Source organism: Hevea brasiliensis, chromosome 6 (assembly GCF_030052815.1).
Source record: "Hevea brasiliensis isolate MT/VB/25A 57/8 chromosome 6, ASM3005281v1, whole genome shotgun sequence".
NCBI classification, from domain to species: Eukaryota; Viridiplantae; Streptophyta; class Magnoliopsida; order Malpighiales; family Euphorbiaceae; genus Hevea; species Hevea brasiliensis.
Genome location: NC_079498.1, coordinates 6,905,712 through 6,977,800, shown reverse-complemented (window position 1 = coordinate 6,977,800; position 72,089 = coordinate 6,905,712). Strand labels below are relative to the sequence as shown.

Below are 72,089 nucleotides of genomic sequence, written 5' to 3'. Positions count from 1 at the left end.
CCTACTTACTGGCCATTGTGCCTATTTTATTTCTGGCTTTACAAGCTGTGATATGGTCTCGTGCGACGGTGGCCTCGTGCGACAGACGATATCTTTGGATAGACATATGGCTATCTAACTAGTATACACCCGTGCATCCAGCTTTTATAATTTGTTATAGGTTTCTTGGGCACTGATAAAAATTAATTAAGATTTAATATACAATAAGCAATCATAAAAGATCCCGATAATGTTAATTGTTTCCAAAGAGCAATAAAAATGTAAAAGACCAAGAAATTATGAGTTGCATATATTATTTCAAATTATTAAATTATTGTTATTATAAATTATGCACCACTAAGCGTTATGCTTAGCGCGTTGGTTTTCCATCGCGTAGGTATTGGAGATCAGTCCCAGCAGCAGCAAAGAATAAGAGTGCAATCGACAGAGCTCGATCGGATCGCCATTGTCCAGAGTCACCTCAACAGTCTTTTGTATTTTGGTAGGGCCCATTTATAGACTAGTATTTTGGTTCATTATGTTTAGTCATAATGTAATTACTAGTTTATGATGTATTTCATTTTGGACTTGAAATGAAAACTTATAATTTATTATCTATGAATTTCCATATGAATGCAATAGATGACACTTCATTTTGAGATCTCATAAATAGTTGTGAATGATATGATAAAAGAGAATATGATATGGAAATATGTGAGATGCTATGAATATGTTAACAGGTGATAGTGGAACCCGCCAGATGCTAATAAAACACAGGAGGATCTGCTCGGGTCTCCACAAAAATAAGATATAAAAAAAAAATTCTACACTTAAATTACCTGATTTAAATGACATTAAAATTTACAATAGACATGACAAGACAAGATAGGGTGCTCCGGCACCGAATGTGGCACTTCTTGCTCGGCTATACAATAGACGGGTAAGGGGTGTCACATTTAGTGGTATCAGAGTAGAGGTTTAGGCGGTCCTAGACCTAAATAGATAGAAAGAAATAGTTGTATCACCTGCATGGGCCTTTAGATAGAGTCGAGGTGACACTAATGCATATCTGTTCTTTGTCTGTTTTATAGGATCGATGGCATCTGATCCTTCAGAGCACGGACCTCCAGGACCGATAGAGGAGGAAGTAGAGAGTCACGCACCTGCTCCTAGTCGAGGGAGAAGTGGTAGTAGAGCAGAGTCATCTCGAGGTACTGTGAGTAGGGCACAGCAGGCCTTCTATGAACAGATGACACAGCTGTTCCGTCAGGTCGCCGGAGCCATTCCTCAGCCACAGCCACCTCCACAGCCACAACCACAGCCACCACCACCACCACCACCTGTACAGCCACCTCCACCCCCACAGCCACAACCTATACACGGATCTCTACTAGAGAGACTGCGAATGTATGGGGCAGTTGACTTTAGAGGTAAGAGGGATGATGATCCAACCGCAGTAGAGTATTGGCTGGAGAGGACAGAGAGGGTATTGCGGTTACTTGCACCCTGCAGGCAGCGGTTGGAGTGTGCTCACATCACCGCTCTGAGGAGGATGCATACAGATGGTGGGTGATGATATCTAGAGTAGTCTGCCTGCACAGATCACCTGGGAGTTCTTTCTGGCTGAATTTAGAAAGAAATACATCAGTCATGTGTACTTGGAGGCCAGAAGGAGAGAATTCCTGATACTGAGACAGAGGCAGCTGACAGTCTCTGAATATGAGCGGGAATTCGTGAGACTTAGTGGATATGCATTAGAGCTAATGCCTACAGAGGGTAATAAGTGCAGAAGGTTTGAGGATGGACTGAATGACAACATCAGGTTGATAGTGACATCTCACCTCTTCATAAATTTCTCTCTATTGGTAGCATCAGCCCTTGATGTGGAGAGAGTCAGAAATGAAGAGCAGTCCATAAAGGATAGGCAACGCAAGAGAGGTCCTAGACAGGGCCAGTTTAGTGCACCAGCTACTAGTAGTAAAAAGCATAAGGGTTCACAGAGCCAGACACAAGGCCAGAGGGGCCAGTCTGGAGTATATATAGCTAGTTCCCCGGGTACAGTAATAAGAGAATCAATTTCAGTGCCAAAATGTACCCACTGTGGCAGGATACACAGAGGGGAGTGTCGACTGTTGACTGGTGGATGTTTCAGATGTGGGTCTATGAATCATTTTATACAAAGTTGTCCACAGGGGAGTGCTCCCACTGCACTACCACCGACTGAGAGGTCTGCCCCGACAGTGCAAAGGGGTAGAAGACCTGTGATGCTTGAGATAGCTAGTACATCACAGAGGGCTTCTGAGGCTATAGAACGGCCCGAGGCTGGAGTAGCACCCCGTGTGTACGCTGTGGCTCGAGATGAGCTAAATCTGGTAGACGTTATCAGAGGTACATTTCCTAATTATAATACCTTTAAGTATGTATTGATAGACCCTAATTATATTCACCCCTATATATACATTGTATCTCCTGTTAAAAAGAGGATACCAAGAGATGGGTTAGAAGATGACATGCTTGTCACCAACCCTTTGAACCATAAGGTTATGGTAGATTATCAACCAAAAAGGATCGTATCAAAGATAATAGATGGAAATGAGAAGGAGGCTGTATATGAGATGAAAGAAGATGAGTACAGAACTGGTTGAGGAAAAAAAAAAAAAAAGAGTTAGCCTATTGGGATTATACCGTGGTGACTATGCAATGCTCTTGATGTTTGTGCTGTAAGCTGCAGATTACAGTACCGACTTGGGACTATTGTGTAGAGCTACGTATTTCCAATAGTAAATCGAGATAAGGATAAGATTGTAGAACTAGGATTAATAAGACAGACTAAAGAAAAAGTAAAGTATTATAACACAAAAAGGCGAAAAGACAAAGAGATAGCAGTCCCTCGATTATTTATACTGTGTAAATTTCAAGGACCAAATTTTATTTAGAGGGGAAGAATTGTAACGTCCTCACCAAAGGTAGTCCGTACATTTTACTGTTCTGACGACTAATGTCTGTTCGGATAGTCAAAATGTCTGGAACTACACCTAAACTATAGTAAGGAGGCATAAATTGAAGAAATAAATGTTAAGAAAATATAGAAAAAAATTTAGAGAAAAATAAATTAAAGTTTAGAGAATTTATTTATTTGGTACAAAAATAATAAAAATAACCCGATATGCACCATGAAGGGCATTTTGGTCATTTCACCTCCCAGAGGTGAATTTTGACCTAAATGTCAAATTTAAAATTTAGAGAATGGAATAATTAACATAAATTAAAATTACAAGTTTATGAATTTGAATTTGGAAAAAGAAGAAGAGAAAAAGAAAAGAAAAAAAAAAAGAAGCTAAGCTTATGACATAAAAAAAATATGACATAAAAAAAAATAAAGTACAATAAAAATACATATATGTATGACACAAGAGACAAAATCTACCTACCACAAGTCATCTTCCTCACCTCTCTTCTCTCTCTCCCTCTCTTTGAACCGTCCACCATGGGAGCTCTCTCCCTCCATTTTTGTTTTCCTTAAAGCTTGATTTTCCAAGCTTTCTCCTCACCAAAACCCATAGTCCCCTTCATTAAAAAGTTAGCCCACTCTATAAGGAAACCATTGATAGTCAAAAAAAGAAGAAAAGTTGAAGTTTAACAAGTTACCCAAGAGGTTAGTGCCTAATCTTCCTTTCTTCCTTTATTAATCTTTGAGTTAAGGTTAAAATAAAGTGAAATTTGTAAGAAACTAAAAGAAATAGGTGAGTTATGAGGGGAGTGAATTTTTGGTACCCATGGTGAGTGATGGTTTTTTATGACTATGATGTATATAAAGTGATTTAATGATGTTGGTTGACGCATTTATAAGTATTATAAGTTGATTTACATTTAGATTTTATGAGGTTGAAATTGTGAGTTAGGGTTTGGCCTAACTTTGGTATTTTTGTATTATACCATGCAATTGGGATTGTTGAGATGTGTTGATGATATTTAGAAGTGCCTTGAATGTCAAATTGAAGCAAGGAAGTTGGAGGAGAAATGAATTATGGGAAGTGCTATTTTCTGCAGGTTGTGTTTGTTAACGGCAGTATACATTTTAGGCCATAAATGAAATTGTGTAACCCCAATTGGTATGAGGCCAATTGGAGGTGAAACTAGACCCAAAATAGCCCATATTTCGTGAAGAAACCATACCCAAATTCTGTCCAAAACTTGACCTAAATACTGCCTAAATCCGGATTACCCTGCAACCCAGAAAATGACCAAATGAACAGTACGTGTTCATTTGGTCATAACTCTCTCTATACTGGTCCAAATGACCTAAAATTTCACCCATGGAAAGTTTAGACATAGGGCTACACTTTTTATGAAGACCACTTAACCCAGTTTTGCCTTTAACCAATTCAAATTGTTAGCACAAGTTGGGTCACTGAAACTGCCAACCCAGAAAATGACCAAATGAACAGTACATGTTCATTTGGTCATAACTCTCTCTATAATAGTCCAAATGACCTAAAATTTCATCCATGGAAAGTTTAGACATAGGGATACACTTTTTATGAAGACCACTTAACCCAGTTTTGCCTTTAACCAATTCAAATTGTTAGCACAAATTGGGTCACTGAAACTGCCAACCCAGAAAATGACCAAATGAACAGTACATGTTCATTTGGTCATAACTCTCTTTATACTAGTCTAAATGACCTAAAATTTCACCCATGGAAATTTTAGACATAGGGCTACACTTTTCATGAAGACCACTTAACCCAGTTTTGCCTTTAACCAATTCAAATTGTTAGCACAAGTTGGGTCACTGAAACTGCCAACCCAGAAAATGACTAAATGAACAGTATGTGTTTATATGGTCATAACTCTCTCTACACTAGTCCAAATGACCTAAAAGTTCACCCATGGAAAGTTTAGACATAAGGCTACACTTTTCATGAAGACCACTTAACCCAGTTTTGCCTTTAACTAATTCAAATTGTTAGCACAAGTTGGGTCACTGAAACTGCCAACCCAGAAAATGTCCCAAAATACTATTCCTTTGGTATTTTGATCAAAAACTTGAGTTCTATAACTCCAAACTCAGTGATTCAAAAACTGAAATTCAAGTTTAAACATAGAGGAGAAATTGTTATGAAGGAATTATGACTAAATAGACATCCCAACCTAGTCAAATTCCTAGATAAAAATAACACATCAACATGAACCTAAAGAAAGGTTCATGGGAAAAATGCTATATATGATAATTAAAATACTCATAAGGAGAATTAAATATTAAAAATGATATGAATATATAAATTGGGACTAATGTCCTATTAATATGAAATTAATGGTACCAATGAACAGTACTAGAAAATAGTAATAGTGAATAGTGCTAAATTAATTAAAAATGTTTAATTGCCCATAGTATACCTAGACTTATTTATTTAGTTTGGATAAATTGGTATACCAATTAGGGACTTCAGATAGGCGATCGCCTACCGAGAAAATCATGAACTGACAATATATGTCTGGTATGATTGTTCTACAGGCTATATGCCTACTTACTGGCCATTGTGCCTACTTTATTTCTGGCTTTACAAGCCTGACAGCGAGTCTCGTGCCCGACAGCTGGCCTCGTGCCTGACAGACGTATACTGGATAGACATATGGCTGTCTAACCAGTATACACCCGTGCATCCAGCTTTTATAATTTGTTATAGATTTCTTGGGCATTGATAAAAATTAATTAAGATTTAATATACAATAAGCAATCATAAAAGATCCCGATAATGTTAATTGTTTCCAAAGAGCAATAAAAATATAAAAGACCAAGAAATTATGAGTTGCATATATTATTTCAAATTATTAAATTATTGTTATTATAAATTAAGCACCACTAAGTGTTATGCTTAGCGTGTTGATTTTCCATCACTAGGTACTGGAGATCAGTCCAAGCAGCCACAGCAGAACACCAAAGAGTGCACCGACAGCTCTCACGGATCCGCCATTGTCGAGTCACCTCACGGTCTTTTGTATTTTGGTAGGGCCTATGTATAGACTAGTATTTTGGTTCATTATATTTAGTCATGATGTATTTCATTTTATGATGTATTTCATTTGAGGTTGAAATGAAAACTTGTAATTTATTATCTATGAATTTCTATATGAATGCAATAGATGATACTTCATTTTTAGATCTCATAAATAATTGTAAATGATATGATACATGCGAATATGATATAGAAATGTGTAAAATGAATATGGACATATTAACAGGTGATTAGTGAAACCCGCCATATGCTAATAAAACAGGGGAGGCTCTGTCCGGGTCTCCACAGAAATAAGATATAAAAAATAAAATAAAATAAAATTTTTACACATAGAATAAATGTTTTAAATGACATCAAAAGTTTACAATAGATATAATAAAACAAGATAGAGTGCTCTGGCACCGAATGTGGTATTTCTTGCTCGGCTATATAGTAGACGGGTAAGGGGCGTCACAGAGTATAAATTAACCGAGCCTAGTTTTAAAGAATTTTGGTTTAGTTAATTAAATTTTTTTTAAATTAGATGAATTTGAATTTAATTTACATCGAATTCGAGCTGAATATCTATAAATTTAAGTTTAGTGTATTTGGAAAATGAGTTCTAAATGAGTTGAGTTAAACTGAGCTTTTTATCAAACTGAGTCTCGAGTAACTCAACTCATTTATAGAGTAAATTTTAAATTTAACAACATAAAATTCAAATTAGTAAGTTTGATTAGCTCTTATAAAAAAAAATAACTTAATTTTCATAAAAAATTAAATTTAAATTACAAATATTGATTATATCATAATTTTAAATAAAATGTTAATTTTTAGAATATTTCTAAATAAAATATAAATATTTACAATTTGATGAAATACAGTGATTGATATAAATATTTTTATAAATAAATTTATTCACGACCTTATTTAATTAATGAACTGCTCAAAAACTAACTTACGAACATGTAAATGAGCCAACTTACGGGTCTTAACATGCCGAATACTTATTAAACTCAAGCTCTTCATTTACATCCTCTATCTTTGAACATAAAATTATCCTAATCAGATTCCACGACACAAGCTCGTCAATTTTCTCTCAGCTCATTTTCAATTTCATAATACAAAGCACATATTTAGCCAATCAATGGCCCATGCAACAGACAAGATGCATAGAAAACAACAAAAGGTTAATCTTACCATTTTATTCTTTTAAAAAAAAAATGTGATGTCAAAAGAAAAACAGCTCTCAAAATTCTATTAATTTCTCAAATGTCAAAAATAATAACTCTCTAGAAAATACCTAAATTATAGACTAATGCTACCAACACTAACTAGGAAACATACTGTAACTTTTTAAATAATAATAATAATAATAATAATAATAATAATAATAATAATAATTTCTAAATAATAAAAACTTAAACTTCCGAATAAAAATTGAACTAGAAAATCCGAATCAAAGATCTTAATTTCAAAATTAAAAACCAAATCATAGTCCTGTACTACATCACCATGTCCACATAATTAATCATATATTGAATGACACCTCCTGAGTTACAAAGATTATTGAACTATTTAGATGAACAAAAAAAAATTCAGGTATATATGAAATTCGATTTGAAACTTCAAGGAAAAAAAGAAGAATATTACTTTCATAAAAGTGATATGAACTATTAATTTCTACAAATAATACTATATTATATAAGAACTTTGAAATTAGTAGTACTGATTTCGTTTAATTTAATAAGTTCATGGGGCACAGATGCTTGCCAGTGCTTGAAATTCTAGACAAATGGAACAAAAATAATAACAATAATAATAAGTGAGCCAAAAATTTATGCTTAGTTTGGCAGAACTGAATTTATGAAATACTTGAACTCATTCCATGAGCCAAAGCCAAGAACCTCAAGCAAAGAACTGTGAAGTTTGGCAGAACTGAATTTATGGAAGCTGTTGGTGTTTGATAATTCTAGCAAAGAACCTCTTTAAATTTGTCGTTTGGCTATGGTGTTGCAAGAGCAAATGAATGGTCATGTCGATGAAAGGCCTGTTCAACAAACTTCACATGTACAGAGTGCCATATTGGCAGCCCCCTTCAACGTCTGTTATTAAAATGATCACAGATGCATCTGTGTCAAAAAGGACAGGTTGGACTAGCCTTGGGGGATAATTTGTGTAAGCTCTTGTTGGCGAGAAATCAAACACAAACAACAAAATCAAAAGAACCGCAGAATCCCTGGATGTCAAGAAACCACATTAGCTCAACACAACATGGAGAATACACTAACAGCTCAGCACAACCCACGAGCAACAGACCAAAATTATAAAACAACAATGAAATCATCTAGGCGATGTACACCAGACTTTGCCAAATAATCTACTATAGTATTCGCTTCACAAAGACTATGAACAAAAGAAATCTTAGGAAGGACAGTTGATAAATTAAGGACTGATTTTAACTCATAAAATAGCTTCCACGGCCCTTGACTTGCATAAGAATGTGATATTGATTATTTTACGGTTGATGGAAAATTAATATCATTCAGCGCTCAATGTGTAAAGTAAGTTCTTCTCTAAACTGTCGACTCTACATATCAAAAATGTAGTGTACGTTCACCATTACACCAGACTTGTTTACATATTTATTATTTTTTTTAAGCAATTAAGCATAAAAACAACAAAAACATGCAATCCCACTTTATTATTTTATTCTTTGCAAATAATACATCAACTCCGACGCGTAGTCGGATTAATTACTGCAATAGTACATCATTTATTATTTAAAATATAATCAAGTCCGATAAGGTAACCTACCTAACAACTAAGATTATCTCCAGGTGAAACACCAAACTGGTTACAATAATCTGTGTAATACCCAATACGAGCCTGAACAGCAACGGAATTTCCACCATTACATTCAATTGCACCGTTAATGGCTCTAATAGTCGCACCAAAGCCCTGCGTTACAACAGGGCGAACATTGTTCATCCAAAACCAGAGAGCAGTCTTAAATGACACAACTGGGTCATTGGCTACAGTTTCAGGAGCGTTTAACCCATCAAAGTTATTGCTCTGCCCAGCTGGTCCATAGTTATAGTTCCATGTCAGTTGAAGAGGTCCTCGGCCAAAGTAGTTCTTGCCTGCAACACATGGGTACTGCGTGTTTGTTTCGTCGCAGTAGTCCTTGGAGGCTCCATCTATCTCCTCGATGTAGCAGAAGTCTGCAAAAACAGAATGTTTAATTTCTTTTAAGTTCATTATTGAAATGAGTGTTAATACGTAAAATATAATTAATGTTGCTGAAAAATAGTTCTTACGTCCTGTTTCATGCGTAACATGAGCAAAAAAAGCAGCAATCTCGCGCTTGGAATCATCGTCGGAGCCGATCTTGCCAAAATCAGAATATGAATTGAGAGCATTGAGAAATGTATCGCGGCTATAGAAGTTCTTGCCGGCACAGTTCCCGGCGGCTTGATTGATTATCCCGTTAAAGAAATCGGGAGTAACAACATCAGCCACCGAAACACTGCTGGATGGCGTGGTGGGCGTAGGCGTAGAATAGCAAGGACCCTCTTTGCATCCTTGGCCGCAGTAAGGGTCACCGGTGCCACAGTAGCCGTATTGACTGCAGCACAGATTGGCTGCACAGCCACAATTCTGAGCAACTACAGTTTTGGGCATGGCTCCTGCAGCCAGACAAATGGCTACAATGATGGTTAGAAGATTTCTTCTCATCTTGAGAGGCGCCATTAATTTTTTTAGAGCAGGTTATCGAGAGAAAATTGGGATGGGCAAAGGAGATTGAGAGTGAGATATTTATAATGCTATTATCATAGAAAATGTTAAAAAGTATAGAAGTAGGAAAAATTCAGTTTGAATACACAGATTCATGGCTGAAGGCTACAGAAAATGTACGCGTAGACTAGGTTGTCTACGGGGGGCACCGACATCATAGCTGAGAGCCCTGGTCCCCATTTAAAAAATAAATAAATAAATAAAATAAAAATAAAAATAAAAAATAAAAATTGGCCCCTTTTTATTAAAAAAAAATAGATATAAAGCTTTAATAATTTTATATTTATTTAAATTAATAAAAATTTTAATTGTAGTTATTATTTTTTTTATTAATTTGCCAATTAAAATTTCTTCAAATTTAAGAATAATAATTTTATCAAATTTAATATTTAAAGTTAATTTACCATTAATTATGAATTATAAATAACCTATTTTTTTGGCATAAACATTTATCTCTATTTATTTTATATTTATAGATTCAAATTTTTTAGTTATTATTTATAATAATTATTACAAATATTATTTTAAAACATTAATTAATTGAAAAATATCTCTACATACTTAAAACTTAAATTTACTTTAGGATACTTTTAATTTTTTAACTCTCAAACCCTAAATAAATTCTCTAAAAATTAATTTCTTATATGATGGCTAAACAAATACTGTTTAAAATTAATAAATATATAATTTATAAAAAAAATAATATATATTGATTATTATTTAATAAAAATATAATTTCAAATTTTTATTAATTCTAATAATTGTACCATTCTTCCCATATTTAATTCTGTGTCTGCCTTTAACTATTTACTTGAAGTCCTTCGTCAACTCTGCCAAAGGTGGACCCTTTTTTTTTTTTCCCCCTTCTCTAAATTTGTGTTACAATGAGTCAATATTCTGCTTCACACATAAAATATTCATCTCTTAATTTAGTAATAACAAACTAATGAAATCAACTCATAAAAAATAATATAAATAATGAAATCAATTCATAGGAATGAGTGTGAGGATTTGAAATTTATAAAAATTGGTTAGTGAGGACAACATAAACACTTATAATATATGTATTAAAAAAACTTAATTATTTGATGAGGTAATTAAGAATGTGATTAATTTTTATGGGTGTGTCTAAACAATTTCGTATGAACAATGATTTAAAAAAAATGTATGTAAAATAATTTTTATTTTATAAAAATAAAATATGAATATTTAGAGGAAAAGTAGAAATAGTTGCTCTCACTCTAAGATTTCATTTGTTTTGTAAAAAAATAATTTACATATAAAAAATATTTTTTATAAAATATTTTTCATTATTCAGTTGCAATATTAAATATTTATATCATATATATATATAAAAATATTATTATCAAAATTTATAAAATAAAAAATAATTTAAAAAAATGATTTAATTTTCTTTTTATTAAAAAATATTTTTTATTGACTCATTTTCTTAATTAGATATTTTAAACGTTAAAAAATACAAAAAGTATTTTTCATGAAACAAATAAGAGCCTAAATTCGCTAATATGTAACTCTCAATGGAATTTAAATTAAGAGATTTATATAAGAAAGGCAAATTCTTTTACATTGAGATTAAGGGATTTATAAAAAAAAATAAAAAATAAAAAACAATGTAAAATTTATGGTCCAACTTTATAATTAAAGCATAAATTAGGAATAATAATGGACTGAATATTTTGAATATCTGGTCATATCCAATCTTAAGAGGACCAATTTAATTAATAGCATGGATTTGGGTTGGTAATGGCTAGGTTTGATTTTGTGTTAATATCATGACAGGTTCTAATTTTGATTCAAGTTTTATTCATTGGACCTAAATAAATAATTTTATATATATATCAATTTTGGAATATCATATTTTAAAATAAAAATTAAAATTTTTATATAAATTATGTAACTAAATAAATTTAAATAATCTTCAAATAATAACAATTAAATTGAAGAAATGTATAAATAATTTATAATAAATTTTAATTAAATTAGAGATAAATATAATTTGAATATTAAAATTATTAAGTCAACTAAAGCTTAAATGGGGTGATTCACATGTACCATTGTCTTGCGGTCCAAGCGTTTACCAATTCAATTCACTTATCCACAGAAGATTCCGCATTCATCAAATGCAGTATTCATAATTTTAATTATGTCAACTTTGACTAATTTATTCTGTTTGATATTTGAGTTTTTTATTTTTTTTTTAAATTAGAGTATTCATTATATCTATAAAATATTAATTTTTTTAAAATTTATGATTATTTCTTTTAATAGTACATTCTCTAAAAATCAAAATTGAGTTATTCTCCTAAAAGTAAAAGCGTAATGAGTTTTACCACTGCACCCGACTGTTGACGATATATTTTAAAGTTTTCTTTTAATTTATAATTAATTATTTTTTTAAAAAAATGATAGTTTTATCATAATATAAATATATAGAGCACAATCTTTGATAAGAAAAAAAATATAATTAATTTTTTTAAAAAAATTAATAATTCATTCATAAATATTATAATGTAAGTACAATATAATTTTTGAAAAAAAATATAATTAATCAACTGACCGTTAATAAAGCTTATTATCAGATTAATTAATATTTAAATATTATTAAATAAAATAATTATTGAAATTTGAGCTAAATTAGAAAATATAATAAATTATAAATTTGAAATACATAAAAAAAATTAGGTCAATTTTTATATTTTAATAAAAAATAATTTAATTTTGGAAAATTTATTCCATTAATAAAATGATTATTATGCTCAAACTCCAAATTGACTGTTAATTAGAAAATAAATGATGAAAATATTATAAAAAATTGAGGAAAATAATTAATTTAAATTAGTAATGTAGTAAGGGTATTTTGGTCATAAGTCAATTTAGATGGAATGATCATTTTATTAAAATATATTAAAGATTTTTTTTATAAAGAACAGAGAGGGATGCAAATCTCACATGCACTAAGCAAGTGAAATGCCTTTAGCTATTGGATCAATTAACTTATAATTTATTCTAAAAATATAAAATATAATTCTTCACTATTTTCTAACTCATTTTTTTTTAAAAAACAAAATATATTTATATTAGAGAATAATTTCATGATAAAATGGTGAAGAATTATATTTTATATAATTTTAATTGATAAATATAAAATAATTTATTCAATATCATTCTGATTATTTATTTATTTATTCTAATATCCATATTTATTAATAAGATGGTTTTTGACTCAAACTATATACTTTTAATTTTTAATTTAAAATATATTTTTATTAATTTATAAATTATTTAAAAATAATTAATTATTTATTTTATAAAATTATTTAAAATTAACTTCTAAATAGTTTAAACATTTTGTTAAAAAGTTCTTAAAAAGAATTTAATTTATTCAAAATATATATATTATTGGATATTATAGTTATTAAAATGAGAATAATAGTAATATTTTTAAAAATTAATCCTTGATATTTTGATGAATTAATTATATGGATTAACTGGAAATAAGAAAAACATTTGCTAAAAACAATTGTGATAATTGTTTTCTTCTCAAAATTGTAATTGTGGATACTCACAGTTCTTATGTAAAAACAAAAACGACATATTCAAGTGCCGTGTAGTTTAAACCCTTACCCTCATCAAGGAATGTCCAAATATTAACAATCAAACGTTTTCATCATGTGTAAAAAAAATATTTAATTAAATTCTCACACAGTTATATTTTTTATTTTTTATTTTTTTAAAATTAAAAAAATTAAATTTTTTATTATAAATATAAAAAATAATAAAAAAATAAGTTAATATAAAATTTTAATTTTTAAATAGTGAAAAAAAAATCTAATGGAATATGATATATATGCTTTGAAATATTCTTGTTAGAGTGAAGCACATGTTGAGAATTTCTTCCATATAATCTGCCACTAATTATGGGGGGAGCTCAACAAGTTATATAAATTGCAACAGCCAGCCAAGACTGGCTGCTAATTGACGTTGAATAATCTATCAATCAACTTTCCTCAAGTGTTTATCATAGCCAGTCGGATAATTCTTTACCAATAATTTAATTTTTATTAAATAAGTAACTATCTTATATATATATATATATATATATATATATATATATATATATATATATCATAGCATTCACATGGTACAATACTCTTTCAAAAGAAAAATCTTCATATGATGCCGAACAAACCCTTCAGTTTCGAAACGCGTTTTTATGATACAGATTCTTTTATCAGTGTAAGGATATTTAAATATATCTATATATTCACAACTTTATTAAGACTTATTTATTATAAATCTAAGATACAAAATAAAATATATAGTAAAATTTATTATTTAAATATATAAATTTTATATAATTATATTTTTTTGAATTCATTATGAATGGGACAAATTTCCCAACTTGTAATGAGTTACTTGAGTCAATTTAACCACCAGCATTGATATTTATTTTTCACCTAGCTTTTCATTTACTTAACCATCAGAGCGGAGTCCTAGCACACAGGACAGGCTAGGCGTTCATTGATTAGCGTGTCGAACATGAACTCAGTTTCTACAATCCTCACCATGGATAATCATAATACTCAAATTCATAGCACAGTAATATTTTCACATACTTTGAATAATCCTCACGAGGAGGACAACTTGCTTGTTGAAGAAATGGAGACAATAGTTTCACATTTTTCTAAATTCACCTTTTTCTTATAAATAGTTTCAAATTCACCCTAAATTTACAGGGTTTTTTTTTTTTTTAACGCACCATTTCTGTGAAAAGCTCCAACAATGGGGCATCAAACCAAGCACAAAATCAAAACAATAACAATATGCAGACTCCTCATGATGGAAACACTGAAGCAAACGAAACAAGCACGGTAGGATGCTCAAGTTGACGACTTTCTATCTTGCCCTAATGCATCAATAGCTATCGCAAAAGCCCTTATTGAAATAAGTACATTTATAAAGGAATGACACCGACAATAGCCACAACCTCAACCACAAGATACTACAGTCCATGAATATAAGACGAGATCATAGGTTAATCAAAATCCTGTAATGGATCTCCAGAACATCACACAGATTGATGTTCCAAAGACAACAATAGACTCCTCTTACAAACCTAATACTAGTATTCAAACTACAAATACTAGCAAGTCCAACAGTTATATTCAACAGTTGAACCAATCACCCTTAAACCTCAAAGGTTTCGCTGCAACAAGAGGAGAGGAGAGACATTACTGCAAATTATTTTCTCATGAAACTTGCACATAATTCCTATATTAGAACATGAGTTAAAATTCTATACCACACAAAGTTTAAATTATACAAAACAGGGCCTAGTAATTTTGAAGCATATGATTCCTCAAAAAATTATGAACAAGCAATAGGATGGCAAATTAAATGATCACAACTTCTGTTCATGTGTATATTTAATCTCAACAAACAAAATGCACTGCTACAAAATATAAAATTAGGCATTCCTCATAGAGAAGCAAACCTTTGATTCTTGTAGCAAAAAATGCCTCTCTCCTGCTGAGCTCCGACCAATTTGATATCCCACAAGCTATCTCAGGTCAACTGTCTTCATCTTCCTATGTTTCTCAAAATTTATCACAGATTATCAGTCTTGCTTTTCTCATGTTCATAACCTGATGCTTTACCAGTCCTACCAATCAAATATGGTTCTGGCAAGGAATTGTCATTGTGCATGTCAAGACCTTGATAAGATCGATTAGCAAAGTACTCAGCTCCTGATTTTATTGTTCTCTTGACAAGTGAAGCAGAATTTGTGTCATGTAATTGCAGGGCTTTCTCTGTTGCATTCACTAAAGCAAGAGCTCCATCATCTTCTTCAATGCTCTCTGCTTGAGCAACATTTTCATGACTTGTCTCAGTATAAGCACTATAGTAAGTGACAGTTTATATGAGTGATCAATGGCCGTAAAAGAATTAAGTCAAGGGTACAAGAAGCTAGAACATTTCAAAATAGACCCTTGCAGCCTCGCACTTCCATAATTATTGGACAGGATGTGGAATGACAATAGAAAAGCCACATTTTATGAGAGAAAAATATGTTATTGATCAGTTCATCAATCACACACACACACACACAGATATATATGCATGTGAATATGTCCTTTTTCAAAGTGCCCATAAATCAAAAATAAATTTTAAATGCATGAATGGCAGTTTTGAATTGAGTAAATCTCCAAACAATATCTAAAATATAGACTATTGACCTCTATCAAACTATATATTGATTGATAATCCCTCATTGATTAGCTAGTTCAGTCTTTTGAACTCTTGATAAAAAATATTAAAAAAATAATGCATCCCCAAAATTTTCACAGCCAAAACTTCAAAAGCATCTTCATTTTTCACCCAGCTAATTCCAGTGAATCCAGCAGCAACAAATAAATGTAAAGGAGTGAAACCTACCTTGCAAATCAAAATCTTCTACATATCTGCCTTGCATGAAAGAAAACCTTGCTTCTTCAGATTTGTCTTTTGCTTCCACTGGAGATGAATTAATCAAATCCCGAAATTCCATCACATATTCTCCTGACCATTGTTTTCCTCTGCAGAATGAAATTCCAATTGTAAGCATTCAGCATTGATGAAAGAATACCAAAACCCTAAAGTTAGTCAATGTCAATTACATCTTTACACATAAAATTATCCTAATCAGATTCCATGACAAGTCAATTACATCTTTAAACATAAAATTATCCTAATCAGATTCCATGAAACAAGCCCCTCAATTTACTTTTAGCTGAATTTCACTTTCATAATACAAAGCACACATATTTAGCCAATCAATGGCACATGCAACAGACAAGATGCAGGGAAACAACCAAAGACTAGGCTTACCATTTTATTCTTTGACAAAAACCAACAGTGACTAGGAAAAGTCTAAACCTACTATAACTTTTTAAATATTCCTAATAATAACAGAATTCCCAAATAATAGAAACTAAAACTTCCTAATAGAAATTGAACTTGAAAATTTGAATCAAAGATCTTAATTTCATAATTAAAAATTAAATCAAAATAATTCCTCAATATCATCTTCCTTGACTGCATCACCATGTCCACATAATCATAAATTGAATGAGACCTCTTTTGTTACAAAGATTATTTTAGTGGTTAAATGAACCAAAAAAAAAAAAAAAAAAAAGAGTTCAGGTATGAATTTGCCTTGAAACTTCAAGGGAAAAATAAAAAAAAAAAAAAAAAAAAAGAAAAGGGGAAGAGAGAATTGGGGGGGGGGGGGGGGGGCAGATGTTATCATGTATATGATATTACACAACATTGATAGATTTAGTACAAAAGAATATTAATAATATAAAAGTGATATGAATTATTAACTTCTACAAATAATACAATTATATTATATAAGAACTCCATTTGTAATTAGTAGTACTCATTCCGTCTACTTTAATAAGTTCATGGCACACAGATGCTTGCCAGTGCTAGAAATTCTAGATAACTGGACCAAAATAATAATAGTAATAATAAATAATGAGCCAAAAATATATACTTAGTTTGGCAGATACTGAATTTATGAAACACTTGAACTCGTCCCATGAGCCAAAGCCAATAAGGTTAAATCCTACTAAGATTATCTCTTTCTCTCTCTCACACACACCCACCCACCCACCCACATTCATGATTCGTGCATGACAATCAGTGTCATTCTTTTAGATGACAATTTCATTTTGAATCTTTTAGATGAAAATTTCATTTTGAAACACAAATGTAACTAGAAGTAACAAATAACAAGGCAGAAGTGATCATGGGCAAGAAATAAGAATTAATAGAGTTTCAGAAATAGAAAGTTGAGTAAATATATGCAAACCTGCCAAAAGCTACCATGGCTTCAAATGGAGTGATAACTGGAGCTAAGAACTCTTTACTATCCAAGAGAGCAGTTTGAGCACAGGAAACATAGATGAAAACATCACACTGTCACAAATGGCGATTGTTACAATACAACTCCAGAATGCTAAGCTTTCCAATTGGAAGGAGAAAATTATTGCCACACATGAATTGAGGCTTACCTCAGGAAAGTTGGCAAGTTTTGCAGGGTTTGGTCTTCCCATTACAAGAGTGTAAGCCTTTTTCCCTGCTGAAGTGATTAGTTCTTTCATCTGATGAATCATGTCAAGGTAACCAGCTGCATTAAAATGAACAGAGTTAGAAAAATAATTACCAACATTTTAATGAATAAATTACCAGTAGTAAATTGATGCATATATACATAGGTACAGCAATATATAAATCCCAAACAATTAAAATCTTAACCACTATAACAAAAACCTTTAGAAATAATCAATGTAAAGTAATTCTGCAATACATTAGATGTGTTTGTATAAAAAAAATTGTCATCTAGAAAGGTAGCCATACTACCTAATCAGAGATTAAACGGAACGAGTTATTTCACATTTCATTCTCTCAAGATTGATTAGAAAAATTAATACCAATCAAAGGTCTAGAATACAGTCAAAGAAAATGGCCACATTTATAGAGAGGAAAATCATAACATTTAATATGATATCAAACCTACAAATTATAACCTATAAGATGTCCTCATCAATGAATGCTTTTCATTATCAACCAATCACAAGGATAAACATCACGTTAAATTGATGTCAAAAGAAGAAAAAGGGCAATAAACAAGAATGACAAGAATATTCACAGAAGTGCAGTTCACCCAAGTTGTAATCCATATACTAATCGAAGAAGAATTCACATAAGCAAAACAAAGATAAAAATAAGCATCCGATTTTTGATAGAAGAGAAAAATAATCATGAGAATTAAGTGAAGAGCAACATGCTCAGGAATTGATTGGACTACAGTTGGAAGCATGCGCAGTGCATACATGTAGATGGTGACAGTTAAGAAATATGAAATCAACAAACAAAGATAAAAAGTAAACAAGCAGATAAAAAGGAGTTTAGGAATAAACAAACATATAAAGATAAAAAGCAAACAAGTAGTTGCACTAATAGTAGTAAAATTATTAGTACTGAAATATAAATAAAATATAAACACCAAACAGAAAGAAGCATACCTACACCAAGAGTTCCCACCAAAATTCCAACAATGTTAGCATCTTTTGCCTTCTCCACCAGGTAATATCTGAATGAAAAACATTTGGAAAAATCATGCAAAACATAAAGAACATTAATGGAGAACCTCCTTAGAAAAGGAGGACAAATGTAAGAAATTCAGGATAAATAAGCAACAAATAGATATAGGTTCTGAGTGAGAGGTGAAGTTAAAAGTTAGTATTTTTATCTTGTAAAGTAATACCTACGCTTCAGAATCCTTCTCTGTTGAGATAGATCTGTCACCAAGCGATTTTCTAGTGCATCATATCTGACTAAAACAAGCAATCAAATCAAAATGAGGATTGTCTAAGGAAAGAAATACTAAGTAATAAAGTTTTCATTGTAGTTATGTCTATTCGACATTAATTATGTGTGTGCCTAACCAAGGTCAATTCGTTTCCAACAATTGAATTCCAATTACAAAATTTCCATTACGAACAGGAATACAGTAATCAAAACAATATATTTCAAGTTTCTCAACCATTCTCCAGTAAAGCATTATAGATAAAAATTGGACAAGCTCAATGATGAAAGCAAGTGCAGATCACAGCTTTAAAAAAAAAAAAAAGGCACAAAAACTAGACCAATACAAAAAGAAGATAACAAGGAGTCCAGCAACTCTGGCAATCCCTAAACATATTGAATTTAAACAAATTGGGGAGTCAATTGCCTAGACTGAGGAAAAGCATAGAGCAAACAACACACATTCGCCAGAAACTAGACAGCAAAGCAACAGTATAAAAGACCAAGACAAATGTGTCACGTACAGAAGAAGGAAGTATAAGAATAAGTGAATTGATTAATTAGTTGTGATGGTAGTTAAAGTTTTTGTAGCTTTCTTTTAGAGATTGTTGGAGAAATTGTAGCAAGTGGTTAGGCAGTTGTTTTGAAGGGAAAGTGGCAATAAATAGGGCTGTGAGATATTGTAAAGATTCATTCTGATTCTCAATGAAATATTATCTTCTTCCTTACGATTCTCGACACTCTCTCTCTCTCTCTTTCTTTTTCTTCTAATTTTCTGTTCTCTTAATTTCAACTCTGAAATAACTGTTGTTAGGGTTTCTACCTAACATTTGGTATCAGAGCTTGAAAACTAGGTGGGTTTCATCTGCAATTTGGTTCTTTGGAGTCGCAAACCATGACTAAATCAGCAGTGGTGGGTCAAGATGCTGTTAAAAATGGCACAAATGGAAGAAATGTTGGATCTGTTGCAAGGGGAATCTCGGGAGACGAGGAAGGGAATGGAAATTCTGAAGCATGACTTCAAGAAGTTATAAGAGGGAATCAAGAAAGATGCTGCTGAGAATAAAATTGCAATTGAGACTGCTGTGGGAAGATTGGAAACCCTAATGTTAGGGTTTTTTGGGGAAAAAGGGAAAGAAATCATCAACTCTGATGAAAGGAATTCTAATGGAGTGACAGGTAAGAATTCTTTAACAGCTCCAAAGGAAACTTTGAATCTTCATTCTAGAGATCAGGGTAGTTCTAATTTTGTTATGTAATCAATGGGGTCAAAAAAGATTTTGCCTAAGATTGAATTAGCAACTTTTGATGGGAGTGAGCCAAGGGCTTCGGTTAGGAAGTGTTTCAAGTACTTTGAAGTTTTTGGGGTTCCTAAAGATAAGATGGTGGGAATAGCAAGCTTGTATATGGTAGGAAGAGCTGACTCTTGGTTTCAAAATTGGAATAAGTCTAAAATTAGTGGATCTTGGGAAGAATTTGAGATAGCAGTATGTAATAGATTTGGAGAACAGGGCTTTGAGGATGTAGTTGAGGAGTTTATGAGACTAAGGCAAGAGGCTAATGTTGGGGAATATCAAAATAGGTTTGAGGATCTTACGGTGAGAATGGAGAGATTTATGCCTGATTTAGGGGAAGCTTATTTTTTATCTGAATTCATTGGAGGATTGAGGGATGAAATTAGGCCAATGGTGAGAATGGTTAGGCCTACAACCCTAGCTCATGCTTTTGAAGCAGTTAGACTACAAGAGCAGTGGATGCTATGTAATAGTAAAGCCTTTTCTATACCAAGATCTGGGTACAATAGTGCTTATAAGCCTAATTTTGCATCTTCTTCTTCAAACCAATCCTACAAAATTTCTCAATCACTTTCTTATCCACCAAAACCCCCAAATGATAACAACCACAACCAGAAACCTTCTACAACCACTGCTAAGTCCTCTTCTACTACCAGTAGTAATTCACTACCTCAACCTTCATCTAAACCAGGTCTGCTTCCAACTCCAGCAGCAAGTAGACAGTCCAAACCCTGTTACAGATGTAGGGAAAAGTTCTTCCCTGGTCATCAGTGTAAATCTAAAACTGCTATGGCCATTCAATTGGAGGAACAAGGAGTGGAAAAATTGGAGGAAGAGTATCAGGAAGTGGTAGAAGGTGAGGAAATTGGGGAAGGACAGCCAGAAATGACTCTATCAGTCCATGCTATGGAAGGCAGTCAAGGTGTAGACACAATTAAGGTGATAGGGAGACATAAGGATAGACAATTAGTTATATTGGTGGATAGTGGGAGCACTAACAGTTTCTTGGATGTAAAAGTGGCCAAAGATTTAAAACTTCCAGTGGTGCAAGCACCTGTGTCAGTGGTTATTGTAGCTGATGGAAGGAAATTACTAAGTTCTACAATGTGTCCTTCATTTCAGTGGCACACTCAGAACCAATGTTTCTCTTTTCCTATGAGACTTTTGGAGTTGGGTGGATTTGATGTTATATTGGGAGTAGATTGGATGAGAACTGTGAGTCCAATTTTATTTTATTTCAAGGGATTGCAAATCTCACTTCAAAAGGGAGATATTTTAGTTACTTTGCAAGGGATTAAAGAGGGGATGGAACCTGGTAGCCTTCAAGAATGTAATTCCTAGCAACAGTTATTGCATGGGAAGGGAAATGATTTCCAATCTCCATTATTATGTGTTAATTTGATAGAGCAGGCTGTTGGAATTCATTTTGCTGGTGCTACTACTTTGTTTGCAGCTAACAGAGGTAATATTCACCCTGATATTCAGAAAGTTATTAATAAATACCCTCAAATTTTTGCTGAACCTACTTCCTTACCCCCTTTTAGAAGTCATAATCACAATATTCCATTACAACCTGATACTAAACCTATAAATGTGAGACCTTACAGGTATCCCCATTATCAGAAAAATGAGATTCCAAAGTTATTCAGCCTAGCACTAGTCCATTTTCATCCCCTGTTTTGTTGGTTAAGAAGAAGGATGGCACTTGGAGACTTTGCGTTGATTACAGAAAATTGCATGACCACACCATTAAGAATAAATTTCCTATTCCTATCATAGATGATTTATTGGATGAATTACATGGAGCAAAAATGTTTTCTAAGATTGATTTAAGGGCTGAATATCACCAAATTCAAATGGATCCTCTTGATATTCCCAAGACTGCATTTAAAACCCATCATGGACATTTTGAATTCACAGTCATGCCTTTTGGGTTGACTAATGCCCCTGCCACCTTTCAAGCTCTCATGAACCAAATTTTCCAACCATTTTTAAGGAAGTTTGATCTTTTTTTTTTTTATGACATACTCATTTACAGCCCTGATTTAGGATCTCATTTGCAGCATTTGGAATCTGTTTTTAAGGTGTTGGAGGAGCAGCAGCTTTTTGCTAAAATGTCTAAGTGCTCTTTTGGTCAGAATTCTGTTGATTATTTAGGACATATTATTTCAGAAAAAGGAGTATCTACAGATCCAGACAAAATTGAGGCTATGGTAGCTTGGCCTTATCCAACTTCTGTCAAGGAATTGAGGAGTTTCTTGGGATTAACAGGGTATTACAGGAAGTTTGTTAGAAATTATGAGGTGATTAGTAAGCCTCTTATAGATTTATTAAAGAGGGACAAATTCCAATGGACTGAAGTTACTACACAAGCATTTGACTCATTAAAAGTAGCTATATCTTCTACTCTTGTTCTAGCATTACCAAATTTTACTCAGCCATTTATCATTGAAACGGATGCTAGCAGCTATGGTATGGGAGCTGTATTACAGCAAAATGCACACCCTATTGCCTTAGGAATCAAAGCCTTTTTGTATACGATAAAGAGTTACTGGCAATCACTTTTGCCGTCACTAAATGGAGGCATTACCTTGAGCAAGGTCCCTTCTTCATCAAAACTGATCATGAAAGTATCAAGCACCTTTTAGAGCAAAGACTTCACACTAACCTACAGCAGAAAGGTATTTCTAAACTCTTAGGTTTAGATTATAAAATTTTGTATAAAAGAGGGGTGAAGAATAGAGTGGTTGATGCTTTGTCTAGAAGGCCACATTCTGCTGTGAATCAATTATCTGTTGCTCATTCTAAAATCATTCCTACTTGGATGGCTAATGTCCTTAATAGCTATGTTAATGATTCTAAGGCTGCGGATTTAATTACTCAACTTTCTTTGGATGGTAAAGCTCATTCCAAGTTTCAGTTGAAGCAAGGGCTGTTGTATTACAATAATAGATTATATGTGGGTTGTCATGGTAATTTGAGGAAGCAATTAATAGCATTGTATCATGACAGTGTTATGGGAGGGTACTCTGGCATTCACAATTCTTATAGTAGGCTGCAGAGGCATTTTTATTAGCCTGGCATGTATACTTAAGTCTTGCAATGGGTACAAAATGTGCAGAATGAGCTAAATGTAAGGGAATGACTTCCGCTACCCCTGGGTTATTGCAGCCTTTACCAATACCTTCTCAAGCATGGCAACACATCACTATGGATTTTATTGAACAGCTTCCTAAGTCTGGAGGTAAGGATACTATCCTAGTGGTGGTTGATAGGTATACAAAATATGGCCATTTCATTGGATTGGCTCATCCCTTTACTGCATCTTCTGTAGCAAGGGTCTTTATAGAACACATTTATAAGCTTCATGGTGCCCCTGTCACAATTGTTTCAGATAGAGATAAAGTATTTACAAGTGTGTTTTGGAAAGAATTTTTAAAGCAGCTAGGCACTACTCTTTCTTATAGTAGTGCTTACCACCCTCAAAGTGACGGCCAAATAGAATGTTTGAATCAGTGTTTGGAAACCTACTTGAGATGCATGACTCATCAGCATCCCAAAGCCTGGTTTCAGTGGTTGCCACTTGCAGAGTTGTGGTACAATTCCTCATACCATTCTGCTATAAAAATGACTCCATTTGAAGCCTTATATGGCTATTACCCTCCATCATTACCTCCTATTCCCTCTTTTGCATCACCAGTTCAGGCTATTGACCAATTTTTTCAGAAGAGGCAGCAGTTGAATGATGTTCTCAAGAGTAATTTGGAGCAAGCTAGGAACAGGATGAAACAGCAAGCTGATAAGGGTAGAGTTGAGAAAGAATTTGAGGTAGGGGATATGGTATATCTGAAGCTTCAACCTTATAGGCAAACATCTGTTGCCTTAAGAAGGAATTTAAAGCTAACTGCTAGGTATTATGAACCATTTCAAATTCTGCAGAAGATTGGCAAAGTGGCATACAAGTTAAAGCTTCCTCCTAATGCTGCTATTCACCCTGTCTTCCATGTCTCTCTTCTTAAAAGAAAACTTGGAGACAATGTTGTGCCACAATTACAGTTACCCGAAATGTTGGAGAATGGAATAATAGTGGCCCCTGAGAAGATTTTGCAAACCAGAACCATTACAAGGAATGGTGCTTCAAGGACTGGTCAAATGGTTTAATCTTCCATTAGAGGATGCTACTTGAGAGGATCAATCATTCATCCAAGCCTAATTTCCCACTTTCATACATTCTTGGAGACGAGAATGTTCTCGCGATGGGGTTATTGTCACGTACAGAAGAAGGAAGTATATGAATAAGTGAATTGATTAATTAGTTGTGATGGTAGTTGAAGTTGTAGCTTTCTGTTAGAGGTTGTTGGAGAAATTGTAGCAAGTGGTTAGGCAGTTGTTTTTGGAGGGAAAGTGGCAATAAATAGGGCTGTGAGATATTGTAAAGATTCATTCTGATTCTCAATGAAATATTATCTTCTTCCTTACAATTCTTGACACTCTCTCTCTCTCTCTCTCTTTTTCTTCTAATTTTCTGTTCTCTTAATTTCAACTCTGAAATAATTGTTGTAAGGGTTTCTACCTAACATTTCAATTGCCATAAACATATTGAATTTAATCAAATTTGGGAGTCAATTGCCTAGAGTGAGGAAAAGCATAGAGCAAACAACACACATTTGCCAGAAACTAGACAGCAAAGCAACAGTATAAAAGATCAAGACAAATGTCTTCACCAACAAATTGTCAGCCAAACTTGAGTATAGCCACATGCATAAAAATTTATTAAGCAGAAATGTGTCGATATCTAGACAAAATTTCACAACAAATTTCAAGGAAAACAGTGCAACACTTCTACCTATTTCACAGCCATTAAATGTAAGGACGACGTTTGCAAATGCTGAATTGCTAGAACCAACCCATACAAGTAAATAGTCCTCCATCCTGTGTCCATTAGGTAACTCCCAGATCAAACCTCCAATTCTATAGCTAGAACCAGCTGCTGCCTCAACTTCTACACTAGCACTGTAGTCACCAACTGGTCTTGGAAGCCCAACAGGATTTTTTTGATCATCAGAAGGATTTATTACAGAACAAACGACATCAGCAAAATGGATGTCCTGATGCTTGGGCCCAGATTGCATTGATGATAATGCCACCAGCTCTTCTCTAACATGTGGGATTGCATGCACATATTCCAGTCCATAAACGACCTATATTGAAAGAGAAAATAAGGAAAAGTTACCATGCACAGATATATAGTTGATAGGCAATAAGCAATGTTAAAAAGGTTTAATTCATTAATAAACATTGGGTAGTTACAGCATATAAAGGAAAAGGAAAACAAAGGACTATGGATCAAAAATTTCATCCATACGTCACAACATGAACATTTAAAAATAATTACTCTGCATAATGATGTAGGCTTGGAGAATATAAAATCCGATTAAGCTGGGGTTTTGTTTAACATTTTAACACAAAGTTGGTAAGATATCATGTCAATTAAATGTCCAAGAAAAAAAATGAGGTTACTTAAAATCTATTCAGAATCAGACATGGAGAAAATAAATTAATTTAACTAAATAAAAATAAATTCTTTCAACCATAGAATAACATCAGAGCATCACATAACAAAAGTATCAGTACAGCTATATCAACTGTAATTAACAGCTATATTAAAATCTTACTAAGCTAAGGCATGCTCATCAAATGGAGGTGTACACTAGCTTTACCGGATGGTAATGCATTCCACCAACTACGTGCAACTAATCTCTTTCAAGGGGTGCCACTGCCACCACCAACTACGTGCAACTAATCATGTCTGCTTGTCCTTCAGAGTTCAGACGCTCCAGCCTCCAGTACAATTGCATTATTCAATGCACAAAATAGACACTTATAATGGCATATGCTAAACTAACATGTCCACATTTTTTATTCATATGCATTATTACCACACCATTAAATCAGTCAAGAAGAGAAGATAAAGAATTTATTTATTATACCACAATAGGCTTGCTGTTGGTCGAGGCATAATCTGATAAACTTTTAGCACAATTAGATATGCTAATGGAAGCCTTTCCAAAAACAAAGAATGCCGGAAGGGTTGATGTCCTGCCAACAAAGAATGGTCTCAAAATAAGTATATATTATTATAAGCTCCAGATATTTCCAAGGATTGGATTTGAAAAGAATGTGTAAATTACACTCAACTTTATACTTGTAATCATCTTTTCAACTGACCATAAAGTGATGCCAGAAATTATAAATATGGGAAAAGTGAAAGAAAAAGAGCACCAGCAAATTCATTTACAGTCTAATAAGAATCACTAAACGTGGGAAGAAAATATCCAAGTTTCTGATCAGTATGAAGACTGCATACCAGAATGCAAGTAAAATGGAGAATGAGCTAGGTACAGAGAGCAATTAAAATATAATAAATAGAATGATAAGCAATTCAGAATCCCAGGACCTATTATCTTCCACAGCTTGTGACTCATAATTGATATAGACATACCAACAATATTAGACTTGGCAATGAGAATATCAAAATCACACCAGATGATCAGAAGATTTTTTTTTTTTTCCCTTTCTACAAATCATATTAGACAAATGTGATCATGATAAAACTTAAAAAGATTTGAGAATCTTGAGAGCAGCAAGGCTTATAAATTTCAATACTCTAATCTGGTAATGCTTAGCATGTCACATATCTTGCAACTAATGATTTCAAACCACATATATGTATTATGCAGGCTTCACATTAAAAGAACAAAATTCCCGTGTTAAAAAAAAAATATTGAATTTCAGAATTCCATGTTGCTACCAGCAAAGTTCATGAAAAAAAAAAAAAAAAAAAGTAACAGCTTTAAAATCTTTCTTGGGGAAAAAAATTCCAGGACAGTGTCTATATTTGCTAATATTCATCTTAGGCAAAACCTAACATGTTGCTAGTGAAAATCAAACCCTCTATCACAAAGCAGCAAGCAAAAATAGTATACTTCAAGTACAACACAAAGAAGGTCAAATCCAATATTAAAGACATTGTACATCATTAATTATTCAACCATCAGATGCCTGCATCCATGTAAAAGTAACCGACAAATGTTGAGATCTAGGAAAAGTTTCATAAAATGTGCTGATAAATACTCACGGACTGAGACAAGTGTGTCCATAATGTATAACACAATCAGCATTGGCGTGTGAAGCTCCAACTTCATCAACACAACAACTGCCATAAGTTGTGTCTGCCATTACAAACAATCGAACCTGTTTGCTATCCCCATTTTGTTCAGTGACAGATTCTCTGAGCAACTGAAGTTTGTCTCTCAAAGCACTCACCACTCTGACTGAATCCTTTAATAACTCGTCTGGGAACTAAAATTAAAATACCGTGCAATTAGGCGTAAGCCTTCAAATCTCTATATTTAAAAGAAGAGAAAGAGTAATTCGGAACTTATTGAAGTCGTCTACAATTTAATAAATAAAAAACGAAAAGGAAGTTTAAGCTAAGTACAAGATGAAGAAGAACACAGCTGCTGGTCTGAGTGAATTCTATGAAAATAACAAAATGATCAAGTTCATTCAGATTTTCTACCATCAGCTAGACCGAGTTCACTAGCTCTTTAGCTTAATTATTAGAGTTATGTTTCAACCTTTTTGTTTTCCCACGAACAGAAACCAGAAACAACCCAAGAAAGTCAACATTCTTTACATTTTCCTCCATTTTCTCAACAACCAAACGGGAAGTCCAATCTCATGAGGGGTTTTACTAGGGTTTTACATCTACATGTAAATAAAAAATAAAACAACACACGCATACGAATTCTTTACCTGTAGAGCAACTTTGGTGAAGTTCTTACAGTGAATAAAATCGGCAGTGCGGTCAATTTCGTAAACTTCTTTGGAATCCATGGCCAAAGACTAGTTGAATCTCCTTCTACGTTGAGGAAAAGAAAGAACAGAAAAATCCGACTTTAAACGGGTGAACCGAAACAGGCCCATTTCCTTTAAAACCGCCTCTTTTGCCTTCAACTGAGCTTAAATGAAAGACCCGCTTGGCCCGGCCCAGGCTCATCTCACATTCTCGTCTGTTGTCATGGCAGTAGCATATAGCATGTCTACCCCTCCTCTCTTTCCATCCTCGTCCGTCCCTATCTTCTCCGCATAAGAAACATAAGAGAGTCGACCGGCGGGGAAACCGGCGGCTTAGAATATACCGGTGAGCTGACTCGTCCCTCCTCTTTTCATCGTTGGTTTCTCTGCACTTTTCTCTTTTTCATTGTTGGCTTAGAATCTTGATATTTAGGAAAACTTTCGGAAAATTATGTTTGTAGTATTTGAACTTTTTTCTTCTTTTATCAGCAATGAGATCATTTTATTTTAGCTAATGATTAGCTTGTAATTATCTTTGTATTTGTGGATTCTTATAAATGTAATGCAACCAATTCAAAGTATTGAACAATTTCTTCTTCCTTTTTAGTTTTTTAATTGCCAATGTATGTATATTTCCTGCCAATGAAGCTAGAAGCCCAGGAATTTTTGGACTTAATTCTGGTGGGAAATAATAGAACTGTTCTTTTCATGTTTAAATTGGATCATATCTTCAAATCAAACATGGATGCTGCTTGTTTAGCAATTTTGTTGTTTCAATGGGATATTCAGAAAAAAAATGATGAAGTTTCAACATTTTTTTTTTTACCATTTTGACTTTTTCATTGATCTTTGTAGGGTTTTGAAGATTAATGTGTGGGTGACCAGACACCTTGATAGATGGCGACTTGTGTTCATGCAAGTCCCTGCAGACCTTTTTTCCATGTCTCAAATACATCCCAATCACACCAACAACCTCGAATGCCCCGTGTCTTACCAGTTGGTGTTAAGTGTTTCCCTACAATGTGTGTGAAACTTGCTTCAATGTGCCCCCAATATGGACTTGTATTGAAACACCGACAACATGAAACTGCAACAAAATACCAGCAAGGGACGCCTGTTTGCTTGCTTGGTGGCAAAGACAAGTCTGAAAGAGACAATGAGGTAAGAATTCTCTCCTCGGACCTTTTATATTTTTCAGTATGCCTACTACTGAATAATGATTGGTGTTAAAAGGATAGGTGACATTTTGTCTTTGTTATTCATCAGATCAATGGTAAATTTGCAACTATAATGATATAAGGTTAAGACCTCTAACTGAATTTGTGACAATAATTGATATAAGGTTATGACCTTTAACTGTCTTCTTGAAACCTTTTATTGACTCTCTGGATAATGGAGCATATTTTGGTCTCAACTTAGCAAGCCTTATGTACTGAACATTATTGAATACATCTTTTCTAGCTATTTCTTTCCATCAGTAGCCCTGTGATTGGGAATAAAATAGATAGAGGTGAAAGGGGAGGTTTTCATTCTCATTTTGAATTAACATAAGGGTTTGTTCACCAACTTTTCTGTCTAAAAGATCTAATGAAGTTTCTCTCATTGGATCAATTTTTGTTTTAATATATATTCAGTTCAATTTAGTGTAAAAATTTATAAAACCATTCAAATTCAAAGTTTTTCAGCTCCATATGACAGTTTTCAAATCTTATCTTAGCCTTATCTGAGATTAACCTATAATGAATTTATAATTATGAAAAATGTGTGTTTGTGTGCAAAGCTAATATTGGAAAGTTATCCAAAATTCAAAAGGTTGACTAGACCCAACTGCATATTTTCTGTTTAATTCAGGCTTTTTTTTTTTTAATTTTTAAATTCAGTCCAGTGTATTTTGGGGAAAATCTTGGTTTTTTTATTTGAATTTCTTCTGAAATCAATCAGAATTAACTCATGAATGACCCTAATTATGAGGAATTTTTGAATTGGCTGTCTTTTGTAATTCAAGATGTCTTTCTTCTAGTTTGGGACTTGCTACCTGAAAGGTTCATAAATATGTTGGGCCTAAAGATTACTGATGTGGTTCACTAAACAACCAAGCTAAAGGACTGTTGCAATGAACCACTGATCTTAACTTTTGCTGCCAGTAAAGTTTTAATCTCATTCCATATGGCAGGATTAAGTATTGGAGGTATTTGGTGCTGTAGACAATGTCATGAACATTGTGAAGGGATTAGATCCATTGCAATGCTTTAGCCCAAAAAAAAAAAAGTTTCAAATTTACCTACTTTTAAATTACATTTTATTTCTTGAAATGGAGTATCAGGGTTCTTCGTGGAATCCTTTTGAGAAGTTCATGGGAAGTTTCAAGGGAAAGTCAGTAGAAGATGTGTTACGGCAGCAGATTGAAAAACAAGAATTTTATGATGGAGGAAGTGGGAAAAATCCACCTCGTGGTGGTGGTGGTGGTGGGGATGGCTTTGAAGGATCTGATGATGAAGGCTTTGCAGGAATCATGGATGAAACTCTGCAAGTAGTCTTAGCTACCGTTGGCTTTATTTTTCTGGTAATAATATCTTCCTTCTAGCTCTTCTGACGTGTTGGATAGTTATTGACCTCTATACTATGTTTCACTTCCTAATATTTTGCATGTTCTTAAGTGTATCCTTGATTGTTTGAAGAGAAAATTTGTAAAAGGTTTATCAAACCACTTGATACATTTTTTAAATTATGCCTATGTTATACTGATAACCAGAATGAAATTTGAATTTCTTCCTGTTTCAGAATGGAACTTGATTACTAAATCTCCAGTCAGTTGATTCATGTATCATGTGGCTATGGAGTTTGTCTTATGTTTGCAATGATCATCTCGCATATTAAATTTCACATCTGTGTATATTGCTTACTAGTAAATTGAGCTTCACCTGAAAAATTTTGAAGGAATTATGTTGGCTTTAGTTATCCAGCAATAGTATCAATTGCCATGTGTATTAACATTTTTTTTTTTTTTTTGTTATATGTTAATTACTGCAGTATGTTTACATTATTAGTGGGGAGGAATTGACTCGTCTAGTGAAAGACTACATCAAGTTTCTTTTGCGAGGAAGCAAGAGTGTTCGTTTAAAAAGAGTAATGTACAAGTGGAAAAGGTTCTACCAGAGACTGACTGAAAAGAAGGAGGTTGACAAGTTATGGCTGGAAAGGGCGATTATCAATACCCCGACTATGTATGACAGCCCCACAAAATACAGGCAAATTTTAAGGTCCATGTTGGCATCAAATGAAGATGAGTGATTTCACTCCTGCTATTTCAGAGAGACGGCGTGTGCAATGGTAGAAGCAAAAAATTTAAGCCACAAAGGCTTTTGACATCAGATTTTTTTTATTTTTGCACAGCAGTTTTGTATAGTATTTGAAATATATACTTTCAGATTGTTGGAGCAGGTGATCAAATTTCTTAGGATTTTAAGAGTACAACTTATAATGAAATAAACCATTACGTAGTCCTTGGTAAGCACTTATTCTTTGATGGTTTCACTAATTCAAGGTCTCCTCTTGTTGATGAGTAAGCAATTGGGTGCTATTTGGATTAATTATCTATTATCTGTATCTTGTATGGAGCAATTCCAAGCAGAAACCCATACTAAAACAGGAAGGTTACACCTGGTTGTGCTTGAGCACATTCAAATATGCAAATGTATGCAAAAATGCATCTTCCGGTATATTAAGGTTACATGAGCAAGCTCCAAGGTCAAGACAAGTATAATTAGAACGCAAAAATGCATTTGTGCTTGTGTCTGGAATCAAAATCATGTACGAACTTCGATGGTTCAACACCAAACAGTTTTTTGATCGAAAAACACCAAACAATTTATATAAATAACAATCAACGAACTGTTTACATGAATAACAATCTACACTAGGCCAAAGTGTGTAGGTTACTAACTTTTATAGCCTATTTCAGAATTTTGCTTGTGTTTCATTTTCATCCATTAACTTCAATTTATTATTAAAAAGTCATTAAACTTTAATTTTTATTTCATAAAAATCCTTTTAACCTACTATAGCAGATTTTTACCCCATTTCCTCTCACTCACCCCATTTCCTCTCACTCAAAACAAACCGACTATTTCAACCATTATCTAGATTTATCACATAAATACTAATGTCAAAACAATGATTTATCTCCTGCAAAGGAGGATTTCTACATCACTAAGAAATACTGAAATTATATTTATAGACTTCATACTATAACTTAGATGAATTTTTTAATCTAAAATTTGTTATTGCAAATTAAATAAATTTTTTCAAAATAAAATTAAAATTTAAATATTTTTAAATAACAAATTTAATTAACAAATAGAAGTAAAATACAGGATGAAATTCAAGAACAGGCTATAAAAATTCTCCCTAATATTTCAGAAAGATTGTCTTCATAACAAATGCCTACTCAAAGTGGCTATAAAAATTCTCCCTAATATTTCAGAAAGATTGTCTTCATAACGAATGCCTACTCAAAGTGAACCCATTTTGCACAATCATCATATTTGACAGGCCAATCTTACGAAAACTTATTTTGATTTTAAATTCAGAAATATTCATGGCGAAAAGTAAACCAACCACAAGATATCTGCAATTCATTTTTCCAAAATTTTCTCCCATATAAATATTAACCCAAGTAACAACGCCCACAAAAGGGCAGTCAAACAAAATCCCATCCTTCAATCTCAGTAAATGCTCAAAGTCAAAACAAATATTTCTTTACTCTCAAGGTATGACAAAACCTACTTTCGTTATGCTGAAGAGTACATAAAAGGAAATGAAAGGTATTCCATTTTATACAGGGGTTCAGAAAACAGGAATTTGGGCTCCCTAGGGCTTCTTTGAGCCTTCTTTCTTATCTGCCCCTGCAGCCTTTTTCTTGTCCTTTCTCTCCCTCTTCTTTAAAGCAGTCATGTGGGCCTTGAGAATAGTAGTATATGAAGCTTGAAAGCGCTGGTGATCCTTTGCCCCAACCTTCTCAACAAAACAAGGAAAAACTGCTAACCAAGCTAAAGAAACACATTCATAAAGAACCAGAAAGTATAAGAAAATAAACAAGTGCTACCACTAATCAAGCCTATTAAATTCACAAAGATGGAAATTCCAAATTATATCTATAAGATCCTCAAATTCTTAAGCTGTTTCCATTTTGTGGCAATAAAATAGAAAATAGAGTAACTTATTAAAAAATTTTTGGCTAATGATGGCCTCAAATATTTCACAAATTTGATATCTATCAAGCGTGATGTTTGAATACATGTTTCATATAAATGCATAAGTCATCCTTTTGTATCTCAAAATAATCCAATGAATTAACCACCTCAATCATTGGATCATCTATCACATTATGACTTACGCATTACAACTCAATTTTTTCTTAATATATCATTGAAAGGTCCAACTTCAAAAGAGAGTTCAAAGGCACTCCGAGGCACCAGGCGAGGCGAGACAACCCTCTAGTGCCTCGCTTGGACTGCATGAGGCAAGTACCCCAATGAGAAAGGCGCCGAGCGAGAGGCGATGCCTTTTTCATTTATTCTTTACTTATTTTTTTTAATTTGTTTTTTACACAGCAAAAGATTAAAAAGTAATTTTTTCCTGTAATGCTCTTCATCATTAGGGATTACAATAAATTAGGAACTAAATTTGCAACGAAAACTTAATCCTCCCCTAAGCCTTAGACAAACACACTAATTTAGGCTAGCTGTACATGAACAAAACTACACCGTTTTCTTCTTTTTTTTTTTTTTTTTTAAGTTACTGGTACAATAAGAATTTATACACCAAGAACTAACAAAACAGAAAAAAAAAAAAAAACTAATCAGGGTTACAACAAATTAGGAACTAAATCATGGATTATACAGCTAATAAGGGATTACAACAAATTAGGATCTAAATCAAGGATTATACAGCCAATTGATTATATAGCTAGTGAATTCCTAAGTCGACTCTTCCTCAAGTAAGGAATAAAAATAAATAGGAAAGATTTTAGAGATTCTAACAGTACATATTTGAAATTCTCCATTTTTTGCTATAATATAGGATCTAATTAAGCTAGAATATTACTTTCCACATATGTAAGTTTTCTTGTCCTATATAAATCCTATCTATTAAAGAGTTTTCAGTGCCTTTTTTGTAAAACACTTGTTCTAAACCCTAAAGTGGAGTTAATTAATCTTTCTTTGGAATCATTTCCTTTCTACAACCTTATTATTTTTTGCCTTTTATATCTCTTATATTACATAAAGTGCACTGCAAATAATGTTTTTTTTTTCCTCTTCAATATGGTATTTTACATATTAAACTAGTTAAAAGTACGATATATATATATATATATATATATATATATATATATATATATATATCGTACTTTTAACTAGTTTAATATGTAAAATACCATATTGAAGAGGAAAAAAAAACCATTATTTGCCGTGATATCTCTTGTATTACATAAAGTGCACGGCAAATAATGTTTTTTTTTTCCTCTTCAATATGGTATTTTACATATTAAACTAGTTAAAAGTATGATATATATATATATATATATATATATATATATATATATATATATATATATATATATATCACACTTTTAACTAGTTTAATATGTGCCTCACATCAAAAAGGCTCTCGCTTCTTACCTAAGGTCATAGGATACTCTATCACCTTAATGTAGCCTTTTGCTTTAATAACACTGATAGGTCATAGCTCGGCCTAAGGTTACAAATGCACCTTTCTACAACATAGAATTCAAAAGTTTAAATTATTAAGAACTTTCCTCACCCAAACAACAAAAATTGATTCTTTACCCATCTGCAGAGAAAGTGATCTGAATCAATGATTCTTGTTACCCCATTTCTCATGTTAACTAAAATCCACAAGATCATAAAAAGGACATGGATAGCACAAGGCACCCAAATTTTAAAAAGAAATACATACATGACCAGAAAGAGAAAGGGACAGAAAGAGGACAAGTGAAGAAAATAATCAGGTAAACCCAAATCTTTGTACTAGCATGACACAACTCTACATATATTTCCAAACTAAAATATGAGAAGTTTGAAACTCAATTCCATTAATTCAAGAAGGATATTCAATTTGCTTAAGGCAGGCACTCCACAAAGATTATCTCTGAAGTACTTCTACAATGTCATCAACTAATGTCAATTCCCAGAAAATACATCATCAATTCAAGTGACAAATGCATACATCGAGATTTTTAAGAAGAAATGGGCAAATGTTGAGTTCCAATTAGGAATAAAAGAGGGGAACCCACAAAACAAAACTCTCTAGGAGTAAAATTACTTAGCAATAACAAAATGAACAAGTAAGCATCGCCAAAATCTAATTTACTCGTGAAACAATGTGTTAGCTGCATTCATGTAAATTTTTTTTTTCCTGAAAATATAAGGTTTCAAACCTTCCTTGTTGGCCTCACTAACTGTTAAATAAATTTCTAACTCAAACTTAGCCATCATAAGTTACACATAACCAGATTCAAGTTCAGATGACACTAGACCACTTCTAAAATAGTAGCACAACCTTTAAATCAATGTATCTGAGCACAAAAACAAGCTTATAAAGAAAATATAAATGCTTTGAAGGCAAAAGGTGCATACCGAAGTAGAAATTGTCTTCTTGCCATTGGTTGCACGGATGAGACACCTATATTCAACGGGTTCACCAGCAGTTGCCATTTTATTCCTCTGCACCTTAGACTTCAAGGATGCTAAGATACAAAGAAGTGCAACTAATCAACATCCCACACATAGCTCCTCACAATTTCATCATCCAAATACAAACCCAAAAGAGAAAGACTCATTGGGAAAACAAAGAACGGTATACTTACATCGTTTGAGAGTGACCCAAACAGTTCCCTTCTCAGTGCTTTGTTCAAACATGCTTGTGAGTTCATTAAGAAACGGGTCTAGCTGTAGAAGAACCTATCAAAAAGGAAAAACATAATTAGCACAAATTTACATTGTTGAAAATCCAAATTAATTAACACTCCAACAAAATCTACAATGTCAAATAGATAGCATCAAACACGATTACAAATTCAAATAGCAACGTTTCGAAACCCTGATCAAAATCAAAACATGGATCGGACTAGAAACTTAACAAATATACAGAGAATTGTACATAAATATAGTGGTCGACAAAGAGGCATCGAGGGTTACCATGATTGAGCGTTGGATTGAGATCCGTCGAGAAAGTAGAATCCCAAGCGGCAAGCTTCCCTCTCCAACTCTCAAGTGAGTACGTCAATGAGTTGCGAGAGAGAGACAGACCAGCGTTGCTCTATTGCTTGTAGCGGCAGAAAAAAAATCTTGTCCAGAAAGAAAAAGGAAAATTACAGGTTAGTCCCAAAAGTAAGTGAAAAATCACATATGAGTTCTTCTGTTCTCATTTTAAAATAAATCACTCCTTTAAATTTTATTCTATTAGTTTCTTAATCCAAATTTAGCCTAATTTACTATTATTTATATGTTAAAGAATTAAAATATCATTAATTTTATTTTCAATTTAAAACTATTAGTAATTCAAATTTTATTTTTATACTTAAAATAAAATATATATTAGAAAAATTACGTGAAACTCCCACCTTTGGTGGCGTGTATTTTTTAAGTGGAGTCATTAACATTAACTTTTTGATAAAAATGTTGCGCAAATTACTTAAATGCTATTAAGATAAATTATAATTCAGTTTTTAAATTTTAGTAAAATTAATATATTAATTTTTATATTTTTAAAATTTATTTATTGTTGATATTTTAATGAATCTACATATTTATTTTTACCTAAATGTGTATAACGTAAAAGTATTCAGATTTTTTTTATTAATTATAAAATAATATAATACAGAAATAAAATTTTCAATTAAATTCTTTTAATTTAAATGTATAATATATCTAGAATATTGATAAAATAAAATAAAATGATAATATTATAATTAAAATAATAAAGATTATAAAATGTAAAGATTATTTTATAATAAAATTTATATTACAAATTTATAATAATATTTTGATATTTTTTATATAATTAATGATAAATTGAATATAAAATTGGATGTGACTAATCTGTAGGTTTATTTAAAAATGTTAAAGAGCTAAATAAATAGTTTTTAAAAATATATAGATTAATTTATGAGTTTTACTAAATCTTAAGAATTAAATTTATCTTAATTTTTTTATGACATATAGGTAATATTCTTTTTTTATTTTTAACGGAACTAAAACTTATACCTTTTTGTTATAAACTTAATTTTAAATTTAAAGCTCAATTCAATAAAATTTAATTTAGCTCATTTTAATTTTTTTTCTTCAATTTAGCTCAGAAATTTTGATTTAAGTTTAATTTGCTCAAAAATCAATAAAATCAAGAAATTAAGGCTCTGTTCGGTATCAATGTTGGATTTCTTTTTTTTTTGTTTTCTAAAAACTAAACACTATTTTTTTATTTTTTATTATCTATTTTCTAAAAACTGTTTTTATAACAATCTCTTGATAAAATACTATATATTAAAATAATAAATAAATAATTTTAAAACATATGACATTTAACAATAAAATACATATGCAATCTAAAAATAATAAATAAATTTATATTTAAAGAAAAGTTTACGAATTTTATGATAAAAATTCATAGTAATAACTAATGCACAAGTCTTGTTTATCATAAAAGTGCAAAATAAAATTACTGACTATTATAAATTTGTCATAAATGATGTGTTATTCGGTCACGAATATTGCTCATTTGACAAAGTTGCTGAAATTAATACTAGTAGTTTCACGAGCCCCTGAAGTACTAACTTCATTTATTTGTTGATCATTATCTCCCAAAGTGATATTTTCATCTACATATATAGCAAATAAAGTATCCATACTCCTTTGCAATCTAATAAAATTGTGAACAACACAACAAGTTAGAGTTATATACTTTTGCTGCTTAACACTATATGAAGGCATTTCTCTAAAGATAGGAATTCGTGCTTTCAAGACCCCAAAACAACACTCTATGACATTGCGTAATGAGGAATGGATATAATTAAATAACTCTTCTAGACCCTTTGGATTTGGTCCTTCTTTGTAATCACGCAAATGATAACGTTCTTCACGATAATGAACTAAGAAAACTAGGCATATTGGTATACCCAGAATCAACTAAATAATATTTAACTCGTGGGGCATAGGAAACTCATTTTTTAGTTTGGTAAAAGTTTCTTAAAAAATTCTTGAATCATTTGCAGTTTCTTCCCAACTAGTCATAAGAGCACACGAACATTATGTTTTGAGTCAGCTCAGTCTTTTTTACACGATATGGAATCTGTTGGTCAATTGGAATAAATGCAGAAATATATGTACCATCTATAGCTCCTACCCAATTTTGTAATAAAAAAATAAATGTTTTAATAATAATAATAATAACAACAACAACAACAACAATAACAATAGTCAACTAATAACAACATAACACATAAAGTAAATTCTAATATCCTAATTTGAGTAAAACGAAAAAGTTAAAGAGGTAATACCTTGAAAAATGGGAAGTATTTTAGATTGTTTTTTATATCTGTAGGTGTTTCTTCAAATGACAAAGGAACAATCACATGCTTCGCAAGAGAACAAATAGCATGTAAAACTTTCCTAAAATGCTTAAAATTAAATTGTGTCTGTTGAGTGCTAAAATCGATCTCCAACAAATCATTGTCTTTCATTTTGACCAAAAATTAGCAGAATTATAGTTAGTTGTTCTTGCACTGAAACAAACTTAGAATCTCTTAATTTTGCTCTTCCTTTTAATTCCTCACAAAGGTTTATAAAAACCTATTTCTCTAGATGAAATAATTCATAACATGTCCTTGGATGACCATTCAATATTTCAACTACCCATTCATGACCTATTAGTTTTGAAATTCTTTGTGGGTGAGATTCATTTTTACATATAGGATTATACTCATTATTTAAATAAGCAATCATCAATTGTTCAACCTCCTCTTTAGAGTTTGAAAAAAAATTCTCCAAATCCATGTGTGAATTCTTTATATAAACCTAGAAAAATTATATTACAATTAAAAAAGCATATAATGGATTAAATGAAATTATAATAAATAAAGAAAACACAATAAAATAAATTCAAACTAGCTAACTAATAATAAACCATAACTCATATATTAAAAAATAATTAAGAGAAATTTCATAATCCAAATTTATTGTAACATAACAAATATCCGCACACCTATAAAATTAAAATAGCAAGAATCATAGAAAAGTTAATGCAACACAAAATGTGCATTACTAATGACTATGAATAAAAGTTCAAATATTAAGCACCCAATATTTTTTTTCTTTCTTCTAGCATGGCCAAAAACATACATCTCCATAATAGATCATCATGTATAGATCTAGCTGCTTTTGCATAAGATGATCCATCAATTCCTTTAAAAGCATTTAATGCATTAAGACAATTTAAAACGAATTCTTGATCTTGTTTGGAATGTGTTTCACAACTCTCTCCACTATCCCCAACTGAAGTGAATGACGTTCCTGAACTCATTCTTCTCTTTAATAAATCTAATTTCTTTTTGAAATTTTCCCCCATTATGGTCAATGCTCAAGCCATTGCATTTAGAAATTGATCTCTTGTTTTGTGACTACTAATTTCTACATTATTTTTGTGCTTTTTGTCTTTATGGGTAATATTCACCCTCTTCATTAGAACTATTAGAGCCTTCTTTACTAGCATCTTCATCTTCACTGATAGAAGAGCTTTTGGTAGAAGCATAGGCATGAGCATACATAACTTCTCATTTTCTTTGCATCCATTTTTTTTAAACCTCCTTGCCATCTTATTCACCTATGAAAAAAAATTACCAATTTATGAAATTGTAAAACTTCTCCAAATAATGCACCAAAACTCCAATTTTTATATTCTATAATAATAAGATGACAAATGCATTAATAGTTTTGAAAAATACCTCATATAATTTTCTTCATATATCTTCACTTGCAACAACTTGACCAGTGATTGAATTATATCCAATTCCGGTTTCTTTTAGCAATTTGTTGAAATTCTTCCATCGACTCCTATGACCATTAAATTTATTTTTTACTTGGATTTGAGTATATTCTCTCCTTGTCTTCTTTTTCATTTCTTCTCTAATACGTTGCCATGCATTTTAAATGAAAAGTGATTGTTTTTCAATTTCCCTTTTTAACTTCCTTTTCCATTAATAGTATGAAATGATCTCTTGCTTCAACAACTACATTTTCATCAATATTCAACTCTTGATTTAGGTCATCCATCTAAAAAATACTAAGTTGCTCAAAGAAAATGAAAAAAAAAAATAATAAAGCATGTTATTCAATGTGCGATATACATAACATGTAATCTAATAACATAGTAAGTTCCTAGCCTTAAGTGATCTCAAGTTTTATATTGATTCAGGAAGTACAATATGAATAATCATTTTAGTTTAGCAACTATTTAATACCAAAAAAAAATCATTAGCTAATAATCAAAGTCAACTGGTTTTATAGGTCATGTTACCTATTTTTGGATGTGCTTTAGAACCTAACAGGCATGAATTAAACAACTAAAATCAATAATACAAGTAGAGGATATGGGATCTGTGTGTTCAAAACTAATTGTATATTTAACAGAAAAATTAATTATGGGCTTAATTAGTACTATAATGTAAAATCAATAAACCCTTTTCTAATGCTAATTAAGAGCTTTCTAGTGTTAGTTAATATTCTTTATTTATAATGCCCATAGCTAGAATTTTTTCTTGCTATGAAAAACAACAATTAAGCCCATATTATTGCATTAGTACAAAGCATTAAAGGAAAAATAGTCAGAAATTGAGAAGGAAAATAAGATCTGTCCATAGCTATTTGACACAAATTTAACAAATGATTGAAACCCATTAAAATGGTAACTAAATTCATTATCTGATTGAGAGACAGAGAGATGTGTGATTAACTTACAAACTCTAGACTTGGAAAGCAACAATGGCAAAGACTAGTTTCTCAAAGCAAAATCCAGCATCAAAAGAAGCTACAATCTATTTTGATTTGGATGGAGATAAATTCTTAAAACCAGGATAAAATCAAATCGTGAATTGAAGGAAAGCTGCTATATTTTCAGATAATGGTGAAGCAAAGTTGGCCTTCTTTTAAGATTGAATCAACTCGTAACTAGAAAACCAGAATTCAAGGTTTTCAGTTTTAAGTTTCTTATTTTTAAAAACATTATCCGATAAGTAAGAAAAAATAAACCACATCACTTACGAACGCGTCCCAAGTTTTTTGATTTTTTTCCCTTGATTTTTGGACTTAAATCAAGAAAAAAAAATTTAATCTAAAAATTAAGAAATTGAATTTCTTGATTTTGATTTAAATCAAAAAATAAAGAAATTTAGCCAATAAATTTTAATTTTTTTTAAGATAAATTCAGTTTAAATTGAAATTTTTTGACTAATTTGGACAGAAAGTTAAAAATTAACTAAATTAAATTTTTTTAATAAGTACACGAGCTGAATTGAATATTTTGTCCTTAATTGAAGGACCTACTTGACAAAAACACAAAACTACATGGTAGTAAATTGTAATTTCCCCTTATATTTAATATAAAATTAATATAAATTTTTAATCAATATGTCTTTTATATGCCATTAGTTTCCTAAATTTTTAAACATAATTGTGATAAAAATATTTAATCATATTATAAACATATTTCTTTTTTATTTTTATAATTTATTAGTCTATTAAATATTTTTTAATGTAATAAAAACACATTTAATAAAAAGAGGATTAAAATAATTGTATTTTATAAATGAAATAACTTTTACACAATGGATGAAAAAAAATTTTTCTTTACATTTTTTCTTAAAATGCAAATTTTGATGTTTTATCGTTTAAAATATATATATATATAAATTGAAAATATTAATACGAAAAATATTTTCTTCGCGATTTAAATATTTAAGCTCATTATTCAAATAACATATTAATAAGAATTATATATTATATTTTAAATATGAAAACAATAATCATTTAAAATAAAAATATAATTATTTAAATATAAAATTTGAATAGATAAAATCTAAATAATTAAACATAAATTTAAAGATATATTGACTATTTAACATATAATTAATGATAAATTAAATGAGAAATCATTTTTGTTCACCAGATTTCCAAAAGTGCCCTTAAACGACATGTAGTTCAAGGACAATGACAACCAATTCAAAAACAGTGAGAGATGAGAGAATAATGAAAGTAATTTATAAGTTAATATCTAAGATACATTAATTATTTTTGTTATATTTTATATTTAAATAGTTATATATTACAAAGAATATCTAAATATTTTCAATTTAAAATAATTAAATAGCTAAAAATTTTAGTTATAGAATTATGTACTTATATATTATTTAAATATAATTATTTTTGGTGTTTTATATTTAATAAATAATTATTTAAATATGATATTTGAATGGAATGACTAATTGTTAACAAAATAAAACTTGAGTGATAAATTATTGATAAAAATTCTCTAAAATTTGGCCACAACGATAAACAGTTGAACTGTATTTATTTTCCTTTACCAAAAATTTTTGAAATTGCATTTGGATAATAATCATCAACATATTGATTTTTACAAAATCTGAGGATCAAAGTATTTTTTTTATCAAAGAAAAAAGGAAATGATTTCTTCATAATAGGGATAGTAACGAGTCAAATTTTTATAAATACTCAATTTAACCGAATTCTAATAAGTTGAGTTTATATAATATATAATTGAATTTACAAAAAGTTTAAATTTAAAATTTAATACTCAAGACAGGTTTGAATTTTACATATTGAATTTTACATATGAAATTATTAAACTTTTAAAATATAAAGTATTAATAAAAATAATTTTTAACATAAATTATTAATAAAAATATATAAAATTAAAATTAAATTTACGACAAATTCGAGTGATTGAGATTAAATTTTAATCAGGTTTAGAATAAATTCAAATTTCGAGCATATTAATTGAATTTGAATAATATGATTTTCACGAATTACCTATCCATTACCATCCCTATTAAATTCAAAGAGTTACTTTACACAAACTAAAACAATGTTGCAACTTTTATTTTCCGATATGGGGTATGTAATCCCAACGATATATCTCTATTCACCTTATCTTAAAACCATGTCCAAATAGTATATATCTTCAGAACAACTTCATAAAAAGGAAAATAAAAATAAAAAAGAAAAGTACAAAATTTCATTAACTCTCAAGATGTTGTTGATTCATTTCTTGAAGCTGAAGGACTGCAACAAAGCTGAATTCTTCATCTGGTTCAAATATGTCTTCAAGATCTTCGAAGCTTTGCTCGACTCTCAAGTCTTTACTGACTTTTAAACCTTCCTACGGAGAGAAAAAGACAAAAAAAGAATTAATACTGTCATTCTGTACAACATATGGAAAAAGTACAATGCTAATCTTTAACAAAATGACCATGGAATGAATCTTAACACTGCCATGAATTTCTGATACACCAATCAACTTTGAAAAAAATACCATGCCAAAAATTAGGTACAAGCATTCTTGCATAGGATCTAAACGTTGGCTGGTTCATTTATTAAGGTCTGAGATAATGAAGCTTTCTTGCTTAGGACTTAAATGTTGGCTTGGCTGTTTCATTTATTAAGGTGTGAGATTATGAAAACAAGGAGGTATACATGAACATAACTTAGCGAAGTCATTTGTTGCAAACTCATTAATTTAATATAGATAAAAAAAAACAAACTTATTTTTACAGAGAAAAGGCAGCATCCTTTGACAAGACTATGTTACTCAAATGTTGCCCTTTGTGCACAATTCATCAGTGAATGAAACAATGACATGATATTATCACATCTTAGGCTTCAATTTTTTGTTGTACCAAAAAAATGAAACTTTGTAAATGACTGCAAAGCTGTAATGTAATTCCGGAAAATGGATATCAAAGGAATGGGTCAAAGAAATGTCCACTGTAACACAAAAACATGTCTAGGGGCACAGGTGAAAGTAAATATTATTGGCCAGCCACTTGCGATGCGTAAAACATCATATCAATTCTACTGTTTCATGCAAAGACGACACATTTAAGTTCTCCAACAATGTGTCCTTGTCCCTCTTCTTTCTTTCTCTAAACCACATAATACCGATGATGTAGTGAACTTGTATTGATTATTTTAACAAAATCAAGCACACTAGGATTTTAAAAATATTTTCCTGCATATTTTAATAATCTGAATTTCATAGTGATTTTGTTCCCTTTTTTCCTTGCCTCTCAGTTTAAATTTAGCATTACAACACAACAGGAAATACAGTCAGAACTAAAAAGATTTTTTTTTTTTTTTTTTTTTTTATAAAAAAAAGGGTCCAACTTACCTTCCAATCGGCTTCCATGACATCACAAGCACATGTCTTTAAGAGAAAGCCCACGCATGTTATGGCCACTACTGATAATTTTAGTAGAAGAGGCCACAATTGAGAGAAACACATTAGTTTTGAAATTTTCTTGTTTTGGTCATTAGCCCTTTTTCAAATGACTCTTGTTAAGCTTGTATACATTATATCCAAAAAATTGAACTCTACAATAGCTAGGTACCCAATATTGTTATAAGCAAGAAAAAATGATGCTAACAGTATTAAATATTTAAGGAAGCACTTTCTAGATGATTTGTGAGAGAAGAAATTAAAAAAGAAAAAAAATCTGAATTCCTGAACAGATCTGATCCTGATTACCTTTTCAACATACTCAGCTACAGTAGAGTTAATAACTTTCTTGATCACTTCCTTGTAAACTTTTGAAGGTCCAAGGACTTCTAACAAAATGTCTCTAGGTATCTGCTCAAAATGACAACAATAAAAAGCTTGCAACAGCTGTATAGTGAAATAAAAAAGTAAATGTGAAAGCATATTTAAATTCAAATCATTCAAAGTGTATGCATAAGCATATAAATTTAAATCAGCCTGAGTGTATGCGTAAGTACACAGGTCCTATCTGCATAGAAAGAAGTATTATTTGCTCTCCCAATAAATAGCTTATGCAACTAAGCATTCATATCTACTCAGTGCACATGTTTTGCTTTGATGTAAGAAAGAAAACTAAATCCAACCTCTCTGGTGCAATGACTGCAACTTTATTATATTCATAAAGTTGTAACATAATATCTCTCTCTCTCTTTCTCTTCTTCTCTCTCTCTCTCCCCCCACAGTCTAAGTCCATAAAAGAAGATGAAAATGGGTGAACATAATTAAGTTATTTTGTTCATTGTAGCAAGTGGCAACCATTCACAACACCACCCCAACCACAACCCCACACCACCCCCCCCCCCCCCTCCCCCCCCAAAAAAAGCTATCTTTCCTATCCTCACTTCATTTTGCAATATCTCTGTGTCATGCAGATCGGAACTAAGTGATTTTAATCTTTGCAGCATCCAGGTGCAATAACTTGATCATATAAACAACAAAATTGCAGGCCCAAACTCACTTCAACAATTCAGCAAACAGCTAAGCCCCAAATACATGGGATAGAACTCATCGCAATGCAGCATGGTAGAAATAAAATAAATACCAAAATATAAACACACCAATTACACTCACCAGTAATTCTATGTGCATATGTGCTTATGCTTGAGTTTCATGACAGCATTTTCAAGATTCAATATTATTTAAAAGTGATATGCTGGACGTGGATACATTGTCAAGTTATAGAAGCAACAATGGTCAATGGCACACTACCCTCTTGAAGCTATTTGAGTACTGTTAAATATCTCATATCGGTTAAGTATGTGGGTAATGTGCTCCTTCTAAAGACTTGGACAATCCTCCTCCATTGAGATAGCTTTAGGCGGTGAGTTATACTTAATTCATTTTCTCACCATGGTATCAGAATCTTTTTAACCGATGTAAGGGCCTCCTATAAGTGTTTCACATTTCAAGTATTAGCCCTGGTTGTGAGGAGAGTGTGTTAAATATCCCACATTTGGTCAGGTAAAGTGTTGTTAAAGGCGCTGAAAGGTGCCGAGCGAGGCGATTTTTAAAAGCAAAGATTAAAATAGAATCCAAGCCTCTCATTTTGACACCTGCAGCTGCTAGAAAACAGGGTCAGACCACAACAGCACTTTTGCAGGTAATTTTCTCTCATCCTTCCTCTCTCTCTCTCCTCTTCTTCTTTTTTCCTCTCTCTCCTCTTCTCTTCTTCTCATCTGGTGCAGTAAGACAGCACCTGCACAGGTCCCTTTTTTTTTCTTTGCAATTTTTTTCTTCTTTTCTCTCCTTCTCTCATCCTCTTCTTCTCTTCTTCTCTCACTCAAGCCATCTGCACAGAATCTGCACTTTAATTTTCTTTTTTTAATTTTTGTTTCTTTGTAATTTTTTTTCTTCTCTCCACCTCCTCCTCTTCCTCCTCTTCCTCTCCTTTTCTTTTCTTCTCTCACTCATGCTATCTGTCCGCACTTTAATTTTTTTTTTCCTCTTTAATTTTAACTTGAATATTTTCTTTGTGTGCTTTGTTGGTCACTGAGTAATGGATCTAGACATCCACCGAATATTGGTAGAATTGTTAGGGTGGTGATTTTAATTATAGATTATGCAATTTGATATTGAGACTATTGTTGATGGGACTATTGCAGCATAAAATTATAAGAGGAGAAATTTTGCATTAACACATTGAATAAGTGGCATCATGGAAAACTTTCCCACCTGTATTTTCTCCAATCTTTGTTTCTCTTCTTTTTATTTTTTTGTTTGTATAAAGAACGTTTATTTATTTGTTTCAAAAATTCTTGAGTTTTTTCATTTTGAAATGGTTTATATTAAGGTGTTTGACATTTAAATTTTTTTCTTTCTGCATAATATATTATAGTATAAATAAAAATTTAGACAATTTAGGCTATGGTGACTTATTTCAAAAAGGCTCTCACCTCGCCTCTCGCCTAAGGCCATAAGGTATACTTTCACCTTAGTGTTGCCTCTCTCCTTCATAACACTGGTTAGGTATGTGGGTAATGTGCACCTTATAAAGAATTGGGCAATCCTCCCCCTTTGAGCTAGCTTTTGGGGGTAAGTTAGGCCTAGTCCATTTTCTGATCAAGTACTGTTATGCTTTGCCCATGATAGGTCATGAACTCAGGTGGCAGTAAAATAGTTAAGCATGCCAAGAAAGTGAGTACTACATGGAAAACACAGTTTTAGATTACATTGCTACTCAAAGCCAGTTCAAGAAGAGGATACAGAAACTTACATCTGGTGTCTTTCCTGGTAGTTTCATAGCCATCAAAATATGTAGTGCAGCCAATGGAAGTAATTAAAGAAAAGTTAGCAATTCATGAAAAGGAGGAAATAGAAAACGTTAAAAAGAATGTTCTAAGAGAGATGATTGTCAAAGGTAAACAAGAAGAAATATGACTGCAGAATTACAGATTTAGGCAATAACAAATAGCAGATAGGTTACATTTCAACTCAACAAACAAAATTTTGAAATGACGTATAAATTTACAGAATATTTCCTTTTTCCATGAAATATGCTTCATGATCAAACCTCAACTGCGAGAGATCTAAAAGCAATATGCTGTCATATTCTCAATTAAAATGACAATGTTTCTCTCCTATCTCTCTTCAAAACTCCACATGTAAAAGTGAAAACATGAATTATGGCGTTGGCATTCACAACAGTCCCATGCTATTTTTGCAGTGGGAAGTGGGGACTATAATTAATCACTGCACCGTGCAGGCAGACATGTAGCATATTGAAGTGGGCTGCAAGAACTGTGTAGTTGGGGCATAGAAAGCCCTTGATAGAAGCCATCAAAACTAAGCCAGATTTAAGGTTTAATAAAAGCTACTTAGTTCACCACAGCAGAGTATAGTAGTTCTGCAGTAAAAGTATGCTAGTGAATTTAGATATCATATCTGACCTCCTTTCACCCTTCGGAAGCCAGGAATTGGCTGAGCCGCAGAAACCATTTTGTCAAACACATTGTCAAATATTTCTCTAGTTCTGGCACCAGATACCTCTACGCTGATCTGTTCACAAAAGTTATGAAAGTATTATAGAGGAAAAGGTATTAAGTTAACAATTTGCTTTTCTTAATTACCCTATCATTCAAGATGATCAAAAGGAGTACATCAATCAGCTCATACCCTTAGTTCTCCAGCTTCATTGGTACTTGAAGCTTTTACTGAGAATTCTTCAAATTGAGAAGAAGATACTTCAACATCTTGTGCACCTGGATTAAGTGGATTAGTTGTGGAAAATCTAAACAATTGCACATCAGCAATAGCAAGAAGATTAAAAGCGCTAGTTGAAGGAGAATAAATTGGACTTGCACCTGATAGTACAGCAGAAACAGGAGAAAAGCATCTGTGGTTTTCCCTGTAAAAATGAAAGGGGATTAGTAAAACAAGCAACTTCATTGGTTTAAACCTACTAGGAATGACATAACAATTCAAGAAAGATTACCTTAACCTAACACGATATCCTTGAGAGATGTCTCTTGTTTGATGGGAAACGGTTGCTGATTTGCAAGAAAGATTTGGAAAGGCAACATCTAGTGTATGTTTGTAATTTATTAACTGAAAAACAAAAAGAAAACAAAAACCTCATTTCTTTTAGCTGTTATTCTTGTTTCTTGAGCAAAACAAAATGCGAAAAAAGGGATACCATTGATGATGAAGAGGCTAAAACCAAGCGAGACTGTTATAAATTACGAAAATAATTAGATTCCCAGTAATACAGTTCATGCTAGAGGAAAGATGAAGAAGAAGAACAATGAGAATGAAGAGAATGTCGAAAACTGTAACTCTCTAAGCAGAGTTGTGTGTAAATATAAGAATGATGCCTATAAGCATACAATGAAATAAACATGCTAATGAAATAAACATGCTTAACAAGTTTAGCTGGGCGTCAGTGACAATTGAATTCATAAAATACAAAATTCATGAGGCATTTCCCACAAAACCCATCTATAACTCACAAAATAAAATGAAACAGCCCCAAAGTTTGTTTCATATACAAATTGAAGCAAACAAGTTCAGGATTACAAATGGGTATTTAGAAAAGAAGAATATGAAAAGGGGGGAGGAAGAGAAGCATTTGCTTACCTTGGGGTTTACTCCCAAGAAAAGGGTTTTAACGGCTAATTCCATTTTATCTCCTCTGTCTTCTCCTTCCTCGCTCCAATTCAAAGGTCTCTTATCAGTTGGTAAGTCAGAGACCGCTTCACAGATGGTTATACCGTTTTGAGGCGATTTGAGAAACGACGTCGGTTCAAATTGGAGCTTAAAAACGTTGTCGCTTTTAGGGTCCCTGAATCAAAACGACGGCGTGTAATGAGGATTTGAATTGACAGGTGCAGTTGGGCAGTTGCGCTTGGGCCTGTTCTCAAACAATAAAGAGTTGCTTTTTTTTTTTATTTTTCTTTTTTTTCACTTTTTTCTGGTTTACAGTACAGCTTAGAGAACACCAGAAGCATGGCGTCATTGTCAACGATTTTTCCCCTGAGAAGCTACTGCTCCTGCAATTACGTTTCTACCCATAGGAGCATCACCACCGCCACCTCCCCAGCAAGCCTTGATTTGAGGTTTTCATTCTCTTCTAATCCCAAGGAGAGAAGGGTTCTTGAGCATGTGGGCAAGCCTCTGTCTGCCGTTGGCTCAGGTGGAATTTTAGCTTCAAATAACTATTATCAATCATTAGCTATTGAGAGTAATTTTCGCTGTTTTTGCTTGTTATTAGGGTTAGAGGCGTCGATTACAGATCCAAAGGACAATGCAATAACGTTGAAAAACGCTGAAGTAGTGCTAGAGTCCAAGGAAGAAAACAAGATTCAGGTTAAATTTGTGCAATTACTGGTTTTTGTTCGTCATTGTTCATACCCAGTTGCTAAAAGAAGCAAACTTGTGTTGCGAAATTCTCATGATGTTCAAATTCAATTGTCAGCTGAGAGTGGACTTGCCTGGAGATGAGACACAAAAGGTGTTTGATAAGGTTTTGATAGATTTGGGTCGCTCGGCGCCACCAATTCCTGGGTTTCGAAGGCAAAAGGGAGGTAAGACATGCTATTTCATCTTGCCTTTGGATTTTTTTTTCAAAGTTTAGCTGCTGAGTCCGGATGATAATGTTGCTCAAGCAGGTAATCTGTTTGCTAAATGAGAAGTATAAGCAGCTTAGCTGTTAGATGTTTTTCTCATCTCGTTAACATTCTCACTTGGTTCATATATTTTTTTGTCTTGTGCGGCTTGTGAATTTATCAAACTTTGAATTCTAACCATTTTAGTTTATTCACTTGTATTTTTGCATGTATCTTGGGGCTAATCCAGGAAAAACATCAAAGGTAAGTAGTTTAATTCTTTATTTCCGCCAGAGTCCAGACTGCATACATCATAATCACTTGGCAATGAAATTATGTATTCAAAACATTAAGGAAGTTCAAACCATGGTTTCATTGCCTTCTGAAAGTTTAAGTTTGTGGTCTATAAACAAACAAGTTCAGTGTGTTTGGATCTTCTACAGAAAACATGCCATTAGATTCTTATAGAATTGTCACACAGAGAGGAATGCATTTTTATCTGTATTAGCTTCTATCACCAAAATATTACAGATACATGCTTGTAATCTGATATCCTAGGTGTTGATGTTATTGAATTGGCCATCAAAGTTCAACGAAGAAGAATAATGACTTCTCTAGTTTGCCTTGTGTGTATATATATATAATATATATAGATAGTAATCCATTCCTTACAATCATAAAAATGCAGTAAATTTATCAACTCTTTCCATAAAGTGATGACCTGGTAAACTTGCAAGTCTCTTTCCCTTAGGTCCCTTCCTGGAATTCAAGCCTTCCAGCTGCTTTATCTATTATTGCAAAGACTGTCTGTAGACAAAGTTGCTCACTATAGGTGCTCCTGTACAAAAATGAAGCTTGTTTGTCCTTTATCTTACAATTTGGGAAATAATGGATGCCTGCCTGATTTTCAGTTGAGAATGAAAAATGTTTTCATATTTGATCTTAGAGACACAGACTACAGTCACATTTAATAGTTTTGTAGCCTGTATTGAGATTAGAGAAACTCAGAGATAGGGTATCACAGGCCTTGAAACATTATGCATTTGATATTATGCATGAGAATTTGTATTTGAGCAGTTTCAGTACTCCCAATTTTCCTTCTTTATTTAAATGTTTTGATTTGACAAGAATCTAATCTCCAAGTAGACTAGCTAGAATTTCTGCTGTCTTTGCTCACACGTATTGCCCCAAGCATTTTATGCTGGAGATACCATGGAATGTGGCAGGGACATGGAATAAAGTATCATTTAATTTTTATTTGTTTCTCATTTTTCAAACCAGTAAAGAAAATTTTATGCAAGACGTCTGGCATTTTATCCTAAAGAAAATTGCCTCATTAAGCATTTTAATTTCTTGTTCTGAAATAGCTCACTCATAATTTCTACAGGTCCCACGGGATTTCCTCCTACAGATTCTTGGTGAAGAGCGAGTAACCAACTTTGTGATAAAAGAAATAGTTACGTCATCCATTGCAAATTATGTGAAGAAGGCAATTCATTTCACCTATCTTTGCATGCTTGCTTTTATGAAACTGAAATGAATATTAAGTTTCTCCTTTTAAAACAGGAAAATCTGAATGTGAAGGACAACAAAGTTAACACTATCCAAAAGGCAGAAGAACTCAAGAAATTGTTCTCACCAGGAAATGCTTTTGGATTTAATGCTGTTCTTGAGCTTGAGGAAACCAAAACTGATACATCAAGTTGAGGCTTGTCAGATTTGTTGAGCATTGATACAATGATAATTCTCTGGCATCATAGAAATATTTGTTATTTTAATTACATATGAATGCTCCTGCAATTGTCTATAAAGTCAAAAAAAAATTCTTTAAGTACAATATATGTGCATATACATGTTTGGAAAATAAAGCAAGTAGATGTTCTTCTGTAAAAAAAATATCCTCCTTGCTCATATTTGGCTTTTATTCAATGGCTGTTGAATTGCCCAAATTTGATTTGTTTAGCATGCTAAACAAATAGCTGGGCCTGACTTGTTCTAGTGTTGAAAGGCATATATTACTCACTTGGCAGACTAAATTTGAGTACCCACTCTCTATTCCTTCTGAGAAAAAAAAAAATGCTAAACAAGTTAAGAGTCAAGTTGGAATATACCCTTTTAACTTTAACCAGAATGTGTTGCCCGTCTTCACTATCTGATTCTTTTTAGCATTTAACTGGGTAATTAAATCAATTTAAGCTCCTAGCAAGCCAAGTTCTATGTGTTGAAGAAGTATACTAACATCTTTGATCATTCATCTTTACTATAGCCAAAATTTAAAATTTCATTTCATATAAAATTAGGCTTTTGCCCGTGCATTACACGGGTATATTTATTATTGATATATTATTTAATTGAATGGAGATATAATTATATAGCGTTTTTCTTATATAAATTTAGAAATAAATTCTTATAAAATAAAGATTACCTTAATGATATTTATGCAAATTATTTTTCATCTTCTTATAATTCCTTAGTTACTAAAATATCATTTGATAGGTATAAAAGAAACTATTGATTGAATATTGTATCTTCTATTTGCATTAAATGACAATCAGTTTGATTTTTGATGTGTGATATTAGTTTTTATATATAATTTACTATTAATTTTTTCAAAAATTAATTAAATCGTAAATATTATCATAAATATTTTTATTATAAAAAATTAAGTACATAATTTTATAATTATAGTGGACAATGAAAATATATATTTAATTTATATAATTTAATTTATAACTATAATTCTTAATTTTCTTAATATTATTTAAATTATAATTATTATCATAAAATTTTTATTATAAGGAATTAAGTACATTAAAAGATGGGTTGTGAGTTTATGTTTTGAAAATAATTAGTTTGATATAATATGTTTTTTAATTTTAGTTTATAATAGAATAATAATATTTTATAACATTAAGTGTTTCAAATGAATAATAATATGTTATAACTCATTTTAGAGTTCATCTTATAAAGATATAGATTGTTTGTAAGACATTTTGTGACATGATCATGAAAGGTTAAGAATGGGAACTTTTCATATTTCATTGAATTTGTTGTTCACAATAATTAAATTACTTTATTTTAAGGGTTTGAATGATTAACAAGATATATATATATATTTTTTAAAAATATCATAAAAGTAATTTTATTATATTTTTATTTTAACACTTTTAAAGTTATCTTATCATATAGTTAAATAATATATTTTTAAATTATATATGTAATTTTTTTATTTTTTACTTTTATGAATTGTGATACTATTTTAATAATGATTGTATCTTATTATAAATAATTATATCTTCATGATATTATTTTATTAATGACTGAATCCTTACTTAATAATAATAATAATAATTGAATTTCAATATAAATAATTATATTCTCATAATACTATTTTAATAAAAGTCTAAATCTGTACCCTTAAAAATAAGAATAATGACCGAATCCTAAAATGAATATTTTTCTCTTTTATTAAATCTAGGAAATATATAAAAATTTCAATATTTCATTTATTAATTTCAAAATAAAAACATTTTTAACCTTCACCTCCCTTCGCTTTCTTAATTATGTGATCAATTCTTATGATAAATGTCCATATATGTATTATTATTTTAAAATAAAATTTATTAATTCTCATGATAAATATGTTCGTATATATTATTATTATTTAAAAATAAAATTTGAGTTAATATTTTCATTTCATATGTATTTTTGAGTTTTTATATTCTTATGAATTAAATAACAACACCCAACTTATACAATAATATTTATTTTTTATTTTATTTTCTATAGACATAAATTTCTAAAATTTAATTCATTTTTCTGATTTATTTTTAATGTTTTCGAACTTTTTTAACAGTTTTATTTTTTAAAATTTTGTTGCGGCATAAATTCTTTTAATTTTAGTGGTGAATCATAATTTTTACTCTTCATACGAAGAATTGTTGGGAAAATATTATTAATTGCATTAACATTCAATTATCTCATTACAAGTTTTTTTTTTTGAAAATTTTTATTTATAGTTAAAATAAATAAAATTATCAATGGATGTGCACATAAATATGATATATTTGCATTATTAATTAATATAAAATTTATTTATAAAATATATTATAATTTTCACGTATTTATAGTAAAAAAAATATATTATTTTTTATGGAAATAAGATGCACTCATTAGTTTTTCTATATGTGAGATTAGAATACCTTTGATGAGATTAGTTTTTCTATATTATAATATCTTATAATATATAGTTTTTCTATATGAGATTAGTTTTTCTATATATGGATTTGGATTTACATCAAATACCTTTTTTGGGAAATTAAAAAAAATAATAATAATTTGGATTTCAATCGAATCCAAGATAAATAAAAAACTAAAAAAATCAAGGATTTGAAATAACAACATTAACCTTGTTATTTGAATTACAGTTCAATCTAATAATTTAAGTGAATTCAATGTCTTTGAACCTATATAAACTCCATCTTTCAACCATCTCTATGCAATGAGAGGCAAATTTTCTTTTAGTTTAGCGATGTTATGGTTTATGAACCAAAAATATTGAAGGAAATCTAGGCATGAGATTGATAAAATCTACAATATTTAATAGTATAGTTTCCTACAACCTTCCTTCCATTTAACAAAATCAAATTTTCAAGGAGATATCACTACTATAAATTTAGGCTTTAACAGCATTGTCTTAAATGCTGTTAAAAATTAAAAACATATTGCCAGTAAGAATTATCAGTAAGTATACACTTATATCTATAAGCCGTTAACAACACTTTTATATAAATTTACAACACTATTATACATGGTATATGTTATCTTGATGTCAAAATATGTCACTTGATGTTATTTATTACTTTAATATCATTTATAAAATGATGTTAAAAAAATGTTATTAAAACCTATATTTGTTATAGTGTACGATCCCAACTTGGAATTATCCAAATCTTGTTTCTAAGCTTGAAAGAGAACAAGCTTTTCAAGTCAATGCTGATGCTATCTAGCAAGATGTAGGCAAAATCCATTTTGATATGCTATTTTAATGGGAGGATTGTGTAGAAAGGTTTACAAAGTGGAAATGATTTAGTTCAGTTTCAACTTAATCAAATTGAAAATTCAAAAATTGAATTTTATTTAAAATTAAAACCAAACCAAATTGCAAAAACAAACAAAACAAACCAACTCGAAATAAAATGATTTAGTTCAGTTCAAACATTCAAACAACCAAAACAAAATGAAATTTGTATTTTTTTTCCTTATAACCGAACCAAAAAAAAAAAATCTATTTTTTAAATATTTTAAATCAAATAGAATATTTGAAATAATTTGGTTTGATCGATTTTTAGCTTTGAGCTAAATTTTACTCGTCACTTATTGGTAAGTGTATAAATTAAATCATATGTTATTGCTATATATGCTATGCAAACCATAGTTCCATATAATTAGTATGTGGTATTATAATATGTGTTAGATTTTTCATCAGTTGCTCCTTATAATTTAATTAATACTTAAATAAATTATTAAACATATTACAATTAAATATGTTATGTATATCTTACCTTCATATAATTAATATATAACACTATAATATGTATTAAATTTTTCATCAATTGCTCTTTGTGATTCAATTAGTACTTAAATCAGTTATAAAAATATTATAATTAAACATATTTTATATATATATATATATATATATATATATATATATATATATATATATATATATATATATATATATATATCTTAACTCCATATAATTAGTAGATAACACTATCATATATGCTACGTTTCATAATTCTCCCTATAATTCAATTAGTAATAGTACTTAATTAGTTATGCAACATATTATAATTAATTTTTTTATATGTATCTTAGCTCCATATAATCAGTACATAACAATATAATATGTGCTAAATTTTTCAATTAGTTACTCTCTATAATTGAATTAGTACTAATTAAGTCAATTATGAAAGAAATATATAATTTTTTATTATAAAATATATAATAATTAAAGATTATACATATTATCTAATATAATAATACTCTTATAATTAAGAATTATTTGATGATTTGACTTGTGTGTATATATTACAATATGAATTACATGTAAATTTATATAATTATGTTCAGTAAAATGCTAATTTTTGCATTCCAATAAGATTAAGTTCATTATTTTTGTATTATTGGAATAGTATTTTTTTATTTTTTATTTTTATTGATAAAATACTATTCTAATTATTTTTGTATTTTATACTTTTTCCATCATAAAGTATATGAAATTTTCTTTATTTACTGCTTTATAAAATTTTTATATATCAAAATCTGACTTTTATTGATATAAATAACTTTGTTGTTATGAAAATTTTATTTTAAGTTTTTCATTATAAAATTTATCATTTAAATATAAAATTTAAATTATTTTAATAATTTACATTTTAAAATATAATTAAATTTAATATATTAAATTAATGTTTTTTTCTTCCATTTTTGTAATGGGTATTGCAATTCTACATATTGAAACTTTTGTGTGATATTGTGCTTTGTAGTTTTTCTTAATAAATTGATTAATTAATTAAAATTTTTGCCGATTTGTTGGATAGAAATTGACTTGTTTTTGTAATGGGTATTGCAACTTGCATTGGAATACCAGATGACTAAGTCTTGAAAAAGACAACCAATTTTTTGAGCCAAATCGAAATTAGTTCCATAATACCCTTGTGGTACTTTGATTAACTGAAGAGAGAGAAATAAATAAACAACATTTATCTGGTGCTACTTTCCTAATTTAACGTGCATGGTTATATTTGTAATTTCATCCGTTTTTAATGGATTAATAATGGCTTTAAAAATTATTTTTTCTCATTTCCAATTATGTCCCCATATGATCCGAATCAAGTTGATCCACCAAGCATCGCTTTTTTTTTTTTTTTTTTAATTTGCTAAATTAATTCTATTCTTCCATTCTCCTCTTTACCATTCTCTAATCAAATCCTTTCCTTTACCTTCCTTATGCCCCCATTAATGGCATCCGTTCTGTAGCAACGGTGGATGGTCTCATCAACCTTGGAGATAGTCTAACTATCGACATAGATGGGAAAGTCCTCCGTGATTTGAGGCTAAATTCTACCTCATAATTAGGGGTGAGCAGATTTTGGTTTAAACCTAAAAATCAAACCAAACCAAGTTAATTCAGTTCAATCGGTTTAATTTTAAAATTTAATAGGTTCGTTCGAATATTATATATATATATATATATATATTATATATATATATATATATATATATATATATATATATATATATATATATATATATATATATATATATATATATCAAGGAAACCATATGATTTTTGAGTTTTGATTTCTAATTTTTTTTTTATGTTTTTATTATTGAAATTTAATGTTGAAATATGAAATCTTGTAAAATTCGGTTTAATCGGTTTAAAACAGAACCGAATCAATATTCATCGGTTTGGTTCGGTTCGATCCCTCTTAATTTTAAAATATTTTATTTTTAATTTTCGATTTTATCGATTTGGTTTGGTTCAAAACCGAACTGACCATTTGCACATCCCTACTCATAATGACAAGGCCAACAAGTTCTCCACTTCTCACACTTTGTTGGCTAGGGGAAGTATACATTTTTTTTTTTTCTCAAGGAGCACTTTATTGTTTTTTTTCTCAAGAGCCAAATAGAAAAGATGAGAAAGTGGATTTTTTTTTTAATTTTTATTTATCATTTCTAGGTTTGAACAAATATAATGTCTCTCATACTCCCATGCCTAGGGGGAAGCATGCCTTTTCTTTCAACAAGGTCCACTTTGTTTCTTAGGAAGCAAACAATAATATAAAAAATTGAAACTTTTTAATTTTTATTTATCATTTCTATGTTTGAGGAAAAAAAAAAAAGGTTTATGTCTTATTCCTCTCTTCATTGTCCACTTTCATATTTTTATAGTATTTATTTGTTTTGTTTCTGCAGATTTTGTAATAGAGATTAATAAGAATTTGATCAATAAGATGGTGCAAATGAGGTTTTTCTTTTTATAATCAGTCATAATGGACTTGATTTATTTGCAGAAGAAGATGGGCTTAAACATACCACACATCAAAATCTATGGTCACAACTCATATATCCTTCTCCTCTTTGTTTTCGGTACTTGTTAGGGCAATGGCCTATGGATGGTGACGAATAGCTTGAGCAATTCAAGCGAAGAAAAAGAAGGGATAAGGGAGGGGAAAGCAAAAGGCAATGAAAGGGAAAATATTGGGAGAGAGGGATTGCTATGGTTGGGGCGAAACCTAGTTTAAATTGTTGAGGTCATTTATTTCTCAAGATAGTGATGAGAAAACATGAGAAAGGGAAACTTTTTTAGTTTGTAATGTCAAAGTTAGGGGTTTCTTATTATTTTGAAAATTATAAGTTATTTTTCATATTCATTTTCAAGTTTTAATTTATACTTATGTATATTCACATATATTTGTAACATTACTTATTTTTTTCTTTTTTCTAAATGTCTATTTTATGGTTTCCATTTCAGTAAAAGATAATGTATTCATCTTTTTCTCTTTATCATCTTCCTTAAAAGAGAAATATGATTGTCATTTAAACAAAGAAAAAAGTTTGCCATTTCTTATTCTTATTTTTTATTACATTTTTCTTTCATCTTAAAGCAAGGAAAGTTTATAAGGTTACCATTTTTCTTCTTCTTCATCTATGGATAAGGAAATGGAAATATAAAAAAAGGGCATTATGTTAGTTTTAAATGCAGTCACCATAAAATTTATACTTTATGGAGTGAATGTGTAACTAATTAGAATCCTACTTGCAATAAATAAAGCAGCAGCAATGCACATGCGCTTTTCATCTAATAGTTGATGTGAACAAAAAAATAAAACAACACTCAACTCCCTAAATGAAGAAAAATTTAGATAGAGAATATCTTACCTAAGTTTAGTTAGCAAAATAACAAATGTAAAAATTCTAGTTTTCCTCTTGTTTTCCTTTGCTTACTTAGTAGCCAAATGGAGGCCTATACTTATTCCATGAGCTTAAAAGGCACACAGAGCAAACAAACGATGTCATTTTCCATGCTTAGCATGATGAAAAGGAAGCGGGGATAGAAGAACAAAGGATAACATGTGAAAAGAAGATGGAAAGGCCAAAATATGGAGGCATAAATCCTGAAATCTCTAAAATCTTTAGATAAAAAGACGCAAACTCGCAAAAAAAACACAAAAGGCCCACTTGATAACCAAGATGGCATTGGGACCGAAAGCAAAGGAAATAATCAAACAATTTAAAAAGCTCTCCAAACTGCCCCTCTTTTTGGCTATAATTACAAAATGCTCAAAATTAACACTATTCTAAGAACAGGAAAAATCGTGGTCTAACTTTATATATTTATATATGTATTGCTTTTAGGACTTTGGGTATACAATAGGATACAAAACAAGAGACCTTATTAACTATATCATGAACAAGTAATTAAAAAGTTTTTATTTCAATTTTGTTACCGGCACTTTCTTTATTCCTTATAATATTTAATTTTACTTTAGTTTTTTTTATTTGATTTCATATGGGAATAAAATAAAAGTAATAAAAGCATTTTTATTCCCAAATATCCAATCCTTTATTTTTTTTTTCAATTTTACCTCAATTTAAAAGTTTTTAATTATAGCACATGGTCAAAATTGAGAATTGAGACTGCTGAGTGTCACAGGGCCATTTCCTGGCCCAAAGAGTAGTCCCGTGCGGTGCCTAGATTTTTCCCAATCTAGGCCAGCCAACTCGTATTCAAGGACCTTTCTCCTTATAGAGGATCTCAAATATTCTTACCAAGGGTCTTCCTAGTATCTAACCTGGTAATTGAACGTTCCTTGTGGCACGATGTCGCCCCTCATCGTGTACATCCACAAGTGTCTACCGATAGCATGACTATAAGCATCATCCGACCGTATGGCTGAACCGGAGCCAATGTATAATATTTGTTCCCCTATATCGAGCAGCATCATCGGCCTTATATAGAAACCTCGGGCTTAGGAGATTCGCGCACTACAAGCCCTCAGCCTTGTAGTGTCCATAAAGCTCATTCTTCATGGACACACTGAGCTCTTTTCTCACTAGAGCACGATGCTCGCCATCTAGTTCAATGAGTACGTAGAGAGCTCACTTAGAGTCACGCCCTTGCGCCAGTGATCCCAGGGATGGTGGAGAGCTTTACACCAAATATAGCAACTAGCAGGGCCCAACTGTGCTCACCAGTGGCCAACTAGTCATACCCCCCTAAAGAGCATTTGGGAAGAAGTGGCACCTGATAGGAGGAAACATCAATATGTCTCGGTTGTCACACCCCCCTATACTTTTCTATATTTATAAAAGTCTCTGCCAAACTTCTCTTTCTCATCAATTGTACCCTTTAACCATCTCATAGGCCTATAGTTTGGTTGGGTTTGGCGAATCTTTGTGGGGTAACGGGTTGTCCCCCTTACATTCTCCCCCACTTAGACAATAGATGTCCTAATCAATTTGACCCAAACACCTCCTTGTCATCTTTTGCCTCCTGTTGAACAAAGCTCTCCCGAACATCTTTGCCTCTTCATGTCATTCACTATGTCTGGTTCTCACATATAAATCTCACGATTCTCTTATATATCTTCATCTCAAGTTGCGTGTGTCTTCATATGCATTCTTCGTATCGTCCTCATGTTGTGATTGTGGCATAGCTACCCCGCTCAATCAATAATGGAAGTACCATATTATTCCTTGTGACATTCTCCCCCACTTAGACAGTCAACGACTTTGTCGACAATTGCTGTCATTGTTATTGCGTGGTATTCGAGCTAGGTTTCCCCTTGATTTCGATCGTTTACATACTCTTCCATTTAATTCTTTATGGCTCAATTTTGCGATGGTTCCTCCGATCCTTCATGTCTTCGTATTGTGATTAACAAGCCCCGTATGAATGTCATTGGGCCTTCGCCAAGTTATTCTCGTGGCTTGGCATTATGGTTGCACCACTATGAGTACCTCGCAAAATAATCACAATACAAAACAACAGTGTTATACATGAACTCAAGCATAAGGAAGTAATAGTATTCAATTTCAAAGCTATGATATTATTGTTGCCAACAATATGTCATCATGTAAATGAATAGAGAAACTTACACATAGCCTATTTTGTGTATCATCGTGTTCTCCTCTAGGACTTGCATTATGCTCATGGAACTCATTGCTCAAGTTAAGGCTTGTCCTTATTTCTTACTGCACACCCATTGTTCATATATACATCTCTTGATGCTATCGCTTTTTGACAAAGATTAATTTTCTGCTACCAATTGCTTCCGCTCGCTTCGTTCTCTTCTTGTTTGGTTTTAATTCATCTTGAGCACAACGAGTGAGTTTTGCATTCAGGTTCTCTTGAGGTCTCCACCTTTTCGCTGGTTCTCTTCTTCCAATTGAGATGTGGTTGACTCCTTAAAGGGATACCATGTTGCTTATGATTGTACTCTACACCTGCAAAATTCTCACAAGATTACATCAAGGGAACTTCTCTTGTCCCACATGCTTTTCATTTTTAGTTTCCTCGGTGAAAAACACATATACACGATGACCATAGTCATCAAGCTTATCTCGTTATCACAACCAAAATGCTTGGCCATCACAATTACTTAGATCCCACACAGATGTCTAAAACTCTATTTGACACTACTATCATCAGAATTATGACCCAAGATCATTTGTTTGCCCATAACTTAATTTCACTTGACAAGCGCTTAGCCTTTTCTATGTATTCTCACTTAATAGGTATCCAAGGTGGCCTCAAGCTCTATTGGCACACCTACACATCATCGTGGGGTCATTACCCTCTCCTTAAAAGATTTCATCTAATGAGGTGTGCAGCCCCCCCCACACGTGGTATCACCACTTCTATCACAATGTGGCCCTCATAACCACCATCTCATATTTCAAGATTGTTTTGGCAAGCTTTCATTGTATAAGCTACAACATTCGCATGATGACTTGGTTACCAATACCAGGCATCTGAAACTTTGAGTTTATATGAATATTCAGGCTACTATTTGCCAATGCAACTTCATAGTGCTTTTATGCAAGATTGGGCCTCTGCCCTTTCTTGTGTTACCATAAGCCAACTCATTACATCCGATTTTATATTTGGGTTTCTTACCCTATCTAGATTTATCGTAAGCTAAATCAATTTCAAGGCAACATGATTTGAGATCCAGCTATCCCTTTTCTGAATTCATCTCATAGTTGATTTTAGCTACTGTGGCTCTTTTAGCAAAATTGCCTCATAATTAAATGGGATTCAATAGAATCCAGGCATAATCCGAACTTTACCATCAATGACATGCAATGAATGTCTTGTTTTAAGTTGCACTCTAGCAACAGTTTCACTTTCTATGCTATCCATAAAATAGCAACGTTATTATCTCAAGGGACTTTTTATATGTCTCATCCTTCATTTGAAGGTTATAACAGTCAACCGCAATGGTTCTTCTCCAGGGGAGAAAAACAACCATCTCAATATCAATTAGGATATTTCAACCCATCATTATGAAAGTTCTCATAACTGTTAAGCTATCTCAAATTCCCCATCTCTTTATCCGCACATAATACTTTATGGGCTTAGCAATCCATTAAGGTATTTTGAAGGCTTTCATAGCCAATAAGTAGCTCTCGATTATTCCTACTCTTAACCCAATTAGGGTTTAACCCAACTAGGGTAAGCCACGATCTCAATGAGATGCGCCATCAATTCCACAACTCTTAGGGATAACGCACCCCATACCTCTAAAGACTTTCATAGTCTATTAACAATTTGTAATCATCTTATCAATCCTTGGGGTTTACTCATCCCCTCCCATTCTGAAGACTTTCACAGTCTTATAAGTAATCCCGAATATTATATCTCATCACCAGACAAGGGTCATTCACCATCTCAATGGTTTTGGGAATACCAATTGCCCTATCTTTTCCAAAGTTTTCTCAACATCAATCGTCTCATTTTTTAGTGACCAAAGTCTCAAATGATGTTGCTCGCCCGGCAAAGGTCCTTTGCTAATTTCGCACCAAGTTTTGCCCACGTTAGCGTCCTTTATATTGATAATCTTCAATTGGTGTACTACACTCTCATAGATCACCTCTCAAGGACTCAATAACATTAAGAATACTCGCTTGCACACTATATCGCTTGTTCATTATGCATGCCTCAATATGTTTTTAATGAGGACATCATGTCCTTCGCCCTTTTCAGGGTTATATACTTCGCTCACCCTTCTTCGAGGTGAACACACGATTAACTTTCATCGCTTTGTTTAACAACCATTGCATTCCATCATTTCTCTTTACATTTGTATATCGTATGCATCGTACAACCGAAGGTTTCTCAAGGGAGGTATTGATTATTATCCATCACGAGCGCTGACCTTGCTTTGATACCAACTGTCACGGGGGCCACTTCCTAGCCTGAATAGTAGTCCCGTGCGGCGCCTAGATTTTCTCCCTATCTAGGCTAGCCAACTCGTATTCAAGGACCTTTCCCCTTATAGACGATCTTAAATATTCTTACCGAGGGTCTTCTAAGTATCTAACCTAGTAACTGAGTATTAACATTCCTTGTGGCACGATGTCACTCCTCATCGTGTACATCCACAAGTGTCTACCGATAGCATGGCTATAAGCATCATCCGACCGTATAGCTGAACCCAAGCCAATATATAATATTTATTCTCCTATACCGAGCAGCATCGTCGTCCTTATATAGAAACCTTGAGCCTAAGAGATTCATGCACTACAAGCCCTTCAGCCTTGTAGTGTCCATGAAGCTCCTTCTTCATGGAGACACTCACTAGAGCACGATGCTCACCGTCTAGTACAATGAGTACGTAGGGAGCTCACTTAGAGTCACGCCCTTGCGCCAGAGACCCCGGGGATGGTGGAGAGCTTTACACCAAATATAACAACTAGCTGGGCCCGACTGTGCTCACCAGTGGCCAACTAGGCATACCCCCCTAAAGAGCATTTGAGACAGAGTGGCACCTGGTAGGAGGAAACATCAGTATGTCCCGGTTGTCACACCCCCTATACTTTTCCATATTTATAAAAGTATCCGCCAAACTTCTCTTTCTCATCAGTTGTACCCTTTAACCATCTCATAGGCCTATAGTTTGATTGGGTTTGGCCAATCTTCATGGGGTAACAGGCTGTCCCCCTTACACTAAGGTGGCAGTTGATAGGGATAAAATTTTATTATATTATATGCGACTACTAACGTATTGTAAAATTTTGTTTTAGGAGAAATTATAAAAAATTATCATGTAGTTCTTCTCATTTTCACTTTAGGGTTTGTGGTTCACTTTATGACAAAGTGGTACCTTGAAAATTTACACTATTAGCAAATGACAACTTTCCGTCTTCTCTCTATTAAAAACTGCTAATGTGGAATAAAAATCTGTTGACGTGGAAGAGAAATCTGCATATGTGGAATAAAAAAGTGAAAATTACAAAAAGTACCATGTGATTTCGCTCATTTTCAATTCAAGGTCTATGGTTTATTTTGTGACAAAGTGGTATCTTGAGTTTTTACACTATTAGCAAACCAAGTGAATTATTTAATTCCAAAAATAACTGGAATATGAGATCCTTCAGCCTCAAAATATCATGAAAAAGTTTATGCATATTCTCTTTGAAAAACTCAATTTGCCACTTCTAGTATTTTATGATGGCTAAGCTTTTAGACTAGAAGAATCTAACAAGGTTGCCAAAAGGGCTACAGAGTTTAAAGCGCAGTTTTAGCCACGAACTCCTCAGGGCAGTACTGATGGAAGCTGTGTCCAAAGTAAAAAAAATGTATAATCACCTTATATAAGGGAGAAACAGGTAGCTAGTCAGCTAAGAGCACCTATCCAATCTAGCCGCTTTAACAATAAAACTATTGCTCCTATCCAAATTCTTAATAATACTAATCTAGTAATTTATCCAGGAGTTTATGCCACATTAGTGATCCTGATTACGAAAGTGAAGGTGCAAACTTTAGGTTTAGAAATCTGTTAATGATGATTTCATAAGTCAAAATCTTTATGTAAAACTCCATATTAGCATACCTTTACTTTTGGAATCACCATACCCAAAGTGAATAAAGTCTCTTTCTTGTATGAAATATCTTGACAGTGTGTGAATTATTTTTCTTTTTTTATTTTTTTATTAAGCATAATTAAAAATATTATTTTAATGCCATATTAGCGAAAATTGACAGTGTCAGATAAAATGTTGTGGCTTGCTATTAGAGAGTTATCACAAGATATTACTTTGTCACAAAGCAAACTTCAGAAGCTAAAGTAAAAATGGATGAAACAACATTGTACATTTTTTGTAATTTCCCATTATTTTATATTCCTTGTCAATAACTTTCTTTTCCACGTCAACACTTTTTGACAGAGAGATGATGGAATATTAGCATTTGCTAACAGTAAAAGAAACCTTAGGTATTACTTTGTCACAAAGTTAACAGCATACTTTAAAGAAAAAAAAAGGATGAAACCACTTGGTGCATTTTTATAATTTTTCCTTTGTTTTATTACGTTGTTGTTGATGTGTCAAAAATATTATTATTTTATTTGTGGTTGTTGACATAATGTGAACTTTAATAATAAAATATCCAAACCTTTTTTTAGTTTTTTGCATGTTTCACTTATAACCAACATATTAGTTTTGACTTAAATTAGTCAAAAATTAATATTTTATTACCTAATACAATAAAAATTAATATTTATGATAGTAATATAATAAAAAAAATAAATTTTCCTCTCTTTTTCCTCTCATATTTGTTTTAAATGTGTTTATGGAACTTATTTGTGAAAATAGATAAAATTTTTTATTTTTTAAAAAAATTCAAAATTCATGTAAAAGTAATAATAATAATAATAATACCACCAGTGAGTCTTCCATAATACCACCATTAGAGCTTTGAAATTTTTAGAAAAATCTCCATTGATATTCATTCCCATTGAAGTTTTCAAAGATATTCCTCAATGGAAATAATCATCATATATGAAAGATAGAAAGCACATAGACCACAAGCAGTTTTGAAATCCAGTCATATCAGTTTTCAAATTATAAATTAGATTTTTGGTATGTCCTTATTCTTTCTTTAAGATGCATGACATAGTTGTATATGTGTAGAAGATCATGCATCAACATGTCACCTGTAGATTTATAAGGTATAGAAGATCATGCATCACCGTAGTTTTCAAATCACATATCAGTTTTTGGTAAGTCTTAGATTTTGTTTAGGGCGTACGACAAAACGTAGAAGATTATACATCAACATATCTCCTGTAAGTGTATAAGGCGTAGAAGATCATACACCACCGCAGTTTTCAAGCGTTAAACTATAAGAGGATATAATTCTTCCTAAAAAGGACATACATGGGAAGTCTGGAGTTTCTAGGTCCAATGCTTTAAAGTTTTTAAAAACACACAGTTTTCACTGTTGTGGGACCATAGCTAGTCCCATGACATGTAGAATGTATCAGTAAGGCAAGATACACTCAAGTTGCACTATTATGGGACCGTAGCTTGTCCCATGACATGCAAAGTGTATTGACAAAGCAAGATACAATTGATTTTCACTATTGTAAGACTGTAGTTATTCTCATAACTTAAAATTCTGAACTTAATTCAGGCAAAGGGTATATCAATAAAGCAAGATATACTCAACCTTCATATCTAATATCATGCTTGCTTTCAAATAGTTTAAAAAAAATTGTGTTGTAACTTTGATGAAATTTGAGCAATACTTTCACATTGATTTCAAGTCTCTCTAAAGTGGGAGGGCAAACTGTAGACCCATAATTTTATGACCTTGTGAGCATGTGCATTGAGGCCATGAGGAACCTGATAATGAAAAAAAAAAATTGTATAACTATGAGGTATATTTAAAGATATTAAAAATAAATAATTATATATATATAGCATGATTCTTGAAGAAAATTTTTGAAGAGTAGAAAATGGTAAATTAAATTTAAATAAAATTTTTTTTGTTCACATTTAATAATCGAAATTTATTGAAAAAAACCTAATTAAGCCAAATTTGGCTTTATGGGCCCAATAAGATTTGAATATGGATTTTAATTAAATAAAAAGTCCACCAAAATTTTTTTCTTGAAAATAAATAAAGAAGAAAACTTTATTCTTATCCTCACCCCCCACTCTTTCTCTCTCATACAACCTTGCCCTTTCTCACTCTCCCTTTATCACATGAACTCTCTCTCCTTGTCACTCTCCCTCTCTCCCACCAATCAGCTCTCATCCTCTCTCTCTCTCTTTAGATGGCATCGCCCATTTTTTTTTTTCACTAAAATTCTTTTTTATTTTATCTTTTGCTTTATCTTTTCCTAAACTCTATCAATTGGTCTTTTAATTGTATCAAAATTCTATATCCAAATCCCATAAATACCCCACTAGGTAGAAAGAAAAAGACACTTGGAGATCAACCCCTTAGAGCTCTCTTTAAATTTCTCTCTTCCTTTTCTCTATTTTTTTTTCTTTAGTTTAAGAAAAGTTTTTCAAGATTTAATCAATGTGAGCGTTCTTGATACTTCTTGTTCAAGATTCATGTCATACGAAAATTGTTTCATATTTATATGCCTTAAATTAACCTTATATATTCATAATTTATACCTATATATGATAAATTTGAGAGTGATAACAACTTTGCACATGTTCTTGTTTATGCCCCTTAGTTATTAATTAATTTCACGTATTTCTATTTCTTTAAAAATTGTATAAAAATTATATTTATAATCTTTATAAAATCCTAATAATTTTAGCCTTAAGAATCATGAAAAAATTTGTTAAATTGAGTACGTTAGGGTATCTGTAGATCACGATTTACAGTGCAGTCAATTTTTGAGGCTTATATCTCCTTCAATTTTTTATCTTTTTCTGCGATTATTGGATCTAAAATTAAAATTAAGATCTTGTCTAACTTTTCCTTTAGTTTCACAAAAAAAAATCTTTTGTATTTTGAGAGGTATCAGAGTTTTAAAAAAGTAGTATAAATTTATCACTATTAAAAATTCTGATTTCTGTAATTTATTTGGTAATGATTTTGACCTTGTTATTAATTTTATAATTTAATATGATATTTTATCTTGCTCATATAATTTTTCCATAATTTTTATAGTTGTTTAGATAATTTTAGAAATTCAAATATAAAGACACAGTGAATCTGCCAAATCTAAAAATTTTATGTTAGTTTATATTTTTTTATGTTTAAGTTTTAAATTGTATTTGGATCTAATTTTAATGATGTATATGATGTGATACGATATAATGAACTGTTAGAATTAGGTTAGAAGACCTTTGATTATTAGGTAATTTTAACCAAATAAAAATCTAAATTGCTTGTGTATGAAATTTAATTAAATAAATATTAAGTAAATTAAAATTAAATATTATTTGTTTATGAACCAACTTTGGCATGTAAATTAAATGTAATGAAATATTTGATAAGAAATAAAATAAATTAGCTTATTAGAAACAAATATGTTTTCAGGATGTAATTGCTTGAGCCTTTATTGTTTGTAAGAATAAATTGTAATATGTACATAATTTAATTAGTTTAATTATCCTTAGAGCAACTTAGTAAATAAACAAATTAATTAGTTACATAGAAACTTACGATTGTTTATAAACTGAATTTGTTTGTAAATTAAATTGTTAATAGTTAATTAATTTTAGTCACTTAGTAACTGTCACTTAATTAAATTTAGTAACCCCATAAATAGGAAGTGCTTGTACATGAAAATTGTTTGTAAATAATAAACTCCTATTTGGATTGTTTGTGTGTGTAGGATTAGAAATTGCATTTTTACGTAAAAAAATTAATGAAGGAATAAAACAAGACTTTTAGAAACATTAATAGAGAACTTACACTTGAATTAATGAGATTAGACGAGATATAAGGGGTGCCTAACACCTTCTCCTTACGTACCTACTATCTCAAACCTAGACCAATTGGGCTATAGTAATGGCAGTTGTGGAAACTATGCAAAGAGTAAGTTGCTATCTACAACCCTATCAGAAATCGATGTCCCTCGGAAGAAATAATGAACATGTCCCAATCATTACCTTGGTGGCAACTCCTGTCTATCTATGTCTTTATGACATGAATCCTTAGTATCGTGATAGTCTTATGAGAAAATGGTACTTACCAATGGATCTAATTCTATTAGGATTATATGAATTGCATGTTTAGGAAATGTTGTCTAAGGAGATGGTATTTAAATAAGACTAATGTGACTTCACCATCTTTCGTGGGTATTATCTAGTGCAATTTATGCAATTTCAGTAGATGATCTTTCACCTCATGCCACATGACCCCACCCATAGCTATAATCACATAAACCTTTAAAATTAGGTTAAATTTTTATATAAAAAAGAATTTAATATAATTGACAAAAGTGTTAAATGTTGGACTTTTTTTAACAATTAGGCCTTTTACATTGCCATTTTCTTAGTTTGCAATGTTCAAGTATATATAGGGAGTGAGAATGAGAAATTTTCATATTTCATTTAATTTGTTGTTCACAATAATTAAATAATTTTATTTTGAGGGTTTGAATATTGAACACATAGAAATATGTAGAATATTAAGGAAAATATTCTCTAAAAAAATCATAAAAGTAATTTTATCACTGATACTAATCTAGTCATTTACCCAGGAGTTCATGCCACATTAGTGATCTTGATTTTCAAAGTGAAGGTGCAAACTCCAGGTTCAGAATTCTTTTGATAATGATTTGAAAAGTCAGGATCTCCATACAAAACTCCACATTAGCATACCTTCACTTTTGAAATCACTATGCTTAAAGTGAATAAAATCTCTTTCTTATATGAAATATCTTAACAGTGAGTGAATTTTTTTTTTTATAGCAAAAATTGACAGCATCAAATAAAATGTTGTGATTTGCTATCAGAGAGTTACTACAATATACTACTTTGTTATAAAGTAAACTTTAGAACCTAAAGTGAAAATGGGTGAAACTGCGTGATACTTTTTTTGTGTAATTTCCCATTATTTTATATTCCATGTTAGTAACTTTCTTTTCCACATCAACACCTTTTGACCAAGAGAAGACAGGAAATCATCATTTGCTAATAGTTAAAAAACCTTAGGGTGCTACTTTGTCACAAAGTAAACAATAGACCCTAAAGGAAAAAAAAAAAAAAAGTAAAACCACATGGTACATTTTTATAATTTTCACTTTGTTTCATTTTGTTGTTATTGATGTGTCAAAAATATTATTATTTTATATGTGATTGTTGACGTCGTGTGAACTTAATAATAAAAATATCCAAGCCATTTTTTATTTTTTTTTTCAATTATAGCTCAATTTTAAAGGTTTGTTTCAATTATAACCAACATATTTATTTTGATTTAAATTAGTCAAAAATTAATATTTTATTACCTAATACAATAAAAATTGATATTTATGATACTAGTATGAAAAAATAATTTTTCCTCTCCCTTTCCTCTCATATATTTTTTAAAATGTGTTTATGGAACTTATTTGTGAAAATAGATAATTTTTTTTTATTTTTTCTAAAAAATAAAAATTCATGTAATAATAATAATAATAATAATAATAATAATAATAATAATATTATTATTATTATTATTATTATTATTATTATTATTATTATTATTTTAGCACATATGTATAGTTAATAATCATATATATATATATATATATATATATATATATATATATATATATATATATATATATATATATATATATTATTGGTTGATCATGAGAAAAAAGAGAGAGGTGAGCGGAGGGAGGGGAGATAGATAGTCTCTCTAAAAAATAATAAATTATTTTTTATTATACTAAGTAAAATGAATATTAATTTTTTGTATTAATTAATAAAATATTAATTTTGGCTAATTTAGGTCAAAATTAATAAGCTAACTATATAATGATAAAAACTCGAAAATAATTAGAACGTCACATCAATAATCACATATAAAATAATAATATTTTACCTTATCAACAATAAAATAATAAAATAATAAAGTTCGTGCAATGTCACTCACCCTAATTCTCAATTTTGACCATAAGCTATAATTAAAACAAACCTTTAAAATTAGGTTAAAATTATAGAAAAAGGATTTAATATAATTGACCAAAGTGATAAATGTCAGTTAGGCTTTTTTTACTATCATTTTCTTAATTTGGAATATTCACGGATATATATGGAGAGAGAATGAGAAATTTTCATATTTCATTTAATTTGTTATTCATAATAATTAAATAATTTTATTTTAAGGGTTTGAATATTGAACACATAGAAATATGTAAAATATATATTAAGGAAAATATTCTTAAAAAAATCATAAAAAGTAATTTTATTTTATTTTATTTTTATTTTTCTCCTTTTAAAGTTATCTTATCATGAAATATATATATATATATATATATAATGACCATACGATTTTATTGATGATCGTATCTCATTATAAATTGTTATATCTTTATGATATTATTTTATTAATGACAGAATTCCTACTTAAAAATAAT

General features: G+C 31.2%; 6 protein-coding genes across 11 annotated transcripts; 2 read left to right on the top strand and 4 right to left on the bottom strand.

The window, feature by feature from the left end:
* Positions 1–8,650: 8,650 nt before the first annotated feature.
* On the bottom strand, positions 8,651–9,788 carry LOC110661530 (endochitinase PR4). Its single transcript, XM_021820188.2, has 2 exons — positions 9,299–9,788; positions 8,651–9,202 (listed from the first exon to the last, which is right to left on the bottom strand). Exons 1-2 carry the CDS (start codon positions 9,729–9,731, stop codon positions 8,796–8,798), a joined length of 840 nt encoding a protein of 279 aa, XP_021675880.2. The 5' UTR covers positions 9,732–9,788; the 3' UTR covers positions 8,651–8,795.
* Positions 9,789–14,733: 4,945 nt separating this feature from the next.
* Positions 14,734–28,425, bottom strand: LOC110661527 (uncharacterized). Of its 3 annotated transcripts, XR_009149380.1 has the most exons (11): positions 28,265–28,425; positions 27,585–27,808; positions 26,437–26,545; positions 25,293–25,647; positions 19,111–19,180; positions 18,869–18,936; positions 17,855–17,970; positions 17,653–17,759; positions 16,233–16,372; positions 15,292–15,655; positions 14,734–15,003 (listed from the first exon to the last, which is right to left on the bottom strand). XR_009149380.1 is itself a non-coding variant. In XM_021820184.2 (10 exons), exons 1-10 carry the CDS (start codon positions 28,343–28,345, stop codon positions 15,620–15,622), a joined length of 1,347 nt encoding a protein of 448 aa, XP_021675876.2. In that variant the 5' UTR covers positions 28,346–28,425; the 3' UTR covers positions 15,115–15,619. The 3 variants fall into 3 exon arrangements, 2 of the variants coding, with proteins under 2 accessions (XP_021675876.2, XP_021675877.2); XM_021820184.2 differs by lacking the exon at positions 14,734–15,003 and having other exon boundaries at positions 15,115–15,696; XM_021820185.2 differs by lacking the exon at positions 14,734–15,003 and having other exon boundaries at positions 15,115–15,655.
* A 72-nt stretch (positions 28,426–28,497) lies between these two features.
* Positions 28,498–31,872, top strand: LOC110661529 (uncharacterized). 2 transcript variants are annotated; one of them, XM_058148329.1, is made up of 4 exons: positions 28,498–28,652; positions 29,162–29,467; positions 30,624–30,869; positions 31,337–31,872. In XM_058148329.1, the coding sequence occupies exons 2-4, from the start codon at positions 29,204–29,206 to the stop codon at positions 31,595–31,597; spliced, it is 771 nt and encodes a 256-aa protein (XP_058004312.1). In that variant the 5' UTR covers positions 28,498–28,652; positions 29,162–29,203; the 3' UTR covers positions 31,598–31,872. The 2 variants fall into 2 exon arrangements, with proteins under 2 accessions (XP_058004312.1, XP_021675879.2); XM_021820187.2 differs by having other exon boundaries at positions 28,500–28,652; positions 30,630–30,869.
* Positions 31,873–32,943: 1,071 nt separating this feature from the next.
* On the bottom strand, positions 32,944–36,741 carry LOC110661526 (signal recognition particle 14 kDa protein). Its single transcript, XM_021820183.2, has 4 exons — positions 36,526–36,741; positions 36,195–36,288; positions 35,965–36,074; positions 32,944–33,319 (listed from the first exon to the last, which is right to left on the bottom strand). Exons 1-4 carry the CDS (start codon positions 36,526–36,528, stop codon positions 33,176–33,178), a joined length of 351 nt encoding a protein of 116 aa, XP_021675875.2. The 5' UTR covers positions 36,529–36,741; the 3' UTR covers positions 32,944–33,175.
* A 6,732-nt stretch (positions 36,742–43,473) lies between these two features.
* On the bottom strand, positions 43,474–49,872 carry LOC110657403 (uncharacterized). The gene is made up of 9 exons (XM_021814588.2): positions 49,850–49,872; positions 49,502–49,706; positions 48,861–48,973; positions 48,730–48,773; positions 48,542–48,627; positions 48,316–48,424; positions 47,643–47,656; positions 45,140–45,241; positions 43,474–43,774 (listed from the first exon to the last, which is right to left on the bottom strand). Exons 1-9 carry the CDS (start codon positions 49,870–49,872, stop codon positions 43,634–43,636), a joined length of 837 nt encoding a protein of 278 aa, XP_021670280.2. The 3' UTR covers positions 43,474–43,633.
* On the top strand, positions 49,618–52,337 carry LOC110657428 (uncharacterized). 3 transcript variants are annotated; one of them, XM_058148327.1, is made up of 6 exons: positions 49,725–49,749; positions 49,847–50,057; positions 50,136–50,230; positions 50,340–50,448; positions 50,720–50,733; positions 52,036–52,337. In XM_058148327.1, exons 2-6 carry the CDS (start codon positions 49,871–49,873, stop codon positions 52,174–52,176), a joined length of 546 nt encoding a protein of 181 aa, XP_058004310.1. In that variant the 5' UTR covers positions 49,725–49,749; positions 49,847–49,870; the 3' UTR covers positions 52,177–52,337. The 3 variants fall into 3 exon arrangements, with proteins under 3 accessions (XP_058004309.1, XP_058004310.1, XP_021670322.2); XM_021814630.2 differs by lacking the exon at positions 49,725–49,749 and adding an exon at positions 51,857–51,958; XM_058148326.1 differs by lacking the exon at positions 52,036–52,337 and having other exon boundaries at positions 49,618–49,749; positions 50,720–51,958.
* Positions 52,338–72,089: the final 19,752 nt, after the last annotated feature.

Coding starts and splice junctions, on each gene's coding strand:
- LOC110661527 (XM_021820185.2), bottom strand. CDS start 28,345: ATGGATTCCAAAGAAGTTTACGAAATTGACCGCACTGCCGATTTTATT. Junction 19,181..25,292: donor ATTTAATGGCTGTGAAATAG/GTAGAAGTGTTG, acceptor TGCTTGTTTTAG/TCAGATATGATGCACTAGAA. Junction 17,760..17,854: donor AACTTGCCAACTTTCCTGAG/GTAAGCCTCAAT, acceptor CATTTGTGACAG/TGTGATGTTTTCATCTATGT.
- LOC110657403 (XM_021814588.2), bottom strand. CDS start 49,872: ATGCTTCTGGTGTTCTCTAAGCT. Junction 49,707..49,849: donor CTTCTGGTGTTCTCTAAGCT/GTACTGTAAACC, acceptor GTTTTGATTCAG/GGACCCTAAAAGCGACAACG. Junction 48,628..48,729: donor TGTTTCTGCTGTACTATCAG/GTGCAAGTCCAA, acceptor CACTTAATCCAG/GTGCACAAGATGTTGAAGTA.
- LOC110661526 (XM_021820183.2), bottom strand. Junction 36,075..36,194: donor TTGGGTCACTCTCAAACGAT/GTAAGTATACCG, acceptor TTTGTATCTTAG/CATCCTTGAAGTCTAAGGTG. Junction 33,320..35,964: donor AGAAGACAATTTCTACTTCG/GTATGCACCTTT, acceptor TTTGTTGAGAAG/GTTGGGGCAAAGGATCACCA.
- LOC110661530 (XM_021820188.2), bottom strand. CDS start 9,731: ATGGCGCCTCTCAAGATGAGAAGAAATCTTCTAACCATCATTGTAGCC. Junction 9,203..9,298: donor TGTTACGCATGAAACAGGAC/GTAAGAACTATT, acceptor CTGTTTTTGCAG/ACTTCTGCTACATCGAGGAG.
- LOC110661529 (XM_058148329.1), top strand. CDS start 29,204: ATGGCGACTTGTGTTCATGCAAGTCCCTGCAGACCTTTTTTCCATGTC. Junction 29,468..30,623: donor AGTCTGAAAGAGACAATGAG/GTAAGAATTCTC, acceptor CTTGAAATGGAG/TATCAGGGTTCTTCGTGGAA. Junction 30,870..31,336: donor CCGTTGGCTTTATTTTTCTG/GTAATAATATCT, acceptor TAATTACTGCAG/TATGTTTACATTATTAGTGG.
- LOC110657428 (XM_021814630.2), top strand. CDS start 49,871: ATGGCGTCATTGTCAACGATTTTTCCCCTGAGAAGCTACTGCTCCTGC. Junction 50,058..50,135: donor TCTGTCTGCCGTTGGCTCAG/GTGGAATTTTAG, acceptor GCTTGTTATTAG/GGTTAGAGGCGTCGATTACA. Junction 50,231..50,339: donor AGGAAGAAAACAAGATTCAG/GTTAAATTTGTG, acceptor TTCAATTGTCAG/CTGAGAGTGGACTTGCCTGG.